At 38.1% G+C, this 72,089-nt stretch overlaps 2 protein-coding genes and 1 long non-coding RNA gene across 8 annotated transcripts; 1 reads left to right on the top strand and 2 right to left on the bottom strand.

Annotated features, from left to right (window-relative positions):
- Positions 1–29,366: 29,366 nt before the first annotated feature.
- Positions 29,367–35,341, bottom strand: LOC110716389 (putative zinc finger protein At1g68190). Of its 4 annotated transcripts, none has more exons than XM_021895152.1 (7): positions 34,515–35,227; positions 33,046–33,479; positions 32,131–32,484; positions 31,837–32,058; positions 31,453–31,751; positions 30,665–30,830; positions 29,367–29,452 (listed from the first exon to the last, which is right to left on the bottom strand). In XM_021895152.1, exons 2-6 carry the CDS (start codon positions 33,454–33,456, stop codon positions 30,704–30,706), a joined length of 1,413 nt encoding a protein of 470 aa, XP_021750844.1. In that variant the 5' UTR covers positions 33,457–33,479; positions 34,515–35,227; the 3' UTR covers positions 29,367–29,452; positions 30,665–30,703. The 4 variants fall into 4 exon arrangements, with proteins under 4 accessions (XP_021750844.1, XP_021750777.1, XP_021750893.1 ...); XM_021895085.1 differs by lacking the exon at positions 29,367–29,452 and adding an exon at positions 30,430–30,547; XM_021895201.1 differs by lacking the exon at positions 29,367–29,452 and having other exon boundaries at positions 30,430–30,830; positions 34,498–35,341.
- A 389-nt stretch (positions 35,342–35,730) lies between these two features.
- LOC110716626 lies at positions 35,731–41,707 on the bottom strand. Of its 2 annotated transcripts, none has more exons than XM_021895346.1 (6): positions 41,333–41,707; positions 41,114–41,189; positions 40,968–41,017; positions 40,690–40,844; positions 38,628–38,832; positions 35,731–36,404 (listed from the first exon to the last, which is right to left on the bottom strand). In XM_021895346.1, the coding sequence occupies exons 1-6, from the start codon at positions 41,333–41,335 to the stop codon at positions 36,237–36,239; spliced, it is 657 nt and encodes a 218-aa protein (XP_021751038.1). In that variant the 5' UTR covers positions 41,336–41,707; the 3' UTR covers positions 35,731–36,236. The 2 variants fall into 2 exon arrangements, with proteins under 2 accessions (XP_021751038.1, XP_021750990.1); XM_021895298.1 differs by having other exon boundaries at positions 40,968–41,032; positions 41,333–41,704.
- A 14,990-nt stretch (positions 41,708–56,697) lies between these two features.
- On the top strand, positions 56,698–58,006 carry LOC110716309. 2 transcript variants are annotated; one of them, XR_002510468.1, is made up of 3 exons: positions 56,698–56,956; positions 57,188–57,303; positions 57,757–58,006. It is a non-coding gene; the product is annotated as an uncharacterized LOC110716309 (long non-coding RNA). The 2 variants fall into 2 exon arrangements; XR_002510469.1 differs by having other exon boundaries at positions 56,700–56,956; positions 57,216–57,303.
- The last annotated feature ends 14,083 nt before the right edge of the window (positions 58,007–72,089 follow it).

Here is a 72,089-nt window from a genome sequence, read left to right as displayed (position 1 = left end):
AGTCTAGCTCTAAGTGAAAAGGGATGAGCATTGGAAATTCCTAGATATGATCATGGCTTAAATGTGTGAATGTGAATATGAATGCATGTTTATTACGGCCGCACCTCGATGTTAGGTTGCCTACGTATCCGTTAGGAATCAGGCTGAACGTAGCTCTAGCCGAACCTCGCACAAGTGTGTGTATATCTCAAAAAGGTCTTTTTAAGGGTTGTAACTTGGTTAGGCTAAAGGTTATAGAAGAAAGAGATAAAGGCTCAAGACCCTAGATAAGCCCCCAAGGTGTGCAACCTTGCTTTTGAATCTTTATTTTTATGCTTGAGGTTTCTCACCCTTTTTTAATTTCTTTTTGCTTTAGCATTTATTTTATTTTTATAAGTGTGGGCAATCCCGATCATGCGGTCTATCACTCACTTGGCATTCATATTTCTCAGGCACGGTACCGAGCACTCGATAAGAGACACAATATGAGACGTGTTCATATCAAAGATATTTTCATGTCAAAGACATTGGAACGCTTGCCCTTTGTACACTTTATTTTTATTATTTTGCTTATTTTTTTCTATTTTAATCTTTTGAAGTCACTCAAACTTTTTATGAAATTGAAAATTGCATAAGTTGCACACCATCCCATCCCAAGGTTAGGTAAATATGGGTTGAAAAAATAAAGATCTATCGTTAGACGAGGCTCAAAGTTGTGTATCAAAAAAGGATTGCATATTTGAAGGGTGAAAGGTAATATGATGTGGCTACAAGAGGTGCCTCAAATCATTGGTATACCTTGTGCTTAGTTTGACATGGATTTTTTTTTTAATGCGATGATCATATGTAAGGAAATAAAATGCTCATTTTATTAAAGGAAAAGAAATAATGTTCCTACAAAATAAATCAAAGGAGGATAAAAAGGTGTCTATGCTAGACTTATTGGGTAAAAGGTAAATAATAAAAATAATAAAAAAAAAAGATCATGAAATCTTGTCGTTGAAGCTTACCTCTTGTCCCTTGGCTCATCATCACTTGGTGTCCTTGCCGACTGGAGGTATTGGAAGCCCGTTATTGTAGATCAAATATTGGATTGCTTCCTTTAGCTTCCAACAACTCTCAGTAGTATGACCCCTACCTTGATGGTACTTGCAGCGTACATTTGGGTTCCAACTAGGCAATCTCTTCTCAAGTGGGGGATTTTGAATGGGCCCAATAGGAGTAATGAGTCCCTTTGCATGGAGTTGATCGAAAGCATCATCGTAGCTAATTCCAATATGGGTGAAATCCTTTCTTAGTTGCTTTCTTAATCCTCGATTATCCATGGCTAAGATTTCATTAAGGTCGAAAGTACCAACAGTGTTACTAGGGTAGGTGTTTTCGGAAGAAGAAGGATAGTCGTTCTTCTTTCCTTTACAGCCACTTTTGTTATAGTTACTAACCCTGGCCTTCTTATCACGCGGAGGATCATGAATGAGGTTTGAATCAACGAGGTCTTGAACACGATCTTTGAGAGCAAGACATACCTCGGTGATATGACCACGACCTCTATGGTATCGGCAATAAGATTTTTGGTCCCAATTGGGATACCGTTTTTCAGGCGGAGGGTCTTGACTGGGACCAATGGGGTGAATGAGACCTTGATCGTGAAGACAGTCAAAAGCTTTATTGTAAGTCATTCCTATTGGTGTGTATTCTTCAATGGTCCGTTTTGCCTGTGGCTTAGGAGCATTGAGTTCTTCATTAAATCCTTGGTGAGAATTTTGTTCGACAACCATCATCCGATTTGCTAGTCCTTCTACCACATTCAAGAGCATGGCAATGACATCTTGCAGTTTTCGAACGTCTTCTTTTAGACTTGATGAGTCTTCCCTAGTATTATCTAAGAAAAGACTTTCATCCTCCTCAATCATAGCCACTTCATCAAGAGAGGTTATATAAGCTGTCTCGATCATGAGCTCGCCTACAGGTGTGATAAGGAGTGAAGGATCGAAGGATGCTTGGTCTTCTGCGATGTCTAGAATCTCGGAAGTTTTATTATCAACGATCAGATCTTGAATAGCTTCTTTGAGTTTTCAACACTCCTCAGTATCGTGACCCTTTCCCTGGTGGTATTTGCAGTGCTTATTAGGATCCCACTTGGGTGGCCTGACTTTTGGAACTGGATCCTTGATAGGTCCTATGGGCATGACTAGTCCTTTGTGGTGTAGCTTTTCAAAAGTTGTTTCATAACTCATACCAAGTGGAGTGAACACTATTTTCAACCTTTGGATTCGTGATTTAGAGGCGTTCGTAGCATGTACTTCGTTAATGGGAGAGGAAGAAGAAGGATGGTCGTTCTTTTTTCCTCTTGCACTATTATGTTTCATAAGGTCATCTTCAATGTCAATGCCTATATTATACACAGTCTTGAAAGTATTCAAGTTGTGTTGATATTTTAAGTGCTTTGCATATTTTTCTTGAAGGTTTTGATGAACATCCTTACAGAATCTTTTTCGGTAGGAACCTTAACCATATTAGCAGAAGTTTCCCTCCATTTGTTGAAGAAAGAAGTGAACCCTTCGTTTTCTTTTGTTTTAACATCTCAAGTTGTCTATGGTCTGTTTCGTCTTGAATGTTGCACTTATATCTATCTATGAAAGCGTTTGTTATGGAATCCCAAGAAGTGGTTTTCTCTTTGTCAAGGGAAAATAACCATTGTTGACAAACGGTCTCAAGAGATAAAGAAAACAAGGAATGAAAGACTTTCTTATCAATCCCCTTAATGTTCATTATAGTTTCAAAAGCTCTTAGATGAAAGTAAGGGTTATCTGTTGCCTTGAATTTTGGGATGTCGTTGGCATTGAACTTATGCGGAAGAAGTTTCTTGTCCAGCGAGACCCCTTGTGAACTAATGCCCTGAAATTTATAGTCACTAGATAGCTTGCTCAAGCTTTCTTGCATAAGGTTCATTTGTTGTTGCTTCACAGGGTCATCAATTTTGAGGGTTAAAGCCTTCAATGCTTCATCCACGGTAATCAATTGATTCCTAAGTTCATTGAATTCTTCTTGAGTTGCCATTATTTTCTTAGCTTTCCTCTTTTGACGGATCGGTTTATCAAAAAGTAAGACTTGAACAAAGGTGTTGTCTTTGATTAATCATCCTTCTCTCCTTGACCAAGTACTGTGGAAAGGGAAATTAGGGATATTCATTGTTAATTATTTGACTCAACTCTATTCAACATGCATAGAAGGAAGAAGGTAGGAAGAATGAATATTGTGATATGGGGAAAGCATGTGGAGAATGAAAAGATGAAGTAAATGGAGAGAAATGGAAAAATTAGGAATAGAATGTACCCCCAACTCAAGTGACGAAAAGAACGACTCATGCATGAACCTAAGACATGTTCATGGTGACAAAGTGTGTGCTAAGACTAGTGAGTGTAGGTGACATATTAAGACTCGTGTCATGACCATGTGGCTAGACTATGTGACTAGACTCAAGCAAAAACTAAGTTAAGACCTCACGTATTTGCATTAAACTGGACAGGCTGTGGTATTTTAGTCATAACTTTTGTTCTGGACTCTGATTGGGATGAAACCAACGCCAAATTAAAGATAAAACTCCGGGCTACAGATCCATAGGTTGTACGACTCGTAATCGTAGTTCTTCCTAGAACTTCGGCTATGACCAAAACAAGTTGACGTTTGTGCAGTATATGGGAAAATAAAAATCCGGGTTGACTTAAAGGAACTATGACTCGATTTTAGGTATATTTTTTAAGCTCAAATTAATTAATTAATTAATTAAACAAAGTCCTTTAGTCATTAGTTAGTTTATTAAGACTTATTTACAAGCACAAGTCAAACCAAACGGTTAGCTTAGTCACATAATAAGTATGCACAAGTAAGAGATGCACAAGTAGTCACGTAGTCACAACGTGATGCAATGAGTTTGCAACCTAACAATGGATCTAGTTCTCTAAATTTCGAGATATGGGTTAGTCAAAGAGGGTCCATGGTTAATTGTCCGGATGCACCGCGTGGAAGCCTAACCGTGAAGGGTTGGCACGAGTGGACGGGACACCGAGAGTTAAAAACTCGCTTCTATGGTTTGGTGAATTCAACATTCTCGGATGTACCCTTTGTTGCACAGAGAGTTCAATCAGGTAGATGAGCATTAACTCCCAAAGGGTTATGTCCATATGTAGAACACATATGGGTTTCAGAAAAGTGAGAAAAACTCAATTAGGAAGTAGGAACGAGCAAACAGTGCTAAAAACTAGTCGAAATTAGAACGCATATTTCTGGATCAGTATTGAAAGAACTTGGCGCCAGAAAACAGAGGCCAGCGCCAACGATTCGGATTTAGTGCCTGGCGAAAGAAGCTGTCGCCTGGCGCTAAAGTCAAATCAGTGGTGCTAGACTCTGTTTCCTTACGCTAGTTCCTGATCGAGGGTTAGATAGGTCGTTAAGCTACTACCCTAATCAAATTAATCTTTTATAATACCTAAACTTACACCAAACTAGTTAGTGGCAAGTAAAAGGTTGAACCACTAGGGAAGCACACTAATTCAACATCAATAATCACTAATGCAAGAGTAAAAAGGGAATTGTTTTTGTTGGTTTTGTTGAGTAAGAACACTAAAACTACAAATAAGCAAGAAAATCATAATTTAAATCAAGGGAAAATGACGTTAGGGATACGGGGGTGTCAAATATGATTAGAAAGAGGGGAATAATAATGATTATCATGAAACACATGCCAAAGAACATAAGATTCTACCTAAACAATTCATTCTCATGCAATAGTCTAGGCAAATCAAAGAAAGAGGTCTACACTAATAAGGATCATTCTTATGCATCCTATTAGTTACAATCAAATCAAGAGAATAAAGAAACACAATCCATAAAAACTCAACTTTAATAACTCATTCTCATGCAATCATTAAAATAGAGATGATCTTAATCTAGTTCAAATCACTTTCATGCATTTAAACTAGAAAACATCAAATAGAGTGCAACAATAATCTCAAGCTATTAAAAATCATGTCTTTCATCAATTTATGGCATAAGTTCAATCCAACCATCATCATTTACCCAATATCAACTCATATCTTCCACCCCCTACCCCTACCTAAAAGATTAGCCTAGAGAAGAGATATTAAACATAATATCAAAACTAGAAACAAACTCAAGAAACTCAAAACAAAACATGATTAAAAACAATGAAATCAATAACAACTAGATGAACTAATAAGATTAACAAAAATAAGCAACAATAAATTCAAATAAATAAAGCTAAATGAAAGGATTAGAGATTAATAAAGAACGGATTAATGAAAGATGAAAACTTGAATTCTTGCTTGATTGAAAATTAAACTTGAGCAAAGTTGAATACTTGGAAGAAATTTAAGCAATAATCTATTTTCTCTGTCTAAAAATTATCTAATCTAACCCTAAGAGAGAGAAGCTCTCCTAATACTAGAGAAAAAGATCTAATAATATCCAGTCCTCCCCTACAAAAACGAGCCTCGAATATAAATAGATACGCGCAAAAACGCTGAACAGGGCTCGCTGTGCGCCTGCGCAAGCGGCTGCGCGCCCGCGCCTTTGTGGGTTGGGGCTTGCTGGCTGAGTTGTGCGCCCGCGCGCCTTGGGTGTGCACCCGCGCAAGGGAGTTTGCGCCCGCGCACAGGTCGCACACAACCCGCACAAATCTTTCTGCCTCGATTCTGAAATTTACATCCTTCTGCGCGGGTTTTGACAGGGTTGCGCGCCCGCGCACTACGACCGCACTCTCGCGCACATTTTACGCTCCCTCGCACCTTGCTTGTTTGATTCTACTCTCGTGCTTACTTGTCCTCTTCTTTGCAATCCAAGACTTCAAATACCTAAGCACAAGCACCAAGGGAAGCAATAAGGTAAAGGCAACGGTGAAAACACGCAATAAAGGGAAGCATTTAAGCATATACGCGATTTCATCCAAAACACATCGAGACATGTATGAACGCATTATTTGAACAAAACAACTACAAAACACCTCAAGACAAGCTAAAACAAAGCATAAACACTACCCTAAGCGTGACATAAATGTCACTCATCAACTACTTCCTAAGAGTGACATAAATGTCACTCATCATAATTTGTTTTACTATTATATAACAAGAACTAAAAACTTAAATTATAAACATAGAAAATAAGCGAATTTAAATAAATTAAGAAAATAAGATAAAAACTATTGAAATACATAAAATAAAGATCAAATAAGGAAAATAAGAAAAAGAGAGAAATGAAGTGTAAAACTAGGGAAATTATTAGAAACTAAACTGGAAAATAAGCATAAAAGTACCCTAAAAGTTACATAAAAGTCACTTATCAGTTCCTACATGCCTCAACAGCCTTCTGTGCTCGATAAAATTTTCCAGTTTCGCACAACATTATTTCGATCCTAGTTGTGAAAGATATTCCTCAAATTTCCTACGTGTAAAAATCCTATGTTTTAACTCATTACGGATGGTCTTTCCAATGAGATCTTTTTTATGCATATGAAAATAATGTTAATCAAAATTACGCACATGGAATATATAGAACATTTCAAGTCTCATCCATTCATTCTAAATCATTGGCGAAATAAATTTCAGGAATTAAAATAGAAATCCTCCCCAGCGGAGTCGCCAAAAACTGTAGGGAATATTTCAAGCATTATCCCTAGCTTGAACCCCATTGTGATCAAACACTAAAGTACGGTGGAGTCCAAAGGGAAAGAAGATAGAGCAAAAGAGTCACCAACAAGTTTTAGGAACTTGTAAACCGTTCACAAGGTGAAGGTTACACCCCTTAGCGATCCAGGAGATCGTCCACTCCAATAGGTCTGGAACCATGACTGGTAGTTCGGGGATGAAGGTACAAATCGAACCTAAAAGAGATTGAACCTACCCTAATAATAGGCCTCTACTTTATTATGATCGTATTCATGTGCGCTTTCTGACTAACATGTAATCAATAAGATTACCCTTAACCTGTTTATCTATGTTGGTTGAATATTAATGCACAAACAAATCTATTAATGGTGATCACTTGAATTATAATCAAATTAAACCTAAACAAGATTATTAATTATCTTATTAAGCGTGATTACATTTACAAATTTCCTTTAAACATGCATAAAAGACGTGATCAAGCAATAACAATAAATATATATCAAGCAACATAATAATCATAACAAATATTATAATAATTATAATCATAATAATAATCATCACAACAATCATAATTATAATAACAATCATCATAATAATAATAATTAAATTAATTATGATCATATTTATCATAATCACGTTAAAACATAATAATAGCAGCAAGATCCTAGGCATGATACTAACAAGATTAATAACAAACCCTAGTGATTAGGGGATTTTGCTCCCACCAATCGGAATGCGCCACGTGGGCCAATCAGGTCCTGCCAAGTGTCCCCCAGTTGGAACTGTCAGGGCTTGCCACGTGGCACACGCTTATTTGTCCACCTTGGACCTATTATGTCATGACACGTGGCATACTCCATGCCTAATGGAGAAACCGGCCACCCAGGCCCAACTTCCGAGGGAAGCCCAATCAGCCCTAGGTTAACCTAAACCTAGGATTGGCACGTTTCCCAAGGTTATAAATACCTCCCTTAATCCTCATTAAGAGGGGATTACGGAGATAACAGGCTGATCACGCTAACAAAGCAGATTACCTACATTAAACACTCTCACCTAGAGAGACCCAATCACTTTAATTTCCGCATTAATTACTCCTTAATCAAGTACTAACTTGACCGTCGGAGGCGGAGCTCCCACCACCAGGAGTCTCCGTTGTTTTGCAGGTACAGGCGTCCGGTTCCAGTCTCGGAATTGTAACTCTCCCGCAGGACATCAGAAAACCCCAAAACATTTGGCGCCGTCTGTGGGGAGAGTACTTCTGAGATGGCATCCAAGTCTGTACCGACTCCTGAAGAGAGGCGTCCCCTAGACGACCCTCAAGTTCAGTCGGACCACGATACTGAGAGTGAATTTGAAGTTGAAGCTCACACAGCTTTAGACGGGACCCTAAGGGCCCGACGTACCCGTCATACCGAAAGGAGGGAACGGGAACATCTTCAAACTGGAAGTGAGCCAGCAGGCGCACCGCCTGTTCGGCAGCAGCCGACTGATGGATCTGCTCCCATCACAAGGAACGAACTCATGACCTTCATGAGGGACTTCAAGGGAGAAATTCAAGAGTTGATCAACAAGAAGTCGCCTGCTCTGGACAAGGAGCAGTCGGCTAAGAAACCTTCCACTTCACTGAAGAGGAAGCCAGTTCAAGGGCGAGAGGCGACTCCTCATCCTAAATCTAGGAAGCGGGAGCCGACTGCCCTTGATTTCACAAAATACCGTTTTCCTACTCCAGGAAATAGGAAACTTGTTCGTCATATTCAGGCGGACGGGTCGAGGAAATCATACACAGACGCTCGGCTACTGCTAGAGGAGAAGAAGAGTGACCGATTGTCAGAGTCGGCCTCTACTTCAAACTTCCAAGACAGTCTGCGAAATACCTCAATGAGGCATACTCAGTCGTATCGTGAGAGTCAGTCAGGCGGCACCTCCCGTCAGTCCGGCTTTCATAGCGACCAGGCGGTACCAAACATACCGTTTGTACCGCAACAACAGTATTTTTTACAGCCACCTCCGTTTGGTGGTCATGCAGCAAAAAATGTCCAACCTATGGACTGGCAGCTTCGGTTGCTTAGACTTGGTGAACAGCCGTCGGCCTTCTCCAAGGAAATTACTGAAGCCGCTCAGCCGGCCAAAGTGAAAAATGTATTAGTAGGCGCCTATGACGGCACTACTAACCCATAAAACCATCTAATGGCATTCACCAACCTGATGTACCTTCAAGGGTTGGATGATCCCACTTGGTGCAAGTGTTTCCCAGCGACTCTCAAAGGAATCGCACAACAATGGTTCGGCAACCTGCCGACTGGTTGTGTAAATAGCTTCAGGACGCTTGCTTACTTATTCACCTCCAACTTCGCCATGAACATCCCTGCAAAGAAGACGACCCTTGATTTAGGAACAATTCAGCAGGGCGAGAAGGAGGGGCTTTGTTCTTACATCAGGCGGTTTAACCTGATGAGAATACAGATTCAAGGGTTACCGGATGAAGTAGCCTATACTGACTTTTTCAGAGGTCTCAAGGACGGGTCGACCTTCAAATTTGATTTGGTCCGAAAGAGGGTGGCGACTCATCAAGAGGCCTTGATTGAAGCGGAAGCCTATATACAGGCGACTGATCTTTGTACGGTAAAACAGTCGGACGGGAAAAGGTCCGACAAAAGAGAAGGACGACAGAAACAGTCGTCAAACAAAGATGAGAAGAGAAAAGAGGTCTGGGCGGCTGATTCCTCTAAACAGCCGGCCCAGAAAAAGAAAAAAGAATTCAAACCATACTCCCCAAAGTATGCGTTTAACAAGGATAACCAGTTTATCCTAAAAGAAATCAAGGGACGGATCTCAATTGAGAAGCCGGTCCCGATGAAGGGTTCTGCAAACAACCGGAACCAAGAAAAATTTTGTGCTTATCATGAAGATGTTGGTCATCACACCAATGATTGCATCAGTCTCATGCGGTATCTGGACCGCCTGGCTGAGCAAGGTGATCTTGACACTTATGTCAAGAAATCTACGGGGAACACTTCCTCGAAAAAGCAGTCCGCCAAAAAGAATCAACAGGCCGACAGCTCCGATACAGATGATGCAGTCGTCTACACCATTGCAGGCGGCTTCTCAGGAGGTGGCCCCACTATTAGGGGCAACAAAGACAACATCAGACGGTTAGATGTAAATTCCGTTCACCAAGAACGGCCCTCCAAATATTCATTTCTTGAGATTGTCATCACTGAAGAAGATCTAGGAGGGGTAAGAGGGCCGCATGACGACCCTATCGTTATTGAATGTAAAGTGGCCAACCAGAGAGTTGGCCGAATCCTCATAGATACCGGAAGCTTCTCAAATCTCATCAGTAGCAAATGTCTGTCGAAACTAAAATATCAGACTGATTGCATACATACGGCCTCCCACCCTTTAATAGGGTTTGGAGGAGGAGTCGTCCACCCACTGGGACGAGTGGATTTACCCATCCGCCTGGGCGAAAAAGGGGGAAGGACGACACATGGTAGTCCGGTTCCTGGTAGTAGAAGAACTCTCGACCTACAACATGATTCTGGGACGACCAACCTTGAATAAGTCCAAGGCTGTTATAATCCCATCTCTTATGTTGCTCAAGTTTGAGAGGGAAAATGGAACAGTCGAGTCCCTAAGGGGAGATCAGAAGATGGCCCGAGAGTGTTATCTCTCGGATGTCAAGCCCACTGTTATGGCCACTGGGTCGACTGGTGGAAAAACAGACCTTGACAAAGTCAAGGAGAGTGCGCTTGTTCAAGAAGCAGGCGGCAAGAAGAGAAAGGCATCCTAGACAGAAGCTCAACCTGGATGGATCCAATCAGAGCATATCTGACAAACGGTACCCTGCCGGATGATCATATTTCTTTTGAATGATGTAAATAGTCAAGGGCTACTTAATAAAAGTTTGCATACTTAATATTCAATTTTGTACTGAGGGGCACGCCTACTAACAAACAGTCGGCTACTCTCCATAGTTTTTATTCTTACTTAAGAGGGGCATGCTGTCTGTACCTTTACAGTCGGCTACTCTCCATTGAGTATTTTACTCTATCTTCAGAGGGGCATGCCGTCTGTACCTTTACAGTCGGCTACTCTCCATTGAGTATTTCACTCTATCTTCAGAGGGGCATGTCGTTTGTACCTTTACAGTCGGCTACTCTCCATTGAGTATTTTACTCTATCTTCAGAGGGGCATGCCGTCTGTACCTTTACAGTCGGATACTCTCCATTGAGTATTTCACTCTATCTTCAGAGGGGCATGCCGTTTGTACCTTTACAGTCGGCTACTCTCCATTGAGTATTTTACTCTATCTTTAGAGGGGCATGCCGTCTGTACCTTTACAGTCGGCTACTCTCCATTGAGTATTTCACTCTATCTTCAGAGGGGCATGCCGCCTGTACCTTTACAGTCGGCTACTCTACATTGAATATTTTACTCTATCACCATAGGGGCATGTCGTCTGGACATATAGTCGGCTACTCTCCATAGAAGAGGGCCGACTGGTTCCAAACACACAGCCACCCCCCTTATACTTAGCTAAAAAGATTAGGGCCTGGCTACCCTCCTTTTACTTAGCACCTACGTTCACCAAGAACTAACCAAGGCCACAGGCCGAATGATCAGACCAGGCGCCAAGCCAACTGATCCAATCTTCAAAACTAATACGACCTGTCCCAACATCATAGCAGGCGTCCGGCGGCATCCCTCCGGATGAAATTCGTCGCAGAGAGCAGCTCCCTTTTGGGTGGAACATTGCTCTATAAACTAATTACACGGCACCTATACGACTGTCCCCAAGGGCAACCACGTAGCCGTTTTTGAGACAAGGATAACTCTATCACTAACCAAACCAGTGGTAGCAGTTGACATCTGAATCAGATGACCGCCTGTATTACTTGGGATAAATGCAGAGGGTACCTCTTGAGTTAATAGCCAACAAACATTGGCGAATCAAGGGGTCTAGCCGGCCTCCGCCGCCTGCTACCTCTATTTCTCAAGCAAGAGTGACGGCGACTGAGTAACACCAACGTTAACTCATAGTCACTCCCTCAAACTTGGTATGGAACCTAAAAGGTTTGAGTAGACCGCCTGTTTTTTGGAAAACAGGGGCACTCAAACCCCTATTCCTACTAGGTAACCTCTTGAGTTAATAGCCAACAAACATTGGCGAATCAAAAGGATCAACCGGCTGATAAGTGTCATTTATGTCGCTATTTTTAAGAGTTTTCTAGTTATTTTTTCATAGTTTTTATATCTTTTTACTTGGTTTTAATACATTTTATTACATTTGTCATGATTGCGTGTGAAATGTCGTTATTGCTCAATTTTGGCTTTTCTTGCATATTTTAGTTGCTTATGGCATTAGATTAAACTTTATTGGTTTATTCTTATGTTTAGGAACACTTGGATAAGTTCATTGCTCAAGATTGAAGAAATATAAAACATAAAAGAACAAGTAATGAAGAAATGTGCACTTGATTTTCAATGATCGAACTTCAAACGCCTATATCTTTTGATCTACAAAACATTTTGGGGAAATTCCAATTGGAGATGAAAGCTTATCTTGAGAGCTTTCCAAAGACAGGTCATATGCCCAATTCCGTCGTAAAACGTGGGAGATATGATCATTTGAAGCTGAGCGGTTTGCCCAGTCCGATAGGAGCGGGCGCGCATCCTATGAGGAGCGCCCGCTCTAAACTTTCTGGAACGATTCTGCCATATTTTGCTGCAGCTAGGAGCGCTCGTGCACGAAATTGGAGCACCCGCTCCTCTGCACGCTGCTCGACTTTTTGCGGAGCTTCCTAGGCAATTTAGTAAGGGGTATAAATAGATTTTTTGCTCATTTTAGGGGGAAAATTCATATTTTCAGTAGTTTTAGGTTAGTTTTAGGTTTTTAGAGAGAGAAACTCTCAAATTTTGGAGAGAGAAAGTGAGAGAAATAATGGTTTTCATGGATTTTGGATAATCAAAGGAGGAATTTGATGATTTGAAGATCTCCATTTTATATCAATGAGCATTTCTTACTCTCTTCTCTCTTTATGCTTTATTAATTGCTTTGTTAATCATGTTTGAGTAGATTTCCTTCTACTAGGTGTTGAGTGAAGCTTTGTTATGGTTAATTGAGTTATTTGAGATAAATTTGATGATAATTGTGTGATTAAATTGATTGAATTGATGATGGCATGTTGTTTGTTTTAGATTGGATTGATCTCCCAAGATAGCAAACTTAATTGCATGTTAGTTCTAGTTTGACAAGGGATTGTGAATTAGAATTTATATATTTGATTGCATTTTGGGTAAATTTCTTCTATGCACCTAGTCAATGAGGGATCTAGGCTAGGAATTTGAGAGATTGCTCTTGATGGTAATTAATTCCCATTTTAATTCTTTCTTTGCATGATTGATTATCAAATCGATTCCCATTAATTTGTTAATTGTTCAAAGTGGATCTTTGCCCCTAGTAGACTTTGTAATATCTTGATCTTTATATGTGTGTTAGTGTAGTTGTAGTGTCCACTATCCATAAACCGACTTCGGCGTAGCTTAAGCATTAGATTGAGAACAATCCAACATTACCGTTCCTTGTGGTTCGACTCCGAACTTACCACTAGACTTGTTTAGGGGTTAGTTTAGGATTATAATAAATTTTGTTTGGCCGTGAGGAGGTTAGTCAACGACATAATTTCCCCGCGCTCAAAATGGCGCCGTTGCCGGGGAACGGTGTCAATGCTTGATTGTTTTTTATTTCTTGAGTCTAGGTCTTTGTGTATACTTTTCTTTTTATTTATTTTTTTATGTTTCTTATTTTTGTAAAAAAATGGCAAGTAACTCGTTTCCTCAATATGACAATGAGCCTTTTTGTGAATATTTCAATAGACTTGAGGGATATTTGGATTTTGATTGTTGTAGTCTTTGGGAGGCTTGTGAGATTTGTTATTTTGGTTTGAATGAGCAAACTAGGGATGAAGTTGAATGCATGCATACTGGTGAATTTAGAGCATTATCAATTGATGATGCTTGGGATTTTTATGTTTGGTTTGCTTGGGATGTCTATAATAAGGGTAATCATGATTCTATTATTGATATGCAATGTGTTGATACTTCTAATATTAGCATGAATTCCCATGATTTGTTACATGATCCCTTAAGTGAACCTAAAACACATGATTTCAACTCTATTTCCTCTTTTGTTCATGATGATGAGGTACATGCTCAAGTTGATGGTAATGGTGTGTTTCATTATTCTTCATTATTTACCATGCCTTCTTGTGATGTGCTTCGTTCCCTTAATGATGAATCTCATGTGTTTGATTGTGCCCCCACTCCCCAATGTGATGTATATGTTCATGATCTTAATGTTGATTTTTCCAATCTTGGTTGTACTTCTTCTTCTCTTGTTGAGCCTCAACCTTCAACACCTTTTGAATCCCTTATTGCTACTTTTGAATCTCAAATTAGGTGCATTGAGATTGATTATGAGCTTGAGCCTAGTAAGGAAATGATTCTTAATTCTATGAGAGGTCAATTAGAGATAATGAAAAAGAATGAGGAGCGTCTTGAGGAGGGAAGGAGAAGAAAAGAAGAGTTAGAAAGCCAATTGTCACCCTTGATGCTTGTTTGTGAAAAATACCAATTTAATGTGTGTGTTGAGGATGATGATGATGATTTTGAGCAACCAAGAGAGTGTGAGGATCCCATTGGTGAGCATATGAGTGATGGTGAAGGAGTTGAGAATGAAGAGAGTGTTGATTTTGAAAATCCTAACCCTCTTTCCCATCTTGATGAGTCTCAAGTGCATGATTGTGATCCTTTTATCCATGAGTATTTGGATTCATTTGAGGTTATGTCTAATGTGTTTATTGAGTGTCAAATGAAAACCCATAGCCTTTTGAGTGAGTTCATTAAGAATGCTTCATGGGAGAAAGATGATTTTGAAATGAATTTGCATCCATTCATGCATGGCTTTGAGATTTTAGGCTTTAAGGAAGTTGAGGGAGTTGTTGTTCATGATTGTAGTGAAGGGGATTATTTAGTTCCTCTTGGAAATTGGATTTTTGAGGGAGATCATGATCATGAGTGTTCTTCTTTTGAGGATTCTATGATTGATTTTCATGCTCAAATTGGTGATTTGAGGGATGGTGGTGAAGAAGAGACCATTTGTGAGACCATTGCTCCTATCCCCTTCTCTCATGTCCCTTTTTCTAGGAATTTCAACCATATCCCCTACACTCCTATATCCCTTCCTTCCTTTGTTAATGAGCCTATTGGGGAACCCCTTGCCTATGAAGATTTTCATGTCCCTCATTCGTCTTCTATTGAGGAAAAGGGTGATTTTGCCACCCAAAAAGATTTTTGTGAAGAGAGTTTGCCTTTCTATTCTTCTTCTTATTTTCTTGAATTTTCTTTTGATTCTTCTTCTTCTTGGCAACTCCCTCTTCACCTTCTTTTGCGTGCACTAATCTTGGTGCATACCCTTCTTATATCATTTGCTTACTTGTTATCTTATGAGATGTGTAGTAGTGCATTTGACAAGCTCTTGCGATCGTTGCAATATTATTTACTAGAGCGGTCAAGCTTGGACCTTAAGCAAGCCTTTCTCGGGAAGTAACACGTGTTTTATTGCTTTCATTTTCTTTTCTTTTTAGAATAGATTTTCTCTCATGGAAATTTTTGTGTGCCTTTTTCTAGGTACATAACTTGATATACTTTGGTGCATTGGTTTGGATCAAGAATCAAGGAAGTTTGGCACCACAATTGCTAGCATATGGAAAACAAGATTCAATTCTTGAGAAGAGTGGCTTTGAAAAGTTTAATTGGGTCATTTGCGGGTATATACACCCACCTAAAATCCGGTAATATCATTCCTTGCTCTTTCTCCATTGGTTGATACCTAAAGTGGCTTTGAAATAGGAGATATGTTGGGTTGTTGGATTGATCTCCTTGTTTTCCCCTCCCATGGATTATTTGATTTATGTTTGAGCATGTTGTCTCATTCAAGCTTGGGGGAGGGGATTCTATCATATTTGGTAGATTTTGATTCATATATATTCCATGCACATTTGTATATGCTTTTCCATTTTCTATGTCTTGAAAATCACAAAAAGATTTTTGTTTCTATCAAGGCAAATTTGCAATGTATTTTCTTTTGTTCTTGCTTTGGACATAATATTTTGGACTTGTATTCTTGAATGTCTTTCTTCCTAAATTTTAGAGGTGTGCACGGTTTGAGAATGTGTTAGGTTGACTCTAGGATATGGTATGCTAAGGTAGTTGGCTAAGAACTTTGGGACCATGAAGCTCTAGTTCACTTGCTTGTGGTAAGATGGAGTTGCTCTCTATAGTGGATATGAAATCAAGAGTTAGTTATTGCTATCCCTAGTGAGGTATAATTGTTCTAGCCTTCAACATACTTTGTTGAGCGGCATATTTCGATCCTTGGCTATTGCATTCTCATATCTAGAATTTGACTTTTAGCTCCCAAGATCGCGACTGAGCCACTTTAGGGGATGACAAAGACATTTCTCTTTTTATAGGATTAATTTTAAATTTTAGATTTGGTTTGCATTTGCCCCTATTACTAGCCCATTTGAGCCATATACATTCTTTTCTCTAACCACAATACAAGCCTTCCAGCCTTGGTTTCACTTTAACTCCTACCTTTAGTTTGTGAAGCAATTTTGTTTTGGAGCTTGTTTTATTGTTTATGGTGCAAGTTTAGAATTATGAGTTCATTTGCAAAGCAAGTATGTGTTGTATATAATTTTTTGCATAAAACCAAATGCATTTTGAGAAAAAGCCGCCCAAAGTTAAAAGAGGCAAGGACATTAAAAAAAAAATAGCAAAAGCAAAAGCTTGGAAAAAGAAAATATCGAAAAAAAGTAAAGAAGAATGTAAAGCACAAAAAAAAGAGGTTTTGTTATTGTTGTTTTCCCTGTTTTTGTTATTTTGTGTTAAATAAGCTTGGGGGAAAGTTATTTAATAAGCATACTTGGCACTTTTGTTTTGGAATCGTTTGGATCTTGTGGAAGAAGTTCCACCCGTGCTTCACATAGGTTTACCGCCAATTTCAAGAGTTCTCCACACCCTTACTCTCCTAGCTTATATGTTACAACCTTGAAAGTCCTTTTGATCCTAAAGGGTTAAGTCATTCAATGATGGCGGGAAATAGGAATCAAGCCTATAGAGCGAGTTTGCATAGCCAAGATGTTGGGTAACCTTCTCAATGTTTTTAATTTCTTATTTATTTTCCGGTTCCTTCGTGGAATCATGAGAAGCTAACTTGAAAGTGGATTTGAAACTAGTAGAGAGAACGTGGTTTGATTGGTTGGAACAAAAGGTGGAATGTGTTTCCTTTAGTTCTCTATGCTTAGCATATGTTATGTTTCAACCAACCTTGGACATCTTAGAACGTGCATACCTTTATTATTTTAGAAATATTGACATTCATTAGTGTTTGTTCCATCATAAAAGTCCACTCTAGAACGCTTGTAACTTTTCTCTTACTTCGATTTATTTTATTTTATTTATTTATTGCTTTGCCTTGATTTTTTTCAAGAGTTATGGGTTAAACTCTTAGGACACCCTTACGAGAGCTTACTCGTCCTCTAGAGAAATCTAAGGGTTTAAAGTGCTTGATGCATACGCTAAATGTATTCGTGATTCCTACGAAAGTGAGTTAGTGTATATTCTTCCCCTTCTAGTTTTCTTTGTTTGTATAAAATGCATCACATTCCCTTGTGTTTCTTTTGTTTTGCTCGAGGGCGAGCAAAAGTTAAGCTTGGGGGAATTTGATAAGTGTCATTTATGTCGCTATTTTTAAGAGTTTTCTAGTTATTTTTTCATAGTTTTTATATCTTTTTACTTGCTTTTAATAACATTTTATTACATTTGTCATGATTGCGTGTGAAATGTCGTTATTGCTCAATTTTGGCTTTTCTTGCATATTTTAGTTTCTTATGGCATTAGATTAAACTTTATTGGTTTATTCTTATGTTTAGGAACACTTGGATAAGTTCATTGCTCAAGATTGAAGAAATATAAAACATAAAAGAACAAGTAATGAAGAAATGTGCACTTGATTTTCAATGATCAAACTTCAAACGCCTATATCTTTTGATCTACAAAACATTTTGGGGAAATTCCAATTGGAAATGAAAGCTTATCTTGAGAGCTTTCCAAAGACAGGTCATATGCCCAATTCCGTCGTAAAACGTGGGAGATATTCTCATTTGAAGCTGAGCGGTTTGCCCAGTCCGATAGAAGCGGGCGCGCATCCTATGAGGAGCGCCCGCTCTAAACTTTCTGGAACGATTCTGCCATATTTTGCTGCAGCTAGGAGCGCCCGTGCACGAAACTGGAGCGCCCGCTCCTATGCACGCTGCTCGACTTTTTGCGGAGCTTCCTAGGCAATTTAGTAAGGGGTATAAATAGATTTTTTGCTCATTTTAGGGGGAAAATTCATATTTTCAGTAGTTTTAGGTTTTTAAAGAGAGAAACTCTCAAATTTTGGAGAGAGAAAGTGAGAGAAACAATGGTTTTTATGGATTTTGGATAATCAAAGGAGGAATTTGATGATTTGAAGATCTCCATTTTATATCAATGAGCATTTCTTACTCTCTTCTCTCTTTATGCTTTATTAATTGCTTTGTTAATCATGTTTGAGTAGATTTTCTTCTACTAGGTGTTGAGTGAATCTTTGTTATGGTTAATTGAGTTATTTGAGATAAATTTGATGATAATTGTGTGATTAAATTGATTGAATTGATGATGGCATGTTGTTTGTTTTAGATTGGATTGATCTCCCAAGATAGCAAACTTAATTGCCTGTTAGTTCTAGTTTGACAAGGGATTGTGAATTAGAATTTATATATTTGATTGCATTTTGGGTAAATTTCTTCTATGCACCTAGTCAATGAGGGATCTAGGCTAGGAATTTGAGAGATTGCTCTTGATGGTAATTAATTCCCATTTTAATTCTTTCTTTGCATGATTGATTATCAAATCGATTCCCATTAACTTGTTAATTGTTCAAAGTGGATCTTTGCCCCTAGTAGACTTTGTAATATCTTGATCTTTATATGTGTGTTAGTGTATTTGTAGTGTCCACTATCCATAAACCGACTTCGGCGTAGCTTAAGCATTAGATCGAGAACAATCCAACATTACCGTTCCTTGTGGTTCGACTCCGAACTTACCACTAGACTTGTTTAGGGGTTAGTTTAGGATTATAATAAATTTTGTTTGGCCGTGAGGAGGTTAGTCAACGACATAATTTCCCCGCGCTCACCGGCCTCCGCCGCCTGGTACCTTTACTACTCAAGCAGGAGTGACGGCGACTGAGTAACTCCAAAGTTAACTCATAGTCACTCTCTCAAACTTAGTATGGAGCCTAAAAGGTATGAGTCGTCCGCCTGTTTTTAGCAAACAGGGGCTCTCAACCACTACTCCTGCTAGGTTAACAACCTCTTGAGTTAATAGCCAACAACTATTGGCGAATCAAAAGGTTCAGCCGGCCTCCGCCGCCTGGTACCTTTACTACTCAAGCAGGAGTGACGGCGACTGAGTAACACCAAAGTTAACTCATAGTCACTCTCTCAAACTTAGTATGGAGCCTAAAAGATATGAGTCGTCCGCCTGTTTTTAGCAAACAGGGGCTCTCAACCACTACTCCTGCTAGGTTAACAACTTATGAGTTAAAAGCCAACAAACATTGGCGAATAAAGGGGAACAACCGGTACCCACCGCTTGATACCTCTACTACTCGGTTACTTGGCGACTAGGTAACAATCATGTTTACTTGGTCAAACCACTTTCCTACTTGGTTAATTTTACAAATGACAGGACCGCATGCCTAAAGGGGATCCAGTTTAAAATGGTTCAAATACCGATTGGATAAATGGCCGACTGATCGTCTATCCTGGAAACAGACAACCAGTCGTCCAGGGGCATAGGCGGCGTGACTAACTATCCGTACCTGTCTGCAACTATCGGCCATGTAAAACAGTCGGTATAGTGCACAATTGGATATCAGAATATTCAATACTTGAACAAATTTGAAGCAAAACAAAAAATTCATTAAAAAGAAGCCGGTCAACAAAGTCCGGCAAAATATTCAGAGCCCCGGCCCCCTGGCCGGGTAAATACAAAACAAACGGCACGCAGGCCGTGGAAAGAAGACATAAAGCTTAAGAAGGGGGCAGATCTTCAATATTAGTAGCTGCCGCCTGGTCAGCACTCTTCTTGCTGGACTCGGCTTCAGTTACATCCTTCTTTGATGCATTACCCCCAAGCGGCACAAGCGCCACTACCGGCTCCTCCTCCTCCAACGCTTCCTCCAACGCCTCTTCCTCACCAGCCGCCAGGATCTCTTGATTATATGTATCAGAACACTGGCGGTACGTTTTTTCTCATGAGGCAAAGTCGGCATTGGGGAAGAGGCGGCCCCAAGTCATGCGCTGGATTTGAGCAGAGTCTTCCATCATCTCCCGGACCAGCTCTTTCTTCTCTTGCTCGGCCTTTTCCGAGAGCTCCTTAGTAAGACTCTTCTCCTGGGTCACCAGGCGTTCCTTTACGTTGGCCAAGGATTTCTCCAAGGCTTCGTATGAGGACATCTTGTGGCGAAGAGGTCTTAGCTCGGCCTTGAGGTTGTTGATGGTCGCCTCCAGCTCGCCATTCCTCTTCTGGGCCGCCTCTAACTGAGCCCGAATAGCGGCGGTAGCCTGCGCCTGATAATAAAGAATATCAATGGTCAGAACTTCATTTTGGGCAATTTGAGGCGGCCATAGCTTTTGCAGCCTTTACCTCTTTGTTCTTCCGGTCAAGCGGCTTGCGAAGGCCGTTCACTCGGAGCAGGGCCTAAGTAAAAAGGAACAGGCGTCAGTTTCCAAACAAAAAGAAAACAGGCGTCCTGGAATTCAAATACTCAAAAATATGCTAAGTATACCTCAGCAAGGACCCCTGCAATCCCGTCTAGGTCAAGGGTGCTGACACCCCTGACCGCCTCCCTTTCAGCTGGAGGAACGGCCTTGATCATAGACTTGGCCACCTCGACCAAGTCAGGCTCCTGAGGGCCGGCTGCATCAAGCATAAACAAACGGATTAGACCTAGTAAAAAAGGGAGCAAGTCTAAAATTTACAAGGACAACTTCATACTTCTAGGCGGCCCAGCTGGAGTTTTAGAAGAAGTGGCCGGCTGTTTCTCAGCCGCCGCATGTTTCCTGGCAGAACCAGGAGAGCTCGCAACAGTCGTCCTCCGGGCCTTGGGGTCCGGCTGTTGGGAAGAAGAAGCTCTTGGAGCGCCCGTCTAAAAAAGAAGAAAAAAGTCAGTATATGCATACACAACTCCAAAAAGAGGGTGAAAGGTTCGAAGCCCACCAAGGGTGCCCCCTTGTTGGGGGAGTCGCTTGAAGCTTGTTGCATGATGGAGGCCCGCAACATGGCCGCCGCAGTCTTGGAGGCGGTAATTTTGCTCATGGCGTCCGCTGCAAAAACAAATAGCAAAGTTAATAAAAGTCATAACAAGAAATGCATGGAACAGCAGAGTATTCGACAGGCCGACTACCTCTTGAGCACCGACTGTTGAGGCCACAGGCGGCCAAAAAGTACTCGTCGTAGAGCCATTTGAAGCTCGGGACGCAGTGCAGGGGTACTTGCTCTCGTACCCCTGAAGTAGAGTTCACCTTCGACTCTACTTTAAAGAGTCCTTTATCTAGGATCTCTTTCTTAGCCTTGGGGGGAACAGGCGGCATGCTACGGCCGCCTGCAAGAAGGGGCGGATTCCTGTTCCACCTGTTGAAGCGCTTGTTCAGCTCTGTGTCTGAACTCTCAATGATGAAGAAGGTGCACCGCCAGTCCTTCCATTTGTTTGCTTTACCTCTCGTCATGAGGTAGCCCCTGTGGCTCGTCAACTGATACCAACCGGTACCGCCTGAGGTAGTTCATGTGGGCGAAAGCCTCGAAGCTCGGCTCCACCCCGTGCAGTTCGCACCCAGCCACGTAGCCGAGTACATTGACCCAGGAGTTCGGGGCTAACTGCCATAACCCCAACTCATACCCATCCAAGATCCGCTGAACAGCCGGATGTAGTGGGAAGCGCAGCCCAGCCTTGATGGCCGCCTCGTAGCAGCCAAAGCAAGCGCTATCATAACTGGTACCAGCCGGCCAGACGACTGTGTCTTCTGGATCCGGCACAAACACTAAAAAGTCGGGGCCCATTGTGTGGTTTGCGATAAAGCTCTCCACTTTCTCTTGCACGGTCGTGATCCGGCCCCGAGGTACCGTGCAGTAGTAGGGGGTATTTTGCTCTCGGTAAGAGGTGGATGGCTCCGCCCAATTGTCCCCCTTCTCAACTGCGTGAGAAAGCCTCGCCTCTTGCAGGCGACATTTTTTCTCTTCTGTGTCCAGAGAAACATGGCCAGAAGAGCTAGACTCGGAATCGTCCTCTGACGAGTCCGAAGAGGACGACTCCTCCCCTCTCCCGGAGGGGCCCGCCTCCTCTCCTTTAAAAGGAGCAGGAGAGAATGAAGAATTGTCAACTGTGAAATGGGAAGGGGTCACTTTGATTCCTCCCTCATAGGGGTGAAAGTAGTTTGGATAAAAACCGAAAACCGATCCAAACCAAACCGAACTAGAAATTCGGTTCGGTTTTTTCGGTTTTCGGTTTGGATTCGGTTCCAAAATCCTGAAACCGAATTATTTCGGTTTGGATTCGGTTCTGGGTCCTAAAAAACCGAAAACCGAAATCCAAACCGAAATGTTTAAAGCCCATATAGATTCCAGCCCAATTCCCCTACATATATATAGCAAACCCTAATTTTCTCCTTCATTTTTCTGACTTTCGGCCACCTTCACTCCTCAATTCCTCTACTTCCTCACCAAAACCCTTCATTTCCTTCACTCCGGCCACCGTATCTCACCACCGTATCTCACTCCGGCCACCGTATATTGTCTCCTTGGTCGAATATCAGTTCCTTTCTTCATATCTGGTGTTCGTAGACTTCGTACTCCCTCAATCCGCGACGCGCCACCACCTTCTGTTGCCACCACCTCTCTCAGTCACTCAAAGGTAAGGATTTTTTTATTTACTCCTCTTTTCCTCTTTCATTTGTTTTTTTGAATTGGGAATTTGAATTATGTTCGAATTAGGAATTTTGACTTATTTCTGGGAAATTAATTTATTATGTTCGAATTGTGAAATTGAGTTATTAATTTATTATGTTCAAATTGGGAATTTTGATTTATCTCTGGGTTATTATGTTCGAATTGATTCCATTCAAATTGGTGATGTTTTGTTCAATCTTTATAGTGATGTTTTGTTCTGTTATGTTCAAATTGGTGAGTACTTATGTTATTTTTGATAGATTCATTATTTTATGAGCCTTATTTTTGTAGTATAATGATTAATTATCATATGTTTTTTTTTTCATTATGTCATATATATTATGTAACTTATTTATTTTTTGAATGTTAGACTTGAAGAATATGAAAATTACTGATCCAATCAACCCAAACTTGGTTGAGCTTGATTGAATGCATGAAGAGTACGCTGCCAAGAAGAAGAAGCTAATGCCAGATTTGAATGAAGCTACTACCAATCTGTCATACTGTCATTTTATGTTTAAGATTACTGTTGTGTTTGACTGTCTGTAATTTTTATTTTGGCTGGACAAACTCAAGTGTTGTAATTCGTGACATTAATTGTGGTGGTGGAAGCTTTGTCTAAAAATTTATGTTTTGTTCAGGAACAGGTACAAAAATTAGGTCTTTAAAAGGCCCAAAACTATTTGTCCAATAACAGCCTAGAATTCAAGGCCCAAAAAAACAGCCCAAAGAAATTTGGTTCGGTTTGGATTCAATATCCAAAACCGAATTATTTCGGTTTGGATTGGATTGGATTGAATCCAAATTCGGTTTGGATTCGGTTTCAAAAATCCAAAACCGAAATAATTCGGTTTGGGGTATAATCCAAACCGAATACCGAACTTTCACCCCTACTCCCTCAGAACAGCCGGCTTTCAAGCCGCTTTGTTTCACTTCCACATCTGGCGCCTGGTCAGATGTTTCACTAATCGGCACCCTGTGGGAGGAGTCGTCTGAGTTTGAGATCCTGGCAGTCTTTTTTGTTCTGGCCATCATGCTCTGCATAGACACAGATACAGTCGGACTTTGTATAAAGGGCAAAGATGGGTCCGGAAAAGGGCAGGCGGCACTCCTAGTCATAGATTCAGCCGTCCCCGGTGACTGGCTGATCACTAACCTAGGTCGTGTCGTGTGCTTCCGTGGTGCCATTTCAAAAAAGAATAAAATAAAGAGAAAATTAAGAGTAAGAGAACCGACGGTTACCTGAACGAGTGACGATTGATGAAGTTCTGAAAATCCTGTGCAGTCGGCTTGTCAGAACAGGCGGTAGGCAGAAAGGGTCCAAAATGTCAGAGCAAGTTCAGGGGTCCGAATGTTCTCTCAAAAGTTCTCAAGTGAAAATGACTGAAGTCAACACTCCTTTATATAGGCGAAGTGAGAAGGCGAAGGGTCACTTCCAGAATTCAAAATTTGGGCGGGAGAATCTCTCGGCCTTTCGCCGAGTGACACCTGTAGCAGGCCGTCGCCTGTTACAGTGCGGCACCTGTCACAGGTAACACGTGACCAGTCACGTGCCACCTGTGAGGGGAAAATGATTAGGGGATTTTGCTCCCACCAATCGGAATGCGCCACGTGGGCCAATCAGGTCCTGCCAAGTGTCCCCCAGTTGGAACTGTCAGGGCTTGCCACGTGGCACACGCTTATTTGTCCACCTTGGACCTATTATGTCATGACACGTGGCATACTCCATGCCTAATGGAGAAACCGGCCACCCAGGCCCAACTTCCGAGGGAAGCCCAATCAGCCCTAGGTTAACCTAAACCTAGGATTGGCACGTTTCCCAAGGTTATAAATACCTCCCTTAATCCTCATTAAGGGGGGATTACGGAGATAACAGGCTGATCACGCTAACAAAGCAGATTACCTACATTAAACACTCTCACCTAGAGAGACCCAATCACTTTAATTTCCGCATTAATTACTCCTTAATCAAGTACTAACTTGACCGTCGGAGGCGGAGCTCCCACAACCAGGAGTCTCCGTTGTTTTGCATGTACAGGCGTCCGGTTCCAGTCTCGGAATTGTAACTCTCCCGCAGGACATCAGAAAACCCCGAAACACCTAGCATGTCACTAAGCAATAAAAATCAAAGCTTTAACCCTAACATGATACTAATATGAATATTAGGAAAAGAATAGGAAGGCATCATAGAAATCATAATTGTCATATTTGATATTGGAAATTATAGTTATTACCCTAAACATGATACTAGGAAGATCAAAACACCCTAAACATCAAATTTAGAAAAGCATCCTAACATTATACTAGGAATCAAAATAGGAACCTAAACATGAATTCTATATCATAATATCAATAAATCAATTGAAGTACTTACTTGGATGCCTCGTATCTCTTTCTAATAACAAAATACACGCATTAATAACTTCAAGGAAAATAATAAATCAAAACAATTAAATTAAATAATTGAAAGAGAGATTTGGGACCAAACCCTCAGAAATATCAACATTTCACGTCTAGGGCAAAGGCAACTTCGAACTTGGCTAGGTGTGTCTAGTGCTAATGTATGAGGAATTGTGTTTGTAAAAGGCTAGGTTTAGAAAGAGAGAGAGAAAATCAAAAAATTCTTGATGAGAATTGGTGAAAGAGAGAATTAGAGAATTGATGATATTTTGATGATTGAAAACGTAGTTTTTAGGAGGCTATTTATAGAGAAAATCAGTTGGAAAGATAGAAAAACACATCAGAGTTTCAACGTGAAAAAACGAAATTAGTGTCAGGCGCTGAACATTAGCGCCAAGCGCTAACGCTAGCGCCAGGCTTAGTGCCAGGTGCTAATGAGTGGCGTTAGGAGCTAATCAAAATTCTTTACGCGTTTTCTAAATTCAGATAAAATTTGGCCGTACAGAGGGCAAAATCGTATTTTCCTTAAAAACACTCTTTTATTCTGATTAAAACTCTAAAAAGTCAACAAAAGTCAATTTATCAATGCTAATTGAATTAAGAATGAAAAGAACCTTCTAGAAGAATCTAGAAGACTAAAACCATTCATAATTGCATTAGGAATGATAAATTCATATTAGGCCCTCCTCTAGATCATTGGGCCGCATATAAGGCTCAAACCGGACCCAGTTTAGTAATTTGGCCATAACTTCCTCATTATTCATCGGAATTGGGCTTATAATATATCGTTGGAAAGCTCTTTTCAAACCCTATCCAACTACACCATTATTGGACCCATATCATGGACCACACTAAACTGGATTGTCTGTTTTCTTAAAATAGGTTTGAAAAGAAATATTTTCAAAAACAGAAAGAAGATATATTCTTATAAAAACATCCTCATCACTAGACTTTTCACACTTTCTCTTTGTTCGATAATCAAATGACGTGAAAGGTATTCATCATTGGGTTTGGTTTTGGGGAGACACAAATGGGTGTCTACACCCATAAAACAAATGTCACAATTAAAAGAACAAGCAGAGTTACTACTATGAGTACTACGACTACTAGAAACTCCTGGAAGAGAGCTCACAACTTGCATTGACGGATGCCCGAGACGCCTATGCCATAACAAGCTTGCATCTGAAATAACTACTTTGTTCGCCTGTAGATTCCGAGCACGAACCGGACGAAAAATATAGACCCCATCATATTGTACCCTCGCTCCAATCAAGTTCCTCAAACTGCGGTCCTGAATAATGCATAGCTTGTCAGTGAACATAATAAAATAGCATTGTTTTTCTAATAGTTGAGACATAGATAACAAGTTGCATTTAAGAGCAGGAACATATAAACATTATTAAGACTTAAATTATCAGAAAAAATAACTCTTCCTTCTTTTGTCGCCGTCGTTCTCTTCCCATTGGGCAAACCAACAGGCGAAGAGATGTCATGTAAATCAGTGAAAAGGTCAATATTACCAGACATATGATTTGAAGCGCCAGTGTCAATGAGCCTATCAATGGAATTATACGTACCAAGTTTGTTTCCATCAGATGAAGAACCAGACTTGGTGACGGGCGTTAGAACGGTCGCACATTCCACACTCAATCAAATAAATTTATAAATCCTAAAACTAACCCCTAAACAAGTCTAGTGGTAAGTTCGGAGTCGAACCACAAGGAACGGTAATGCTAGATTGTTCTTAATCTAATGCCTAAGCTATGCCGAAGTCGATTTACGGATAAAGGACACTACAACTACACTAAAACACATATAAAGAACAAGGTATGATAAAGTCTACTAGGGGAAAAGATCCACTTTGAACAATTAACAAGTTAATGGGAATCGATTTGATAATCAATCATGCAAAGAAAGAATTAAAATGGGAATTAATTACCATCAAGAGCAATCTCTCAAATTCCTAGCCTAGATCCCTCATTGACTAGGTGCATAGAAGAAATTTACCCAAAATGCAATCAAATATATCAATTCTAATTCACAATCCCTTGTCAAACTAAAACCAATATGCAATTAAGTGTGCTATCATGGGAGATCAATCCAATCTAAAACAAACAACATGCCAACATCAATTCAATCAATTTAATCACACAATTATCATCAAATTTATCTCAAATAACTCAATTAACCATAACAAAGCTTCACTCAACACCTAGTAGAAGGAAATCTACTCAAACATGATTAACAAAGCAATTAATAAAGCATAAAGAGAGAAGAGAGTAAGAAATGCTCATTGATATAAAATGGAGATCTTCAAATCATCAAATTCCTCCTTTGATTATCCAAAATCCATGAAAACCATTGTGCTCCTCACTTTCTCTCTCCAAAATTTGAGAGTTTCTCTCTCTAAAAACCTAAAACTAACCTAAAAACTATTCTAAACTGAAAAATCTCCTTTTTTTCTTTAATGAGTAAAAAATCTATTTATACCCTTTACAAAATTGCTTAGGAAGCTCGGCAAAAAGTCAGCTGAAACGGGAAAAGGTCCGACCGAACTCTGTGTAGGTTCGGTCGGACTCAGGGTAGGTTCGGCCGAACTCAGGGTAGGTTCGGTCGAACCTCCCTGATCCTTGTTTGGTCGAACTTTCCTGGTTCGACCCCTCCTGTAAACATGCTGAAAACTTGGTTGAAACTGCCTTGGAGGTTCGGTCGAACTTTTCAAAAGTTTGACCACACCTAGGTTCGACCGAACCTCTTAGAGGTGTGGTCACACCTCCTCTTGAACTTCCTCTTCTTGCTTCCTCTTCTTCCCTTTTGCTCCTCTTGTCTTTGTCCATGCCTCCATACTTGGCCAAGGGGCCTCCTACCGTGCTTAGGACCGTCATGGAACCTGCAAAAGATAGCAAAGATCACGAGAGCATGGGGATGATAAAATTATGCATAAAGATTATCAAAACAAGCGCAAATAAGCATACTTTTCATCCATAAAAGAAAAGGAAGCCATAAGAGGAGAAAAGAGGTAGAAAACCTAAGAAAAACAGGAGAAAAGAGACCAATACACTACCCCTAAGGGTAACATAAATGTCACTCATTACTTGGCACCCTTTTCAACAGACATGAGTTCCTTCCATTGATCATCAGAAATCGTTGGAACACTCCCACGATCCAAATCATAAACCGGCTCATTATTACCACGAGAATTTCCGGCAGCACCAGCGAACTCACCCTTGCCCTTACCAGATGACTGACCAACACTACCTCCACAACCACCACGACCACCACGCTCTCCACAGCCCCCACCCGGGAAGCCATAAAGCTGATAACAGTGGTCCTTAACATGACCAGACCTTTTACAATAGGTACACTCAAGCCGTTCTGAAGTTCAACCGGAAGCCGTACCTGTTGCATTAAAACCAACAGTCGTAGAAGAAGAAGAGGTTTCATGTGCCTCAGATACAGATTGCTTACGCTCATCAGCAACAACTTTAGCATAGGCAGCATTCATAGAAGGCAAAGGGTCACTCATCAACAAAGTAGACCCCACCGAACCAAACTTCTTAGGTTCCAAACCAAGACAAAACTGATGCAACAACTCATTCTCATGCAACTTAGCATATTCTTTCGCAGCGGAACAAGTACAAACAGGCAACTTCACATAACTAGACAACAAGTTTTGCAATTTATTCAATTCACCATAATAAACCGCAACAGAACAACCCCTTTGTTTGCAATCAGCTATATCATGTTTCAATTCAAAAATACGAGGACCGTTACCAAGAGAATAACGATCACGCAAATCATCCCATAAAGTTTTAGCATCATCGGGAATAATAACAGTAGAATGAATAGAAACATCAAGAGTATTATAAATCCAAGCAACAACAATAGAATTAACAATACCCCACTGACGGAAATCCGGATGCTTGGGATCGGGTTGAGCAATAGAACCATCAGCAAACCCGAGCTTGCTCTTGGAACGAAGATTGTTGTGAATTGACCTCAACGACTCTTCATAGTTGTCGACAGTAAGCAACACCGGACAGATCACCAATTGAGAACCTTCACTTGGATGAAGATAATAATCAGTGAAAGGCTCATATTTCGGAGGAGGAGGAGGAGGTGAATTATCATTGTCGCCGGCCATCACACCCACAAATACGAGCCACAAAAAAAAATAAGGAACACACCAAACTTGCGCACCACACAGGAGCACACGCCAAAGAACAAGCAGCACCACCACCAAGCGTGCACCACAGAGCACGAGCAACAACACCACCAAGCGTACACACTACAGACCAGCACAAACAACAAACAGCATCAACACAACACGCACAGAAAAGATGCGCACCAAACAGCAACACCACACAAACCCAAACAATACAGCACCCCACAATAACGCACCACGCAACAACGCAGCACACCACACAAACCAAAGCAGCAGGACGCTAGAATATGCGCACCACACACACACAGAGCACTACTAATGTAGCACCCAACGTATAAACCAAAATAAAATAATGCAGGAAATTAGGGTTAGGAATTCCTAATTTCGACCAAATTAAACCAGAAAATAAATTCAATTTGTGAAAGTAAATCAAATTATGAAGCCGTAATTTCAGAAAATTAATGCAGAAAATTAAAAAAAATCGAAGATGAACAAACCAGGATAAAAAAAATCTCTAAAATTTAGAGAGGCTGTGATACCATGTTAAACTCAAGGAAATCTGGAGAAAATGGCTTAAGCTTTGTATTGATAATTAACACCCATATATACACAATACATTAGGAAACCTAATAAGCCTAAAACTCCTAATAAGATAAACTTAACATAAATACAATATTAACATAAATAAACCAAACCGGCTCTAATAACAACATTTGCTACCATTGATCAAATATATATAGGGTTACAAGGGGTGAGCCCTAAACACGTAGGAAATCTCACAAGAGAATTACAAAATATTAACAAACTATATCCTTCTATATAAAATAATATCTAGAATACTTATCATATTCTATTAGATAGGATTATTAATTTATTATGCATAGTTTTGATTAGTTTCCTAAATTTTTGTAGGTTTAGTTAGTTATGCAAGGCTTGTTAATTGATGTAAGCTTGTATTAATATGCTTATGTGCTTTTATCCTAAGATTATTGGGACACATTTTATATTTTGGATATTAATTAGAAAAAGTGTTTACCAAAAAAAAAAAAAAAAAAAAAAAAAAAAAAAAAAAAAACCAAAATTTTATGTTGACATGTAAATACTCTTAATTTGATTGGTATAAATTGCAATTGATTACCAAAAATAAATGAAGAAAATGCTGGAGCTCGAATGTTTACATTCATCAGGCTTCGGCTTATGACATTTAGTTCTACCATGCTAGGGAAAAAAAAAAAAAAAACTTGTAAGTGTGTGGCTTGTAAATAAACATGGAAAGATCGAGTCAAATATCGAAAGCCAAACTTCTAGAATGAAAGAATGTACAATTGTACATACAACGATCAAAACAAGGGTAGTCGTCGAATTCAGCTCAGTTCAGCAGCTCTTTGTTACAGTTGCTGTATCGGAATTATAGCCCTGTAACTTGGGATACCGGCTTTTGTTCTTCTTATGCAAATCGGTTCTAGCCTTACGTGGTGCAAGTTGAGTCTTTTTACAATGCCTGTAATAAGAAATCACATCAGTCAGTCCCTTAGCAATCTTGCACTATGGAAGGTTGCATAATCAGAACTCGTCTCCAATCTGAATTATTTCACCACTACATTAACTGCAAGAAAACGCGATCACAACATTCACCACATATTGTTTTACTCCTAGAAGAACACTGGGATGAGGAATCTGAAATCTTAGTTCGATATATATCAGGCATTCAGAAAAAGATTTTGCAGAATCTCGAGCTTATTGAAACCAGCTAACTCGAAAAGGCAGGACAGGTACAAAAACTGTTATAAATTGTAAAGTTGTGCAATAAAGATCTTGGATTATATAATCAGGCTAAGCATCATACAGTATCCAATCTGTGGAAAAATACTCATGTGTAATGTGTAATAAAGCATGAGAATGGTAAAGAAGCTGCGCGACTGTTGATTCAGAAAAACTGTAAAACAGATTGTCACCAGTAGGCAGTAGCAGAGGTTGAAACTGATTTTACAGAAATTTATCACTATTTTAGAAATTGTGAAATTTTCCGGATATCCTAAAATAGTATATGACTATATGTTCCCAATAGAGAAAGTACTTAACAAATGATTGGTGGCATGTTCTTAATCTATTTGTTCACTTACATTCGAGTCTTCTTTTTGTCTTTTGATATTCTGATTGAACTTTCCAAACCCTCCATTTCTACACCATTTAACTCTTCCACATTGTTTGATGATTCACTTCTTCTGAAACACCCTGAAGTTCCGGAGTTTAGAAAGTCACTGCGACAGCTTTCAGCACTGAGCCGTGAACAAGTAAATGTTGCTGACCGCGAGTATCTTAAAGGATGTGGTGAACTCCCCACACTTCTGGATATCCCGCGAGTTACATGGTCCGATGAATTTGCTTCTTTCTTGAAATTAATATGAGAAGCAGCCATTTCCTGAAATGCCAATGCAACAGTAAAACATAAAATAATCATCAAATATACATCAGAAAATGACACATAAAAACGGATGATATATAACCTGTGTTGTTTCAAGAAGACTCTTTTCTAACTTATTCATCGATGCCTTCTCAGTATCTGAACTCATAGGATCGTCTTCAACTAAAGCTCGGGTTAGGTCAGGGTCACCTGTGAGTAAGTCTTCAAAGTTGCGGAATGTTATATCAACGTCTGGCATGTTGAAGTCATCAATGGATCCGAGTTCTTGACACATTCCAAGATCTTGCAAATTTTGCGACCAAAACTGCAGTGCCACATCCAAATAATCTTTGAGAATGTAAACCAGATTTTTCAAAAGCTATCAGAATCTACAAACCTGATCGTTGTCTACTGGACTTTTATTGTGCTGCCAAAAGGGATCTGCTACAGATGAAGATATATCCAGCTGAGAAATAGGCGAAGGAAAATGTTCTCCATTTAGCACTTGATTTGATTTGTCTAAGCTCTGAAGTTCATTAGTGATTTTATTGAACTCCTTGGATTGTTGTTTGAGTCCTTCATTGAGCAATGTTCCTGAATTACTGCGCATCAAGGAGGATGTAACATACACTCCATTATGTCGCAGTGATTTTTTCTGATTATCTCCTTCAGTAAGCTGAAGATTTTTCAACTCGAGAAGCTGATGCAGGATCAAACCATTGTTTTGCTCGCGTTGATGATTGCTGAGTTTCTGCATAGCAAATAATCTAATATAAGAGTTGATCCAATTCGTAGAAATTATGTTTTGCACTTTGTCATTCCAGAATTTCCAATTCTGAGTTTTTGATGAACTGAACTGTTGTTGACGCGTAAATTGGCATTAGCATACAATGAGAATTCAGTTCCTTGTAATGTATGTTAAAGTGTCTACAAGGCTACAGCAGAATAAGTTATACAAAGTTTTGCGACTCAACAATAATGGACTCCACAATCCTTAAATTTCACTAATCAAATGTATCAACCTCTATTAGAATTTAAAGAGGAAAAAAATAGAATCATCTGTACTGCAGGGGAGGGAGATTCTGACAAACCACAGGAGATGTAATCAAAAAGCTGTTGTTAAGAAATGGATGAGGCTTTTATTCTAGGTCATTGATACTCGAGGACTTTAGATTTCTGGATTCTAAGTTCTTTTATAGGTTAGCACTTATCAACCGTTAACTTCTGCAGGGTAAGCAGGAAAAGATAAGGCTGTAAATTAGTCCATATTCAGTTATAACATCAGCCGAAATAACAGAAATTTTCAGGTTACCTTCTGCTGTTGGCTGCAAGAACCCCGTTCAGTATCTAAACTAGCAGTAGAAGTCGCAGACTCTACTGTTGAAAGCTGATGGAGATCATTGACATCAAAGCCCCATAACTCTGCAAACTGCTTCACCGAAGGACATCCAGTAAAACTGCCAATCATCAGCTTCTTATGGTGAGCGAAACACTTGTGCAGGAACAAATCACATTCCTGACATGACAGCATCAGATGGTCTAAGCATCGAACACTGGCCGGATTTTCCTTGCAAGAATCACACAGAAGACTCCTTGAGTGACGACCAAAGAGTGCATTAGCTGAATGCACCTTAGCATCACAGGAGAGGCAGAGCAGTGCTGCATCTGCTTGGCAGTATACAACTGGTCCTGGCGCTCCACAAAATTCACATGTTTTTTCCATTTTCGAGTCCCTTTATTCATTGGCTGCAAATTATATATAGATTGTCAAACCTTAAAATATATTCCTTCGTCCACAATTAATAGTCACATTGTCCCAAATGACAGATTTAGCATTAGCTTCGTATCTAAAACAAGATTAATTTCTTACAAGACTATCTACACATTAGAACCATAATGTCTATGTATTGTATATAACCATTGATAGTGATATAGGTCAATACGATGTTTTAGTTTGCCTCAACCGTTCCTAGTCTTGCTACAATCGATCAATTTAGTATTTTAAATTGGTCTAGTCTTCTAGCAATTTTAAAATTTTTTGAATTTCAATTTGATTTAGTTTGGTTACATTCGTCCAATTTGGAACCAATGAACAGATCAAGTTTCAAACTTGCTATCTAATTTCATCCAAAGTTGATTGTCGATATAAATTAAACTTCATAGGTTAATAAACTCAAACATTTTGAATATCTTTAACCAACTAAAACTACTTATACTGGTTGCATAGTTTCTCAAGAAAAACAATTTATAAACCTAAGTCAAATTATAAACATTTTATAAACTATTTATCTGTGATGTCAACTATCATTTACTAATATTTTAAATGATTATAAACATAAGTCAAATTAATAGAGGGAATAAAAAAAATATCCCAACTCTGCTTTCATGATATAAAATATAAAATAATGAGCATTAGGTAAGTCTATTCATGTCATCTTAATCATTTCAACTATTATGAGAGTAACTTCTTTTTAGGGTGAACTCAAATTTAACTTAGGATCCACTAGTTTCTAAACTTGTTTTGGTTAGATCTCCTAATGATCCATTCAACACTACCAAAAAACACATGTGCAGATTCAATCTCAAGACTTGGTTACTAATATTCATTACTTTTGTACTCACATGTTCATAATGACGATCCAACCATGTACAAACTTCGTCTTATGTTACTAAACATGCTCAATTTATTACATGAATAATAATGAATCATATGATTAAAAAAAATAAAAATTAAAAACGATAAAATCATGTTATAGAAACATACTCTAAGAAAAATCCAACCTGAGAGTGAAGAAGAATCTTGATAAAATCTATCAAAGATTTGAGTGTTGTACTTCTCCCATTGAAAGACAGTTAAGTCATCAGTCAAGGTGATTTATCACCAAATAAGAAACCTTTTTTTTATATATTTTGAAAAATAAAAAAAAAATAAAAAAAATCTAAGGGTGTGTTTGGTTTTCTGAGTCCACTTTTTATCTAAAATCTATCCCTTTTTTGCAACTTTTTAGGGTGATGTGGATGGGGTTTATGGGCAAGAGCCATGCCGACGTGGGTCGACCCACTTGGCAAATGTGGATCCCATTTTACGTTATCCTTTTTTATTGGAAAACCTTTTCATGTCATCCAAAAGTTCACTTCCTTACCCAATCACATTGTCCCATCTTGCACGTTTGTTCTATTATTACTAGTCTCAAATTTTAGCATTTTTGAAAATTGATGGCGTTTGTTGTAAGCACTAGATTCAGTTAGGCACTAGCAGTATGTCAAATCGGGTTTACGGTTGGGGTTGTTATGGATGGATTAGGTTACATTGAAATCAAGTAATGTCGAGTTTAATCATGTTAGTGAGTAGTGATCGGGTAGGATCACCCTGGATTTGATTGAACTCGGATCATTTTTGGCATTGCTAAAACATATACTCCCTCCATCCCTAAATTACATTCATATTTGAAAATTTACACGGAAATTAAAAAGGAAAGAATAAGACAAATAACAATAATTAGATAATGCAATGAGAAGTACAAAACATTAAATAATATTTTTAAGTAAAACAAAGATAGATTAGTGATTACTCATGACATGTCATCAATCCTTTGCAAAAAAAAGGACCAATCACATGCTCCTAATTGAACTTTTTTACCAATCATATTCATTGTAATTTGGCACAAAGATTATGAAAAATTAAAGGCTGAAAAAGTACATTAGCCAACCAAACATTAAAAGTGGAATATAAATACATTAATTATAAATTAAAAGTACAACTGAAAAAAAAGAGCGTATGTTTGGGATATTTAGAGAAAAAAAAAAGCTTACTAAAAATAGAAATGGAAAAAGTAATTTTGGAATACCCAAAATTGAAAAGAGGAATGTAATTTAGGGACGGATGGAGTACAAATATACTATTTTATTGTTTTACTATTCTCATTTGTCCACGCCCATATGGCTTTTTTTTTTTTAGTGTTCCACCCGCCCATATGGCTTTATTCATCATTCTTGATTTTTTTTTTTTTTTTTGGGAAAGCTCTTCGCATGCACCTAGAAATTTTAAGAACATGGGGAAAAGTATTATTAGAATAATGAACAAAGTTTGTTCGTTCCGTGCAGTTCGGAACTATGAGGTTCTCACTTCATCCATCGGACCAGAAAAAATAGTTAAACCTAAGCATCTACAGTTTGGGAAGAATAACTTCAACTGACCAACATTTCCTGGCAAATATAAGAGTGCAGTGAAACTCACACAACTACACAAAAGCACAAAATCAGTAATAATACAGACGGAGCAGATTTTCTGCAAGTGGATCATATGTGCAGGACAAGAGAAATACAGTTAAGCAATATATTTCCAAAAATAGAAAGGGAAAAGAAAAGTTTTTCTTTTTCTTTTCCACTACTTGCTTAGCAAATTCCTCTACTGATTAAAGCACCAAGCGGATGCCAAACTTGGTAGTTTACCACAAAACATGAACGGGAATTCAAAAAATAGGGGGAAAAAATCATATCTTGTCAGCTTGACTTCACATGCACTTCAATAAGATCATCATCCTCCATCCCAAGGCTCTGAGGCGTTGATGCTGGATCAATTTTGTCGCCATCAAAAGTAAATACTAGGTTATGTACATCAGTCTTCACCTTCTGCGCATACTTTGTGAACAGCTGCTCAAATTTCTCATCCTATACCAAGGCAAAAGATAAACCAAGTGTTAATGGCTGAAAATTCATAAAGATGGCAAAGTAAAGCAAACAAATATCCTGAAGTAGTCCACATTGTCCTAAACCTTGTAAATTAAGAATATTTAATGATTTCAAAAAGGTACACTTTCTATAACTCTGTAGCCTTAGGTTCCCAATCCCCTGGTGTCTACTCTATTTCTCACTCCTTGAAATCGAAATTTAACATGAAGCTGCAGCTATTTAGCTATTATTATCGATTAATCTCTCAGCTTCATAGATTAACTTCTTCAGCAGATGTAGCTTGAGAATAAGTTATACAGAGTAATGCATCTTAAAGAAGGCAGAATTTAAACAGTTTGAAGGAACACATCATACTCCAAGGTTTTATATAAAAATATATAACTGATTTTAAGTTCATTTTAAACCAAATGCCTCACAAAACTAGCTTCTCTGACTTCAGTCACAAAACCACTAGTTTCAGCTACAAATCCAACAGAATGCCAGCCTTCCAGGAATATGTTTTGTTTATTGAAGAGCATAAAGAACCAGTACTAAATTCATTATCAGACAAAAAAATAAAATATTCCACCCTGTTAATTGTTATTAGAAATTAGCAGTCTACAAGAGATGGCATCATCAACAGCAACTCATCACCTATGTGGGCTCTCTTTCTGAAATCTGAATTGTTCAAGGTGTTCAACCTATTTGACCTACATTGCTTTTAATTAATCTATTGATCTCATACAAGCCAGAAATTAAAGAGCTATAGAGGAATTGACTGAGGCTTCAATGACTGGAATTAGCAGTTTGGATGGCATAAAATGTAGTCCAGACACATGCAAAGACTCTTAAACCCCACAGAAATAACAGTGAGCAGCATCACTCTTCAACAAAGCTTTCCTAGAAGTCTCAAGCTCTCGGCAAGCAACTAGACAAATAGTACTGATCACTTGGTTATCGCATGATAAAAGTCACCATTGAGCAGCAGTTATAGGCAAGTACCTTACCAACTACTTATGCCTTGTTTTATTTACCTTAGTTCCCCTTTTCTCTATGGGATAAAAAACTCAGCCATTCGAATGGCCATTATGTAACAAATATGGATTTTCCGTTCCGCAAAACTCCTTAACATAACACTGCAATAAATATCACGTATTTTCGTCATCCACTACATAAAGGTTACTCTTGCTGTGATAGAACTTATATTTTACTCATTACATCCATTTTCTATTTAAGTTACAATGATATATTAGTAATTAGTTAGTTAATAAATCATGATATTTATAGTAGAGTTTGGTTATATTAAAGGAGTGTTTTTTAAACAAGGTTTAAACTCATCAATGTTTTTTTTTTTTTTTTGAAAAAATTCACAACGCAGCTGCATTTTGTTCTTATATCCATTACAAGCCGTTTCCACAACATTGTGACAGTTATCGTGGTCACTACTGCAACCGCAATTCAGACTATGCTTCTTTCAGAAAAAGTTCAGATAGGGTAAATGAGTTCAGATATTACACATTGAATTAACAAGTCTTGATAAAGGTTAAAAAGGGTTGCCCAAGCCCAATATACAACTAAGGATACATTAAGGTTAAAAAAGGGTTACCCATAACTTACAACTAAGAATGTGTTCCATTCACCAGATTTTTACTCGAATTAAATGAACTTAATATAACTAATTTAAACCTACCTACCTACACTTATCTGAGCTTATCCTTATTAGAACTTATTTTTAATTGTGAATAAAATTGGGTAGCCGTTATAAACCTGTTTGAACTAATTTTTTCTGAACAATTAGGACCTCAAACCATACCAGTGTAGTAAGCGTAGCCAGCTGCGCATAATCTACCATTAAGGCATTAATTGACAAAGAATACAACTAGCGGCATAAAATGACCGGTTCATTGACTGGTTTACAGCTACATTGGTGCTAACATAACATCATTATCAAGCAACACTAGGCCACAGAAAATCCATAAAAACTAGGAATGTTACAAATTAAAGAAAAGTTCCTATATAACCAGTGTTACTATTCCTTTAGCCAAACTTCTGATTAGTGACTACTAAAAGTGAAAGCAAAGTTTCAAACAAAATCCAAATAATAAGAAACTCTAATTGAAAGCTATTAATTTATAAGTGAAACACTAGGTGACTCAACATGTTAAGATAATTGATGAATTGCATGCAGTCTTATGTCAAATTAACAAAGGTAATAAAATGTACCGCAAATATTCGATATTGTTTAGATCCAGCCTTATCTTGCATAGATATGACTATCTTCGTTCGATCAGCCGCAGCCGCAGGCTTTGGTGCTTCCTCGGCAGTTTCCTCATCAACAGAGTGAGATAAAGAGGGAAATGGTTCATCAGCAGCTTGTAAAGCTTGTCCAGTTGACTGGAGAAATGACGCACACTCCTGCTTTTTTAACCTGCCATGGAAATAGAATCCCACATAAGATTTTCTTCTTTTTTAAAAAAAGAAAAACAAAAAAAGCCCCTGTCATAAAACATAAAGACAAGAAAATTAGACGACCCAATCCTTAAGGCACCCTAAGTTAGATACTACAAATAAAAGAGAAAACTATCGGAGAAGTGAGAACACCACTTCATGGCGACTGTTGAGCAGATTATAATAACCAGAGCTCATTGTTTGAATTGAAAGAAATGTAGAGACAAAGAGGGATGGAGTATCTTTCATTTGGATAGCAAATGAGGAAGGAAGGGAATTGAAGGGGAGAGATATGGAGGGATTAAAATGTAAGAAATAATCTCTCCAATAATGGAGAGATTTTGAAGGAAAACTCATCATTCTTCTTACCAGCCCCCCCCCCCCCCCTTCCCTTCCTTTCCTCCCCTTCCCATCCCTCCCCTTCTTTTCATTCCCCTTTCACTATCCAAACAGCGTTAATTATCTTGCTTTAAGATATTCGCTTCCAATTTCAAGCAATACTATATTTGTCTCACTTGTCAAAGATATGCACCTGAAGAAATTCCACAATCCACACTAAATAGAACTACAATCAGTCAAAGATATGAAAAAGAGGAAGAGGCAACTAAAGCTAGGAGTAGACAAATTATTTGATAAACAAGCCTCTTAAAGATACTATTGATACTGCTACAAGCCTACACTGAAGTACCCTACCCAAGCAACATAGGTAATAAACCCAAAAAAGCCACAGCCTTCAAGTGTATAAAGGATACATACTCAAATTTGATGATAAGATAAACACATCTAAAACAAACAAACATATCCTGAATTTTACAACATAACCTTGAGAGTCTAACACCAATTACACGTGTCTACTGATTACAATCAGCTCATTCTCTAAATTCATTTATCGCTTGTTAATCCAAGTCCAAAATATCCTTCAAAGATAAATTTGGTACCAGAATGGCATGATTTGTAATAGTTCATCCATAGCTTTGAGACCCTTTAGAGACAAAGAAGAAAAATAATTGGAGACAAAGCTTGCTGAGACTTAGTAGTCCTTTAGTTGTGCATACAAATTTACATTTCCCAATCACCACAACAACAAATAACAACATCAAAGCCTTAGTCACAAAAGAAAGTTGCGTTTCAAGTATATTTCCAAATCTCAAGGAGTTTCAATAGCTAGAAAATGCTGAAAAATCTTTTGTTGACTGCAGTCCATTCACCTAGTATTACACTCCTTGGATGGCATAAACATATATAAAATTACATATCTCATCTACACATGTTCCATTCATCAAGCCAAAGAACATGACGCTAAATAGAATAAGGCCATACGGGGGTAAATTACATTGCCTTCCCACCAGACACAAAAGCTTTCATTAAACCCTTTTATTCAAATTCATTGATTCATTCTGCTTCACAAATTATAAGCGACATATATTGAGATTAAGCATGAGCAAATAATTGAACTTGTTGTATGTTCGTAAAAATTCATTGATTGCATGCTTATTTGCTCATGCTTAAGACCATGTACATTAGCACATATATAGAGATTAATTAATTAACATACAACATATGATATTGCCAAGGAATATGACGAGTAATATCAGGTGAATTGAACGTACCCTTAAAACAATCAATCATGGACAGCAAAAGTTATTCCCTTAAGACGACGTATTACTAAATGGTCTAAAAATTCTTAGTCAGACCACTCACAATAACTAGAAACCATCCATAACCACTTCAAACATGATACAGAATCCCTTAAAAACACTATCAAATAAAAAATAAAAATAAAAATTAAGCATGAACAAATAATTGAACTGAAGGAAAAACATACTACAATTTTTACCTCAATTGCTTAATGGTGGAATCTTCAAAAATCTTTGAAGGAGCTACATTCTTTGGAGGCGGCGGCAACAAATTCTCCTTTTCCTCATCTTCATCCTCGCAATTAATTACTTGAACTGATTTCCCTTTATCACTATTGTTCTCTTCATTATTTTTCTACAATACCCCAATTAAATTAAAATCACAATTAAATAAGCAACCCCAATTGAAAATTAAAGCTCAAATTACCAAAAAAATTATTTAAAAATCATCAAAAAAAAAAATAGGGAAAAAAAATACATCATTAGTGGAAGTCTTTCTCCGCTTCGGCAAAACGGAAGGCGAAGAATCTGAATCAGAATCATCTATTCAAACAAAACATAAATTATAAAAAAAAATTAAGGAAATATAACGAAGGAAGAAGAGAGAGAATGAGGGTCGGAAACCTTCAAGGTTGACGAAAGTAACGGGTTGAACTCGGCGATAATCGAACAATGGTTCAAGCTCTTCATACGAATCCCCCTTTTTATATGATTAATCAAACATCAAATTGAAATCGAATACAAAATTAAATTGAGAACAATCAAACATCAAATTGAAATCGAATTCAAAATTAAATTGAAATCGAATTCAAAACAAGAGATTTTGTGTAGAAAATTACTCACCATATTAGGGTAAAAATCTAGGTCTGGGGTTTTTGGAATTGGAGTTGAGTATGAGTTTAAAATCCCGCCGAAACTAAAATACGCAGTGCGCAACCCTTTTTTATCCTACGTCAAATAACACTTTGATTTTTAAATTTGTTAGAGTAAATATTACCCACTACTAATTATGGGTAATACTATCCAATACCACAATATAATTTTTTTTTTTTTCTTTTTCCTTTTTTTTCCCTTTCCACTTCATCTTCTTTTACCAACCTTCATGGATAGCTCCCATTGCCGACCAAACCTTCGCCCACCACACCTTCACCTCCTACAACAAGAAACCCACCCCACCAGCTACTTCCTTGATCGAAATTCAAAAACACGCAACTACCTCCGTTAAAAATCACCAGAAACCACCCAATAAAACATAACCCAAAAACGAAAGACACAAACTTATGGCTCTAGCCATTAAAATCAGTGAGTTCTATGCTGGAAATCGTTGAGTTCGGTCGAAATTGACGACGGAACCTGTTTGTCGGTGCTCAGTTATTATCACATTTACTACCAGCAAAAGCACCATGTATCAGATTTACTACCTGTTTTAAAAAATATTTTATATTACTACCACCATAATTCCCTAACTGTAGAAATAACTACCAGTGACTAACTCCGTTACTGTTTCTGTTTGAGGGGCCCACAACAATGGCAGCCACCCCTCCACAAAAACGGCAGCCACCCCTTCGTTCAACCACCTTGCAACCCCTCCCCTCAACTGCCACCCCCTCCCCCTGCCAGCGCGACCCACCGCATCCCCCCTGCCGGCGCGACCCCGCTCCCTCCCTTTCCCCCACCTACGCGGAAAACCCCCCTCCCTTTTCCCGTTGTTGCTGCCCCGACCCCCACCCTGTACCGGAAACCACTCCCTTTCCCTTTCCCCCACCGGAAATCGCCCCCCTCCCTATTCCCCACACCGAAAATCGCCCCCCTCCCTAATTCTAAACCACCAGCGCCAAACCACCCTAAACGAGGGTTTCGATTTCGGTGGTTTGGGGCTGGTGGTTTAGGATTTCGAATTCGATTTCGAATTTCAGGGTTTCGATTGGCTGGTGGTTTGGGGGCTGGTGGTCGGGGCAACAAGAAGGAGATTGGGGTTCGTTGGCTGCGTAAGGGTGGGGGGAAGGTCGGGGCGCCGCCGATGAAGAATTTGGTGGAGTTTCGCGGCGGAGGTGGTTTAGCAGCGGGCAGGTGACGATTTCGGTGCCTCGACACGAGGTTTGGGGTGGTTAGCAAGTGGGGAAATGGAGGAGGTGGGGTTCGCCGGTTTCGGGGAAACATTTGGCCACCAGCAAGGGGAGGGGGGAGGGTGGCTGACGCCGGGAAGGGGAGGGGAGGTGTTTCAGAATTATTTTTTTTTTAAAAAAAAGTTTTTTTTATATATAATTTAAATTATTATTTAATGAATGGGGCCTACTTAACGAAATCTTAACGGAATCTGTTAAGTGGTAGCAATATATACAGTTAGGGAATTTGTGTGGTAGTAATTTAAAATATTTTTTTGAACAGGTAGTAAATGTTACACGGGGTGTTTTCGCTGGTAGTAAATGTCAATTTTTCCTTAATTTTTATACTGTTATTCTTAATTTGTATACTATTATTGAGAGGAGAGAGACTACATTTTTACATCATGGATAAGTAATACGTAAAATTACATTTTTGCCCCTAGTATGGGCCCAACGAGCCCATACCTGGTAGTGGTCTATCACTACTCAAATTTGTTATGAATGTGTTTCTAAGAACATGTATGTGTCATGTAAACTCCCTTTATTAGGTCATAAGGTTTGAACACACAACCTCTATTTCTAAAGCTAAGTGCATTACCACCAAACTATATGATTTTTTTTATGCAATCTATTAATTATAAAATATTAATATGTAGCAAATGACAATATGAAAAATAAATTTAATTACAAGAAAATTGAATCATAAATTACAATTCATATTAATGATACAATAATTTGAGGCATCGCCCGGGTCCAAAAACTAGTTTAAATATTAAAAAAAAAAAACCAAAAGCTAATAAACTTCGCATTAGATGAGATTATTAAAGGCTTGTTTAGTTTACCTTATTTTTGCTTATCTGAACTCATTTTATTTTAGCTTATTTGAACTTATGTAATTTTGTCTAATCTGATTATCTAATTTGACTAAACTTTGACCTTAATAGAGGTGATTAATGGGCGGTCAGGTCGAGTCAAGGTCAAAACATCCAACCCATTCCTCAGGTCGGGACAAGCTTCGTTCCTGAATATATGTGTCCAAACCCACCCAAACTAGTCAGGCTAGGGAAAAAAATTGCATAAAAACTGATATTCCAAGCTCGCAAAAAATAAATTTTAAATCGGGCTTGGAAAAACTGAAAATTTTTACCTACAACCCTCTTTACCAATGTTTTCTACTCCCCCCCCCCATTATACTACGTCGTTTTTCTCTTCTTTTTTTTTTTCCTTTTTCTTATTATTTTCTTTTCTTATATATCTCTCAAGTAATTTATATATATGATTCAAAACCTACTTTTTCTATTTTTCGTTCGTGTTTTTTTTTTTTTTTTTGCATTCTCTCTTCTTCAACATTATTTCTATTTCAATCACGTTTTTTTCCTCTTATTTATGGATGAATCATTGATTGGATCTGTTGATTGTGATAACGAAGTATTGCATTCTTCGATTGCCGAATTTGATCGTGATTGTGAAGTTATTTTTGTAATGAAGTGCTACATTCTTCGATTGTCGAATTTGATCTTGATTGTGAAGTTATTTTTCCTACTTCTAGTCGATTGCTTGATTCATCGTTGATTAGTATGAGTTGTTTTATAATTTCGATTAATGTTTGTTATTACTATTCAATTAATTTAAGTTCAATTTTAATCAATTTTGTCTCTGATTTCGATTAATGCTTGCTGGTCGATTGTTTGATTCAATTTTGTTAGTTGTTTGTTTTAAATTGTTTGCTGATTTTAATTTTATTCGATTTTTCAAGTTTTTTTGATCAATTTAGCCTCTGTTTTTGTTCAATTTGGTTTGCTATTATAATTCAAGTGAATTGAAGTTTTATTTTAATTAATTTTGTCTCTTATTTCGATCAATATGATTTATAATTCAAGTTTGTTTGCTTTTTTAGTTTAATGATTGATGGTTGTGATTAAGTAGATTTTTCTGTGATTGATTATATACGTTTTTGTGTTTTTTTTAGTAGTTATATAATTTTGATCAATTTCATAATTCTAAATGATCATTATGATTCAAACTAATGTTCTGTTATAGTTGTTTAAACTATATTTTAAATGTTTATTACTTTATTTTATTTTATCATTTTGATCAAATTGATAATGCTAGATGATCATTTATACATGTATTGTTTTTATTGGTACATATCTGTTATTGATTATGTTCATTTTTAAAAACTTATTCAGTGGGTGCTAGTGACAAAATTATGTATGAAGAAGCAACTAAATTAGAGTTACTTTTTAAAGATTTTAATTCTGAAGAAGAAGCTTGTGAAAAGTACAATGAATATGCTTTTAAGAAAGAGTTTAGTATTGTCCTAGTGTGTGCTCCAAGAAAAGGCCAAGTTTCTTCAAGTGCTCCAAGTAATGTCCAAGTTTCTTTAAGTGTGCCAAGAAAAAAGGTTCAATTTCGTCCAAATGTTCCAAGAAATTTTCAAGTTCCTCCAAATGTTCCAAGAGATGTTCAAAGTGTTCAACGAGGTAGCTAGTCAACATATTTCTTCTAAGTATGATAGGTTGTTAGCTTTTTTTTACATTAATGTAGCGAATATGTTGGCATATAATAATAAGAATTTGGATTCAAACAATATATATTTGTTCGAGCTTAATTTTTTTTTTCTAATAAGTGATATGTAAATGAACATATTTTGTTTTGACACTGAACATTTGCCTTTTTGGCTATGAACATTTTATTGTATTTTGTTATAACTGTTACTTAATTGGACATATTTTATTCTGACAATGAGCATATGAACATATCCATATTGATATATGTGTGTGTGTGTGTGTGTGTGAGACAAACACTAATGAATTAAAAAAATATGAATATTAATGTACTTGATCATTTAGAAATCCATAAATGATTAAATATCCGAAAGAGTAATATTTTTAGTAATCTAAGCTTCCATAAATCTTCTTGCTCCTTTTCTATTGCCTCTAGCTTCTGTTTAATCCAAACAACATCAATTGAGCAATGTACTGTGTTCTCAGCTTCCTAATTTGGTTTATATGTAATTTAAACAAATTACTATGTTAATGTGTGTATTCATCGTTATGAAAATGAACATTATGCTATATGTCAAATTAACTTACTTGTGGTTCAACATGTTTCTATCAAAATATGATTCCCACCAATTACTATGTTGTTCATTTTTATCTTTCAATATAATTGATGGCATTATCTCCTGTATAAATATAGGCTTAGAGTTTCCATCTCTAAATTATTACAACGTGTGTTTCACTCTATATAGAACATCACTACAATATATATTGTGTTTGTATATCAATATATATGCATAAACATTACATTGATATTACAAATTAAATTCAATTGGCAAAACGGAAATGTATATTCTGTTTTATATAAATGAACAAATTATCACAAATAATATGAACATATATATTCTAACAAAAATTTAAAATATACATGTTCAAGAAGATATATATAAATGAACATTATCTTTCAATTATGTTACATGAACCTAAAGAATCTATATCAAAGTGTTAGTGAAATTAAATTTTTGTATACTTAAATGAACAATCATATATATGTATCAAAAGAATGTCCAAAAAAACATCATGTCAAAATGAACATATAATCTATTATAAATGATAATTATACCTTGTAATTGCAGACATGTCTTTTTCAACAGGGACACTTGTTGTTAGTATATCTTTTAAGAGTAGAGGATCAATTGTATTTTATTCACTCTTGATTGAATGAAATATCATTGTCATCACTGTTTATACACAGTTAAAAAAAATCAACTAAGAATTATATAATTCCATAATGTAAGTGACAATATGTGATTTATATTTGACCATTTTTTTTAAATAGAATCATATTTAAAAATAGAATCATCAAAGGTTTATGATGAATGAACAATATGTGATTTATTTTTTAACATGTGAATGAACATACTACATTAATATCTATGTGAATATACACATATCCAAATTAACATCTATGTATCAAATTTGATTAAGCATCTATCAATATTAGAGCTAAAATCCCACGAGTACGCTCTTCACCTTTGCAGGTTGGGGAGAGCTAAGAATCTCTTGAGAGAACGAAGGCGGCTTGTCTTTAAGATTAAGCAGGCGCATTTTCCAATCAATAGTCTGAGGTTGTCCGCCCGGTCCGCCCAAGTAAGCGGCCTGGTCAAACGGCTGGGCGAATTGTCCATGTTGTCCGAGGACATTAAGACTGTGCGGAAAAAATGCATTCAAATTCTAAGGAATCTAATACTGAACAGGCTGAATTGGTTGAACAGGAATGGGATTCAGAGTAAGAGCAGTCTGACTTACTGATGTGTCTATTTTATATAGTGTTTTACCCCCGTCCCTTGATCATAATTAGTAGTGTTTTTGGCTCTTTAAAGCCACTTTTATTACTAATTGGTGTTTTATAGTGTTTTCATAGATTTGGTCGACTTTTGCAGGGATTTGCACTTTTGGAGCATTTTCCCGAGATATTATGGAGCAATTACGAGCACTGGAGAAGCACGATCAGTTTTTATAGCCCAGGGCCGGTTAGAGCCATCGAACCGGTGATTAAGGGCTCGATATATGTGATACCGGGGCATTTGGACCGAGTATTCAAGACTCGAAGAGGAAACCCAGATTGGCCCGAAGAATTGGAGCCCAATCGTAGTCCAAATAGTGGCCCAAGAGAGCCGCCCGGCCAAAGAGGCTGGCGCCCAGAGGCGCGCCCGACCGGGCAAAGGAAGCAAAGGCTGGCGCCCGACCGGGCGCGAGATTCATACTTGGTAGAGAAAAGGCGCGCCCGATCGGGCGTGTGTTATTATTAGGAGCTAATTATTTGTCGTTTAAGTTTGTTTTAGTTTAGGATTCTTACGGAGTATAAATACTTTTCCGTAAAACGAGTTTAGTACTTCTTTTTACTCTTCTTTACTATCTCTTAATTATTTCTTAGATTTTCTCTCTCTACTTAGCTTTTAGATTAGTTTTCTCTCTCATACACTTTGTTCTTAACTTGATTCTAAATTCCAGATTTATTTGGTAACAATTTCTCTTCTCTTAATCTTAGTTGTTTATTTTATTCCTTTTATCATGTCTTGTTTTATTGCTTTGATTAGTTATTATGTGTGAGTAGTTCTATTTCTAAGGTTTATGGGGATCCATAAATAATATGAAGGGGTAATTTATTGTTGTTAATTATCACTACTAGATTAATTTCATATTGATTGATTTAATGCTTTGTGACTAGATTTGCGCATATCTTTTATGCATGAGTTTGACAATATTGATTCGAGATTCGACATATGAGAATTAATGTTTAGGTCTAGTTTCAATAGACAGGTTAATTTATAAATGGTTAAGTCGAGATTTGAAAGATGAGATTTAATACCGGTAAATTAATTGTGTGATTGTAATACGTAGTGAAAGCCCTTTATGATCTGATTAATGTATGCATTGATGATTGATTATTATGTTCTACCCTGGAATATTATTTATTGGTGAACCTATTCCCTAGATCCTTTTATATATTGTTTTCTCCTTATTCTTAATCTCCGTACTTTAGTTTAATTTACATATTGGTTACTTGATAATTTAGATTACTTTACTTGATTAGGAATAGAAAGACTCGTTTCTCTGTGGATTCGACCCTACTTCCTTATCTACATTAGTTAGAGGATTTAGGAATTACTTTTGATTAGGGGATACGACTTTACCCTGTCAAAATTTGGCGCCGTTGCCGGGGAAACGATTTAATTTTCATTTCTGATTATTTTTGTAGTCTAGGTTATTTCTTTTTGTCTCAGAGAACGTAAGTTCTTTGAGGCAAGTCTCATATTTGCTTTTATTTTTTTGTTTATGCCCAGGTGTTCCAGATTAGGGTACGTCCCATTCGATCCTGAGATCGAACGTTCCTTCCATAAACAGAAAAATCTTTACAAGCAAATTCTAGCGGAGTCTGGTGATAACAATAATTAGCGATATCCTCCAACTGGTTCTAACGATTCAGAGGTATCATCAGATCCAGAATTAGAGATGACGGCTCCAAAGAAGCTTAGTGATTACTCACAACCAAAGCTTACAGATTTTCCACATCTCACTCCCACCCCGGCTCTTGATGGGGTACAATTTGAGATTAAACCTCAATTTATAACGATGATAGAGAGGAAGCAATTTAGTGGAGCTTAGGGTGAAGACCCGAACCTTCACATTGCAGACTATTGTCAGTATTGTAATACCATCAGGCAAGGCGGGGTCACACAAGACCAAATCAGGGAGATTCTCTTTCCTTTCTCTTTAACTGGAAAAGCCAAATTATGGTTTAATGGTTTAAATAGAACTGCACTTGGTATAACTGACTGGGAAACTCTTGTTTTGATTTTTTATAACAAGTACTATCCTGCAGAGAGAACAGCCGTACTACGGAGTGCAATTAAGAACTTTTCCCAAGAAGCCAACGAAACTTTATATGAGGTTTGGGAGAGGTTCAAGGACCTACAAAGAGAATGCCCCCACCATAATTTGGCACAATGGCAGTTAATCCAAGCCTTTTATAATGGCATTGGAAATTCATCTAGAATAATTTTAGATTTTGCAGCTAGTGGGAGATTTATGAATCTTAATGTTGATGATGCAGGTCAGGTTATTGTAGATATGGCGATACATAATTCCCAATATGGGAATCCTAGAGGCTTTGCTAACAAGGGGAAGCATAATGTTGACTCTGTATCCTTTTTGCAAGCTCAATTAACCTCTATCTGCCAAAAATTATATAATCTTAACACTGCTCATGTAGCTAATGTTTCTGCAATTAATAATAATGCTAATGAGGCTTTCTGTGAAAATTGTGGAATTTTAGGTCATTGGGAACAAGATTGCAGGAGTTCCGTGGAGCAAGTTAATTCCTTTCAAGCTTATAGGCAAAACAACCCATACTCCAACACCTACAATCCTAGGTACCGGAATCATCCGTACCTTTCCTATCGGAGCACTAATGTTCAAAATCCACCACCACAAGAACCACAGGCGCCACAGCAACAACAACAATAGAAATATTACCACCCCAATGCTGGCTAGAATAACCAACCACAACAACCCTCCTCATCTTTCGACCCTGCCTTGGTAGAAATTAGAGCGATGCTGGTTAATATGCAGAAGCATATGGAGAGTAGAGATGCACAAATTGATTCAATTCTAACACATAATAAAATTGTAGATAATCAAATTGTGCAACTTTCCGCTACTCTACAAGCTCGCCAACAGGGAGCTCTGCCAGCACAGCCGACCAGGCCTACGGATCAAGCCTATGCAATTACTCTAAGGAGTGGTTCAAACTATGAAGGGCCCCTTATGCCCAGAATTGATGAATTGTTTTAATAAATATTGCTAATCTTGATTCCGTTAAACCAGACAATGTAGCTAATAGCCTTGCAAGGCTAAAGCATAGTACTAATATATCTGATTCTACATTGCAGAGTACGACCCCAGAGAAGGTGGCCACTCCAGACAAGAGCAATAATGCTCCAAAGCCAGTTATCAAACTTCCATTCCCCAATCGTCAATTGAAAGCAAATTTGGATAAGCAGTTTGGTAAGTTTCTGGAGATGGTAAAGGATATAAAGGTAACAGTTCCCTTCACTGAACTAATCACACAAATTCCTGCATATGCAAAATTTATGAAAGAAATATTGACAAGAAAAAGGTTTATTAGTGAGGTAGAAACAGTAGCTTTCACTACAGAGTGTAGTGCCGTACTTCAAAATAAATCTCCACCTAAATTAAAAGATCCGGGTAGTTTTTCTATCCCTTGTCATATAGTCAATCTAATGATTGATGATGCATTGTGTGACTTGGGTGCTAGCGTTAGTGTTATGCCATTATCTGTGTGTTCCAAGTTGAATATGGGTAAATTAAAAGCTACTAATATTACTCTACAAATGGCCGACCGTTCTTTCAAATATCCCTTAGGTCACTACAAAAAAAATGAGAATAAGCAACACTTAAGATTGCAACACTTACAAAAATGTTCCTCTTAATAATCTAACGCAACAATATTTATTTGTTACCTTGAACTAAAGTAATGGAAAAAAAAGTGTTACTCTAGACTATATAAGGCAACAATTGCTTAAAGTGTTACCTTTTTCTTGTCTAAGACAACAAATATAATAATTGTTGCATGAAAATATAACAATAACAAAACTATTGTTTGAAAATGTAACATTAATATCGATGTTGCCATCTATAGTGTGTGTGTGTATATATATATATATGTGTGTGTGTGTGTGTGTGTGTGTGTGTGTGTGTGTGTGTGTGTGTGTATTAAGCAAGTTTGGTAGAGTTGGTGGGAAACTCAACTAGTGACTTTGAGGTCACAAGTTCGAGCCCTACCAACTACTAAATGTTTGGGAGTGACAACATTTAGAAACATTTTTTAATTATCTCCTTAGATGGCAACATTTTTCATTTGTTGTTTTTGTAAAAGTGTTGCCTTATGTACCATTTTACCTTGGCTTTCAAAATTGTTGCCTTTGAATAAAAATGTGTTGCCTTATGAATAAACAACGGGGGCATAAATTACGCCTCGTATGTGTTGCCTTAGCTACAAGGCAACACTTTTTTTATATTAGGCAATGGTTTTCCATTGTTACCTTTGCTTTATTTTGTTGTAGTGAGGTGTTTTAGAGGATGTTCCCGTTAGAGTAGGTAAATTTTATATACCTATTGATTTTGTTGTTCTTGATATGGCTGAGAATATGCAAACTCCAATCATTTTGGGTAGACCATTCCTTAACACTGCAGGAGCAATTATATATGTGAGAAGTGGTAAATTAACACTATCAGTAGGGGACGATAAAATTATTTTTAATCTTAATAATACCCCTAAAAGCCCCATGACAGAGGAGAAGTGCTTTAGTGTTAATGTGGTTCATAATCATTCTAACATGCCCCAAGCTCTTGAAAAAGATCCCTTGGAGGCGGTATCTTGTGTTGCATCCCTTTCAGATGAGATAGACAAATGGCAGAAGGAATTTGATGCAATAGAAAGAGCCCTCTATACTGTCGGTCTTGATTTTGAGGACGAAAAGGTGGAATCAATTAAGCAAATTGTGGAAATTGAGCCTGCGGTGAGTGTCCCGCCAGATCGAGTTGCAAGTGATAAATGCAATGACATTTTGAAGCAACCCTCGATCAAAGAGGGATCTTTAGTGCGTAGCATTGAAGAACCCCCAATCCAAGTCAAGGAGGATCCACCAGACAAAGTGAATTGGCGTCCCACAAGGTATGTCAGGAAGCCGCGTCGTGGCCTAAACACCGCTCGATCGGGTGAGAAACCACCCGACCAAGCGTTAGGCCAAGGGTCCTAGTTGTTGTACTTGGTAAAAAGGTCGTGCGGGACCTAGATAAACCAGCGCTTTGCGGGAGGCAACCCGTATTTTAATGCTTTTTAGACTAGTATCTCTTTCTTTTTCTTATGAGAGGAGAGATGAGGGAATTTAATAGGTTTTATGAGTGTTTATACAGGTTCGAAAGAAAAGAGTTAGCCAAAATTTGAATAAAAGAAGAAAATAAGAAAATCGTCCAATTAGCCTCGGGCTTGATCGGGCGAAGACCACCCGATCGGGCGCGAGAGCAAGGGTTTAAAAAGTTCAATTTTTGCCCGACCGGGCGCGAGATTTGACGTATACGGACATATTTTTTCGCCCGATCGGGCGAATGCCGCCCGACCGGGCGCGAGAGATAAGTAATTTTTGGGCATAAGATAACCCGACCGGGCGCGAAGGTCGAAGAAAAATCGGGCATTAGATCGCCCGATCGGGCGAAGCCCGCCCAACCTGGCACAAGAGCATAACAGAAAATAATTTCAGATCGCCCGATCGGGCGAACACTCGCCTGACCAGGCACGACACAACCGACCTTCTTCTTCTTCTTCTTTCTTCGTTCTTTTCTCATTTCTACCTCTTTCCTCCATAACTTTCTCTCTCTAAAAACTTAAAACCTCTACCTTCTCTCTAAGTTTTCTTCTCCATTTCTCACTCAAATCCAAATATTTTTACACATTATTAATCCTCTCTTCATCCTCTACATTTCTATATCAAAATTTTCGAATTCCATTCAAATTAATTTTCATACCCATTTTTACCATGGCTTCAAAGAGGGCTCAATCTATTTTCGGTAGGAGTTCTAGCTCAAGGGAGGAGTACGACCCGGATTTACAACTCCCGTACTGGCCAACGATCCGTATTGCTAGCCAGGAGCAAAAGGAGCGGCTAGAACACCTAGCCGGGCGCGAGGTAATTCCTTCACGGTGGTTACACCGCCCTACTTTAGAATCGTATGGTTTGTTTGATTTTGTTAAACGATTCTTAAATGACATATGAATGAGAAAATTCGTTGATATGCATTATCCTACATACCATGAATTAACTTGTGAATTTTTGTCTTCTTTGAAAGTTGTAAATAGTAGAAATGGGCCGAATTTATTTTTTTAGGTTGAACAATAGAAATATTAGTTTAACTTATGTGGAATTTTGTAAATTGTTTGAATTAAATTCTGAATTACCATACCAATGGCATGCTGAATATAAAATGGGTGACATTTATTATGCTTTGACTGGTTTGCCTACCCTCGACCCCCAACATGCTAGTACCAAACCTATTCTTCACCCTATCCCAAAAATATGGCAAAGATTTGTGGGTTTGTATTTTCTAGGTAGGAACGAGCCCCATAACGCCCAAACCAATGAACTAGCTGTTATAGGACACTATGTGTTTGGGTTTGGGAAACTGAACATGGGTAGGTACATTATCCACCATTTGAGCAGACATGCCACAGCCAGTACCCAGTCTCGCACCCCCATTCGTATAGGAGGCCTTATCACTAGAATAGCAGTGAAAAAGGCAGGTTTTGTTGAGGGTGGACCCCACCAACTGACCAACTGTGGACCGGATACCTATATGACTGCTAGGTATTTTGAGGAGTTGGGGTGGGTACGACTGGACAGTGAGTAGACACTCCACTGGTGTATTAGGACTGGGATCGAGCAGCCTTTGCCCATCTTTCCCCTACCTAGTCCTGACTTGACCGCCTTTCCCCCGGGGCAACCATCCTAGACGTATGACCTTTTAGTTGCCAACGCTAGGGGGCAAGCACCACCAGTACCACCACCAGTTCCACCACCCCAGCCTCAGCCCGAGGTGGCATTTTCTCCACCTCGCATGTCTCACTCCGTCCCCCATGTTGACTCTGACCCAGTTTGGGACCTTCAGAGTATAGGTCAGGCTTTAGGCTGTATCGAGCATTCTCACACTGACCTTAGAAGGATGGTAGGCTCCATAGACCAGAGGTTAGGTTACCTGAAGAGGAACCAGGGTAGAGCTCTCTACCCTATGTACGATGATTATGCTCGTCGGGGCAACATTCCCGATGATGCTATTTACCCTGACTGGTTTGAGCCTCCACCCCAAGGATACGATAGGGATCCCACTGCCCATGGCATTTATACTGACTATTCTGCCTTCCATGGATACGACCAGGACTGTAGACACCTAAAAATGTCTCCCCAAAACCAAACCCGATGATGAACAACCTTTCACCGCCACTATTGGTCGGGTTCAGTATTTAATCCCGAGAGTGCTTAAAAAATCGTATTTGATTAAATTTGTATTTTTGAACAGTCTATGGATTAGTCTTGGTGTTTTGTAAAAGCACAGTTTTAATTTCAGCCCAAGTTTATTATTTAATTTTAGCCCAAACCTTTTTTTTATTTATTGTTTTATTATTTATTTTTGGCCCAAACCTTTTATTTATTTATTTATTTTATTTTCTTATTTTAGCCCAAATAATAATAAATCATAAAAAGGCCCGAAATTATCAATCGGCACTTAAAATGCTGAACGAAATTAGGGTTAAAAATGTAGGGAAAATACACTTTAATAATCCCAACTATGGGCGATTTACCTATAATAATCCCAACTATCGTTTATTCTACAATAATTCCAACTATGCACCCAATTTTCCTAAAGCAGACCCAGCCGGTCATCGACCTGATATAACAGGTTGCTTTGACACGTGGCATCACGTAAGTGGTTCAAAAAAAATTAAAAATTAAAATTAAAAAAAATGAAAAAAAAACCCCTCTCCTCCATTCCAGCCACCCCCATCCCCCTAGCCTAACCAGATTCCACCACCCCACCTCGCCGGAACCTCCATTATCCCCTTCCACTCCACCGAAAACAACTACCTTGCTCGCGAAACCACCCTAACCTCCCTCCTTATCCTCTTTTTCTCCTAGATCCGCTAGCGAAACTAATAAGGTTTTTCGATTTTCCGACGAAGGAGGGAAAGTAGGGGTGATTATTGGAGGTCGAATTGCTTGCCTATCGTGGTTGGTGGTTTTGGGAGGGTCTCGTCGCTGTGGTGCGGGTTTGCGAATGGAGCAATAGTTGTGTAGGTGGCTGGTTGTTCTGGGGGTTAGGTGAATGGTCGATTGGTGGTTTAGGGGTGACTGCCGGTTTTTGGGGTTGGAGAAGGAAGAAGTTCAGAAGGAGGGGGAGCAGTAGCGGCAGGCAGCGGTGGCGATTCAGGTTGGTGGCGCTGGTGGTAGTTCGTCAACGCGGAGGAGGAGAGAGAAAGAGGCACGAGAAGGAGAGATAAGGGAGTTTTGTGGGTGTTGCTGCGGTGGTTAATGGGGTCGTAGAGGGCCGGCTGGCTAGTTTTGGTGGTTAGTGGGGGCGGGCGGCCAGCATCCGTCGAGATTAGGTGGTGTGGGATTAGGGTTTCGCGGTGGCTGGGTGGTTTGGGCGGTTTCCGGTGAGCTAGGGCCCTAGGGGTGGCTGGGATGGTTTTTGTTTTTTTTTTTCCTTTTTTTTATTTTTATTGTAATATTAGGCCACTCATGTACTGACATGTGTCATTTAAAAAACAAAAAAAAAGTTTACCCTTTCAGCAGGTAACCGGTTTTTGGGACTGCTGGAGGAAAACTGACCAAATAGTTGGGATTATTGTAGAATAAACGATAGTTGGGATTATTGTAGGTAAATCGTCCATAGTTGGAATTATTAAAGTGTATTTTTCCAAAAATGTATTTAGACGGAAAAGCGGGATGGGAATTCCCGCGCCACGGTAGGTACCCACCGTGTCATGGGAATCATTCCCGTCTGACGATGGGATTTCCCGTGACACGGGAAATCTCCCGTGACACGGGAAATCTCCCGTGACACGGGAATTTTCGTGTCTTTTCCGCGTGAACCCTTAACGCGTTTTCTTCCCCGTTTACTAAAAATTTCCCGCGCTCGTCACACTAAAAATGCACCGTGTCACGAGAATGTTTCCCGTCTGACGGTGGGATTTCCCGTGTCATGGCACAGTTTGCCGTGTCGCGGGATACTTTTTTAGGCTTTTTATCATTTTAGGGTTCCGTGTGCTCCCTCAGCACATTTTCTCTATAAATACCCCCTCATTTCTGATGTATGAGGCATCAATTAATTCTCTATTTTTCTCTTTTCTATGCTTTAGCCTAAACACTAGCCTACCCTTCTTATTTCAAAATTCTTTCTTCAAGCACTCCAAGGAGTCCATACTTTACTCGTGGTTCTGTCCTTAAGCCAAGGCGTGAAAGGTAGAACTCACTACTACAAAAATGCTCAAAGAGACCTTAAGTTAGAGACCATTTAAATAAATATATGGTCTCTTGGATTCAAGAGACCACATATTTCAAATAAATAGTCTCTTATGTATAATTCTAGAGGTATGAAAATGTACCAAAAACCATCTATTTTAAATAAGCGGTCTTTTTTTTTTAATTAAATAAATTAAAAAAGAGAGACCATTTTTTTAGGAGAAGTGGTCTCTCCTTTTTTTTAATTAAATAAATAAGTAAAATAGAGAGATGATCTATTTACAAAAAGTGGTCTCTGTTTTTTTAATTAAATAAATAAAAAAAAAGAGAGATCATTTATTTAAAAGAAATGATCTCTACGTCTTTTAAATTAATTGATTAAATTAAAAAATATTCTTGATCTAATCTACTAGTATTACACGAATTGCCATGTGTAAAAAATCAAACCTTAGATTTTGAATTCATTTCTAATTTAAAGGGTAAGTATTAATTAAGTATTGAAATTAGATATTTTTTTTCTAAAAATGAATATTTCTAAAACAATAATAATCAGACAAATACCCTCACTTTCAATCTCACACTAAAGTAAAACCCTAAATTCCTCCTCTTCTCTCTCTACGTTCACTGGAGGCCGCCACCCCACCTTGGCACCTTTAATAGCCACCGAGATTTGCGCCTAGCCGCCCAGATCTCCTTCACGAGAGTTATGCCCAGATCTCTTCTCCTTCTACTCGCATTTGCTCGACAAATCTCCGTCCTCTAGTATGTATTTCGAATTCATTGTTTTTGATGTTTTTGGTGGTTTGATTGTCAATTATATCTTATTATTTGTTGTGAATTTCGTTATGTTATCTGAATTTTATTCTTTTTGTTGGGAATTTTGATTTTTTGCTACATTTTCGATCTATTAGTATTTGTATGGAATTTTTGTTTTTTATCTGATTTTTTCCATCTAGTTGTGTTAAATTTTTTTAATCAAATTATTGTTTACAGTTTTCTACTATTTTAATTATCATCTCAGAAGATAATTAATCTCCAGCTTACGTTTTTGGATCGTCTTTTATGGCGGAAGGCGGACAGAGGATCTATTGCTCCTGGAACTCATCTTGGTGTGAACTCATTTTTTTATCATTCTTTTTTATTTTCTTTATTTTTCTGATTTTTTTTGGGGTGTTTTCGTGTTTTTTTGTAGCTTAATTTGAGGTTTGTTGTAGCTGGTAATTTTCATGTGTTTAATTGATGTTTTTATTTTTTTAATATTCAGTTAATTGTTGCGAATTGTTGGTGATGAATTTTATTTTGCGGTTGTTGTGATGATTTATGAGTTCATTCTTCATTGTGTTATCTTGAATGTTGTTTTTAAGGTACAATGATTGTGTGATTGACGGTGTTCAAAGAAAATTACATTCGTCTTTTTTAGTTTTTTGATTTGATTTTGAATTAAGTTTTTAATTTTCACTTTTTTTATTTCTTCAATTTTAAATGTAATTGCTAATTCAAATGTTTGTTCGTTTATTATTATTATTATTTGTTAATTTTGGATATTTTGGAAAAAATTTCAGGGTAAAAAGTGTAAATGAAGAAGATTACTTGTTGAATAGTTCGGCTGGCGAGATTGTTGCACAAGATCACTAAGTACAAGGCCTTTTTTTATCGAATTTGGATTATAGCATTATTGTGTATTTTTTAGTATGGGGTTTGTATAATTTTTTGCAAGAATATTGATTGTATTATTAATGAGTATGTTGTATGAGTATTGAAATGTATAAAATTTTGCAAATATGAATTACATATATGTATTTTTGCTGTAAATGATATAGGAGTTGTATATAGTATTTGTTTAATTGAAATTATATATATATATATATATATTAAAAACGAATACTTTTTTTTTAAGAAAGAAAACAGAAAGAGACCATCTATTTGAAATAGGTGGTCTTAGTTTTTGAAAAGCTGAGACCATCTATCTGAAATAGGTGGTCTTAGTTTTCGAAAAACCGAGACCATTTATTTGAAATAGGTGGTCTTAATGTTTGAAAAAACTGAGACCATTTATTTGAAATAAGTGATCTCTCTTTTTAAAACAAGAGACCACTTTTGATGAAATGGTCTCTTAGGCCAAAGAGACCTGTGAGCTAGAGACCACCCCTAAGGTAGTCTCTTTGGCTATTTTGATATGGTCTCTTTGGCCAATTTTGTAGTAGTGACTGTTTGAGGATTTGGCCCCAAATCAACTCTACTTTATTTAATTTAATTTAATTGTTGTTTTATTATTATTTTTTTGAAGTTACTAACTCGTTTATTATTTTGTAGTTGCAAACAAACAGAATCATAGTAAGAATTATGTTCCTTTTATTTCTATTATTTTTCTAACGATTTTATATTATTGGAATTATGGCTAAATTGCTTCCAATATTAATGTCTATTTTATTATTTATTGATCACCAAATTGCATGTTTAAAGGGAATATGTAATTGAAAATCACGCCTAATAAGATAATTTGGACAACCGGTTTATGATCCTTTTTAATCTTATTGTTAATTCAAGTGATCACTAATATTTAGAATAATATGTTGCATTAATATTCAACCAATTTAGCTTAATAATAGTTTGGAGCGAATTGAATAATTTGTTTGCATGCCTTTGAGATCGCAGAAATAACTTTTCACTATAAGAATAGAGTAGAGGCCAATACGGGCGAATGTGACTCCATGACTCACTTCATACCATCATCCCCGATCCTCCTTTCGTGGTTCCGAACCATATATATGCATAGCTCGTAATATCATGGATTATGAATGGGGTGTAACCTTCACGGGTCAATCGTTGTTGCCTTCGTTGTCCCTTTATCGTGGTTGCCTTTTATGATCCGTGAACGGTTTACAAGTTCCTTAAAAACTTGTTGGCGGCTCCCTACTTTCCTTGTCCCTAATCGTGTTATGTCAATTCCCACTTCCTATGAGTGTCAAGCATATTCACAACATGCTTTAACGTAGGCGCACTTCGAACGACGCCTACATTTTGGCGACTCCACTGGGGAGGAGTGTAGACACCCATTTGTGTCTCTCCAAAACCGAACCCAGTGATGAGTACCTTTCACGTCGAATCATTATCGAATGAAGTGAAAGTGTGGAAAGTCTAGTGTTGCGGAAAGTTTTAATTTCTTTTCTCTTCTCTCTGTTTTTGAAAAGTTATTTTAAGAAAACAGGTAATCCAGTTTGGTTGGTCCATGATATGGGTCCAATATAGTGTAGTTGGATGGGGCTTGACAAGAGCTTTCCAAAGATATATTATAGCCCAATTCCGATGAATAATGAGGAAGTTATGGCCAATTTACTAAACTGGGCCTGGTTTGAGCTTTATATGCGGCCCAATGATCTAGGGGAGGGCCTAATATGATTTATCATTCCTAATGCAATTAGGAATGGTTTTAGTCTTCTACATTCTTCTAGAAGGTTATTTTCATTCCTAATTCAATTAGCATTGATAAATTGACTTTTGTTGACTTTTCAGAGTTTCAATCAAAATCAAATAGTATTTTCAAGGAAATTATATGATTTTATCCTCCATTACAAAAAACTTATCTGATTTTCGAAAACGCGTTAAAATCAGGCTTGGCGCCTGACCCTAGGCTTTGGCGCCTGGAACCAGGCTTGGCGCCTGGCGCTAGCCATTGGCGCCTAGCGCTAGTGTTGGTGCCTGGCGCCAGTTAGCCAGGGTTTGCGCCAGCTCTGTTTTTTATGTGTCAGACTCTGTTTTGATATTTATCTTTTTGGCTGATTTTTTCTATAAATAACGTAGTAAAAACTCCGTTTTCATTCATCTGCATTCACCAATTCTCACGATTATGCATCGACAATCAGTTTTCTAATTCTCTCATCTCTCTCTCTTTCTCTTAATTCTTACCTTGCTTTTTCATATAAAATTCCGCATTCACAAGACATAGAAACACCTAGCCATATTTGAAGTTGCCTTCGCCCTAGACGTGAAATGTTTTAATTTCTGAGGGTTTGGTCCCAAATCTCTCTTTCAATTATTTAGTTTAATTTTTTTGTTTATTATTTTCCTTGAAGTTACTAACGTGTATATTTTGTTATTAGAAAGAGGTACGAGGCATCAAAGTAAGTACTTTAATGGTTTTTATTGATGTTATGATGTAGATATCATATTTACATTGTTATTATGATATTCCTAGTATCATGTCTAGGGTAATTTTAATATTAAATATGATTGTTATGATGCTTCCTATGTTCTTCCTAATATTTATCATTGTTAGTATCATGTTAGGGTTAAAGATTTTATTTTTATTGCTTAGTGACATGCTAGGGTTTGTTATTAATCTTGTTAGTATCATGCCTAGGATCTTGCTATTATTATGCTTTAATATTAACATGAACATGATTATGATTATAATTGTTATAATTCATGATGATTATGAATATTATTGTTATTATTATTTTGATGATTATTATTATGACTATTATAATGATGATTATAATTTATTATGATTATTTATTATGTTGCTTAATATTTATTGTTATTGCTTGATCACGCCTTTTGATGCATGTTTAAAGGGAATTTGATACTTGTAATCACGCTTAATAAGATAATTAATAATCTTGTTGGGGTTAATTATGATTATAAATTCAAGTGATCGCCAATAATAGATTTATTTGTGCATTAATATTCAACCAACATAGATTAAACAGGTTTAGGGGTTAAACCTATTGATTGCATGTTAGTCAGAAAGCGCACATGAATACGATCAGAATAAAGTAGAGGCCTATTATTAGGGTAGGTTCAATATCTTTTAGGTTGGATTTGTACCTTCATCCCCGAACCCTTATTTGGTTCTAGACCTTATGGAGTTGACGATCTCTTGGATTATTAAGGGGTGTAACCTTCACTTCGTGAACGGTTTACAAGTTCCTTACAAAACTTGTTGGCGACTCTTTTGCTCTATCTTCTTTCCTTTTGGACGCCACCGTACTTTAGTGTTTGATCACAGCGGGGTTCGAGCTAGTGGGATTAAAGCTTGAAATTATTCCCTACAGTTTTTGGCGACTTTATTGGGGAGGATTTCTATTTTAATTCCTGAATTTGTTTCGGCAATGATTTAGAATGAGTGGATGAGACTCGAAACGTTCTAAGTATTTCATGTGCGTAATTTTGATTAACATTATTGTCATATGCATAAAAAAGATCTCATTGGAAAGACCATCCGTAATGAGTTAAAAATGTAGGATTTTACACGTAGGAAATTTGAGAAATATCTTTCACATCTAGGATTGAAATAACACCGCGCGAAACTGAAAAATTTTATCGAGCGCAGAAAGCTGTTCAGGCATGTGGGAAGTAGCATAAGGGGCCAGAGCTTGGCGCCAGCATTTTAGTCGTAGCGCCAGACACCAGTATTGGCGCCAGGCGCTACAGTTAAAAGCTGGCACCAGTCTCTGTTTGCTGGCGCCAATTTCCCCCAATACCGAGCCAGAAATATGCGTTCTAATTTCGACCGGTTTTTCGTGTTGTTTGCTCGATCCTGCTTCCTGATTGAATTTTTTCTCACTTTTCTGAAACGCATATGTGTTCTACATATGGACATAACCCTCTAGGAATTCATGCTCCATCTACCCGATTGAACGCTCCGTGCAACAAAGGGTACATCCGAGATGTTAAATTCACCAAACCATGGAAGCGAGTTTTTTCTAAATCTCGCGGTGTCCCATCCACTCGCGCCAACCCTTCACTGTTAGGCTTCCGCGCGGTGCATCCGGACAATTAACCATGGACCCTCTATTGACTAAACCATATCCCGAACTTTAGAGAAGTAGAGCCATGGTTAAGTTGCAAACGCATTGCATCATATTGTGCCTACTTGACTAATTGCGCATTATTTGTTTCTATTCTCTTAACCGTTTGTTGACTTGTGTTGAGACTAAATAAATTAATGACTTAAAGAACTTTGCGTAATTAATTAATTAATTAATTAATTAGAGTCAATAAAGTCTAACATTTTAATCAGAATTTACCTAGTACGACTTTAGGCATACCCCAATTGACTAATAACACCGAAAACAGTCACAAATCGAAGCTCCAATATTGGCGCCAAGGTTTGAGCTGTTGCGCCACACTATGAAGTGTAGCGCCGGACAACAGCTCTATCGTGTGGCGCCAAGCTCCACGGTGTGACGCCAGTCCTGTCGTTTGGCCAACAGTTCGGATTATTGGTCGAGTCATCACCTAGAGTCTAATTAATCAGTTTGCTAATTAATTCGGTTAAATTTTGCTGTCAATAGTACTTATTTGAGTCGATGATCGAGTTTAGGAACTAAGTCCCATGGTCTTACACAAGAGTCCAAGCATGTCCCTTACACTCAATGCACACACCAATACACATACTTTGACCATGTTTAAGAGAGTCTTGTGTGCGCGTTTTTTCTGCCATTTTTTTAAGGGGATAAGTCGGATATTAATCCTCCAAATAAAAAAAACTATACTTAGTTTCCTAAAAATATGTACATTATTTTTGCCAAAAATATGCACCCCTTTTTATTTTTTTTCTCTTTTCCTCCTTAAAATAAACCGTGAAGTCAAGTTGATTCGAGTCAAGTAATTAAAACGCAAAATGGTTTAATTTACAGCGCGTGGTCAAGAAAAGAAGGACGGTTAATCAAAGACAACCTCTTCGTACAAGTCCAACTTTTCGACAAACCCATAGCTCGTAAGAGGAAAGCTAAGACTATAATGGCAACACAAGAAGAAGTCAATGATCTTAAGAACCAACTGGCTACCGTGACTGAGATACTGAAGCTTCTGACACTCAAGATCGATGATCCCGTGAAGCAACAACAGATGGACCTCATGCAAGAGAGCCTAAGAAAGTTGTCTAGCGATTACAAGTTCAAGAGTTTACATCACAAAGGGTCTCGGTGGATAAAGAACTTCTTCCGCAGAAGTTCAACGCCAACGACATCCCAAAATTTAGAGCAACTGACAACCCTTACTTTAGGGAATAATTTCAAGCCTTTAAAATCCCACTAGCTTGAACCCCACTGTGATTATACATTAAAGTACGGCGGCGTCCAAAAGGGAAGAAGATAGAGCAAAAGAGTCGCCAACAAGTTTTTAAGGAACTTGTAAACCGTTCACGAGGTGAAGGTTACACCCCTTAACGATCCAAGAGATCGTCAACTCCATAAGGTCATGAACCAAATAAGGGTCCGGGGATGATGGTACAAATCCAACTAAAAGAGATTGAACCTGCCCTAATAATAGGCCTCTACTTTATTCTGATCGTATTCATCTGCGCTTTCTGACTAACATACAATCCATAGGTTTAATCCTAAACCTGTTTAATCTATGTTGGTTGAATATTAATGCACAAATAAACTATTATTGGCGATCACTTGAATTTATAATCAAAGTTAACCTAACAAGATTATTAATTATCTTATTAAGCGTGATTGCAAATACCAATTCCCTTTAAACATGCAATAAAAGGTGATCAAGCAATAACAAATAAAATAATATGCATATCAAGCATCATAATAAATAATCAACATCATGAATAATAATAATAATAATCAATCATAATCATATTAAAGCATAGCAAGATCCTAGGCATGATACTAACAAGATTAATAACAAATCCTAGCATGTCACTAAGCAATATAAATCAAATCTTTAACCCTAACATGATAACAACAATCATAAATATTAGGAAGAGAATAAAAGGTATCATAGCAATCATATTTGATATTAAAAATACCCTAGACATGATACTAGGAATATTATAACAACAATGTAAACATGATTTCTACATCATAAAATTAATCAAATCAATAAAATCCCTTAAAGTACTTACTTGGATGCCTCGTACCTCTTTCTAATTACAAAATACACACGTTAGTAACTTCAAGGAAAAATAATAATCAAAACAATTAAATTAAATAATTGAAATAGAGATTAGGGACCAAACCCTCAGAAATTAAAACCTTTCACGTCTAGGGCGAAGGCAACTTCGAATATAGCTAGGTGTTTCTAGATCTTGCGAATGCGGAATTTTGTATTAAAAAAAAGAAAGAAAAGAAAGAATGAATGTTAAAGAAAAGGATTATTGAAAGAGATGAAGAGTTGATGAAAGAGATGAATGAAAAGAATTGATGAATGCTAATTGATGAATAATTTGTGAATGAAGAGAGTTGATGATCGATGATGCTTGTTGATGAATGATAGATGTAGAAAACTTAAGAATAAAGAGAATTGGTGAATGATAGATGTAGATGATGAATGAAAACGGAGTTTTTAATACGATATTTATAGAGAAAATCATCCAAAAAAAGATAATTTATCAAAACAGAGTTTGAAGACCACAAAACCATCTTGGCGCCAGCCCTGGCTCATTGGCGCTTGGACCAGTGGCTAGCGCCAGGCGCCAATGGCTGGCGTCTGGCACCAATCCTGGTTCCAGGCGCCAAGGCCTGGGGTTGGACGCCAAATTGGATTTCAATGTGTTTTCGAAAATCTGATAAATTTCCCATACTGGAAGATAAAATAATATAATTTCAGCCGAAAATGCTATTTGATCTTAATTAAAACTCTGAAGAATCTTAATTGAATTAAGAATGAAAAGAACCTTATAGAATGTTCTAGAAGACTAAAACCATTCCTAATTACATTAGGAATGATAAATCATATTAGGCCCTCCCCTAGATCATTGGGCCGTACTTAAAACTCAAACCGAGCCTAATTTAGTAAATTGGCCATAATTTCCTCAATATTCATCGGAATTGGGCTTATAATATATCGTTGGAAAGGTATTTGCAAGCCCCATCCAACTACACCACTATTGGACCCATATCATTGACCAACCAAACTGGATTGGCTGTTTTCTTAAAATAAAGTTTTCAAAAACAGGAAGAAGAGAAAAGAAATAAAACTTTCCGCAACACTAGACCTTCCCACACTTTCGTTTCATTCGATTATGATTTGACGTGAAAGGCACTCATCACTGGGTTTGGTTTTTGGGAGACACAAATGGGTGTCTACAGAAGCCCCCACTTTGACTGAGTTTGGAGAAATGCAGGTTTCTAAAACGAAAGCCAAAGTATCGATAGGGACGGAGAATGATTTAGAACGTTCTGCGGTCCTAAATCAATCTTGTAACGCCGATACCTGCAAAACAATGTTAGTTAAACAGATAAGAGAGTTAAGAAACGTGTATCTTGCACCATCGAGCACACGTCTCTGAAAGTAACCGATTTGTTGCTGCTGTTGTTGTTTTGATGACCTCCTACAAGCTAGAGAACGACATCCCGCTTGAAAACTGCTACGCCTCGTAACCGCTTCCAAATTAGAAGATTGCTTTGCCTGAAACTATCCTCCCCGCAATGATAATATTCCACGTCCAAGGGAATATCATCGAAGATTGCTTCTCTTGAAACAATCCTCAGTTGTTTGTGACAACTCTCCACAATCTAGGGAACGCCACCTTGCTGTTTCGATGTTCACTCGTCTCTGAACAAAGAGCTTCTTTTTTATATGTTCACGCGCCTCTGAACAAAGAGCTTGATAATAGGATGCCCACGCGTCTCTGAGCAAAAGAGCTTGAAAACAGGAAATGTTCACGCGTCTCTGAACAAAAGAGCTTGAAAAGGATTGTCCACGCGTCTCTGAACAAAAGAGCTTGATAATAGGAAATGTCCATGCGTCTCTGAACAAAAGAGCTTGAAAAGGATTGTCCACGCGTCTCTGAACAAAAGAGCTTTGATGATATGCCCACGCGTCTCTGAACAAAAGAGTTTCTGATGGAAATGTTCACGCGTCTCTGAACAATAGAGCTTTGGTGCTTGAATGTTTGTTGCGATAATGTTCTGAAGAAAAATTTCCGAAGACCAACGTTTGTCGATCTCTTAAGCTCGCCTGAACTTTGCTTTCGCTAAAACCAATATGTTGGTGTTTCCGTAATGAGCCATATCTTAGGCGCTTTAAGCTAAGCGAGACGATCTTTCATCAGGTCGACCACTTATTGTGATTAAAATCAAAATGATTACTTAATCATGTCAAATTGCTTATTGGGGCTAACTGGCCTACCAAGGAACCCGAAATTGCTGTATGAAGTCGAAATCACCTTTCTGAGATGCTTCGAGCTCTGTTGTTGCTGAGATATCTCTGGAGCCAAGAATTGACTCTGTCGCCGAATGCTGTGATAGGGTCTTCCCTGTTCTGCTGCACTTGTGTTTATTTTTTACTATAGAACTTTGCCAATCATTTTAATTATCTTAGGGTTGACCTAAGGCTTAATGTGGCTTGACTCATCGACTTGATTCGACTCAAGGTATAAACTTGACTCGATATGACTGACTGACTCGAGGTTGACTCAACTCAAAGTGAAATGACACATGTGTTAGACTCATGACCTGTGTGTGCATTGTAATGTGATCGTGCGACTCGAAAATGCAAAAAGCAAAAAATTTCCGTCATTTTTGTGGAGGATACCGACTTTCTCCCAGAAAAGAAAGACGCGAAAAAGAATCGAAGGTTTGAAGATGCATGTTGAATGAGCTTAGTCAAATGTCATTCGATACTATCTCTCAAGGTGCAAGGATTAATCCATCCTAGGCTATCTCAACTGTTGACTCCATGATGAAAGTACTTGGGTAATTTAGGCACGGAGGCTAAGCACTTCATATTTCGATGCAATGATGATTATGATTGATGAGTGATTTTGACAAAGCATGCTTCAGCGTTAAGATTTCATGACAAAGGGTTCCTAAGGGAAATATATTTGGTCACATCTCTGTGCAGTGTGTGATAGTGACACTAAAGCTAGGCCACAAGAGCTAAGTGTGTGGAAAAATATATTATTAGATAAGAGTCAATTGGTGGTGACTCTTAGGCTAGGTAAGCTAATGATGTAGGGATCAAGCCCCCAAGTCTAGCTCTAAGTGAATAGGGATGAGCACAGGGGATCCCTTGATATAATCATGGTGTAAGTGTGTGAATGTGAATATGAATGCATGTTTATTACGGCCGCACCTCAATGTGAGGTTGCCTACGTATCCGTTAGGAATCAGGCCGAACGTAGCTCTAGCCAAACCTCGCACAAGTGTGTATACCTCAAAAAGGTCTTTTTAAGGGTTGTAACGTGGTTAGGCTAAAGGTTATAGAAGAAGAAGGGGATAAAGGCTCAAGACCCTAGATAACCCCCCAGGGTGTGCAACCTTGCTTCTGAATCTTTGTATTTTTATGTTTGAATTTCTATTCTTTTTTTTAGCTCTTTATTTTGCTTTAGCATTTATTTTTATTTTTATAAGTGTGAGCAATCTCGATCATGCGGTCTATCACTCACTTGGCATTCATGTTTCTCAGGCACGGTACCGAGCACTCGATAAGAGACGCAATCTGAGACGTGTTCTTATCAAAGATATTTTCATATCAAAGGCATTGGAACACTTACCCTTTTGTACACTTGTTTTTGTTTTTTATTATTGCTTATTTTTTTGCTATTGCTTTCTTTTGAATTTGCTCAAGCTTCTTTAGAATTGCATAAGTTACACACCATCCCATCCCAAGGTTAGGTAGATGTAGGTTGAAAAAAGAAGGGTCTATCGTTAGACGAGGTTCAAAGTGGTTTATGAAGAAAGGATTGTATAATTGAAGGGTGAAATGAGATATGATGTGGCTACAAGGGGTGCCTCAAACCATTGGTATACCTTGTTCTTAATTCGACATGGATTTTTTTTTTTTTTTTTTTGTGCAATGTAATGAAATGATCATATGCAAGGAATTAAATGCTCATTTTTATTAAAAGTAAAGGAAAAAAAGACTACAAAAAATAATCTAAGGAAAGGAAAAGGTGTCTATGCTAGACTTATTGGGGAAGGGGTAAAATGAAAAAGAAATAGAAAAAAAGGTCATAAAATCTTGTCGTTGAAGCTCGCCTCTTGTCTTGTGTTTCTTCCCTTATCATTACTCGCTTTTATTTTTAACTGGAGCTATGGGAAGCTTGTTGTTATCAATCAAATACTGGATGGCCTTTTTTAGCTTCCAACATCTCTCAGTAGTATGACCCCTACCTTGGTGGTACTTGCAGTGTTCGTCTGGATTCCAAATAGGCGATATTTTCTTAAGTGGGGGATCTTTAGTAGGTCCAATGGGAGTAATGATTCCCTTGGCATGGAGTCGATTGAAAGCATCATTGTAGCTAGTTCCAATAGGAGTAAATTCCCTTTTCGGTTGCTTTCGACTACCCATGGCAAGGATCTCACTAAGGTCGAAAGTACCAACACTATTACTAGAGTAGGTGTTTTCGGAAGAAGAAAGATAGTCGTTCTTCTTCCCTTTACAACCACTGTTACCATTGTTACTGATCTTGGCCTTCTTGTCGCGCGGAGGAACATGAAGGAGATTTGAATTAATGAAGTCTTGAACACGATCCTTGAGGGCGAGACACTCTTCAGTAGTGTGACCGCGACCTTTATGGTATCGACAATAGGAATTTGGATCCCAACTAGGAGAACGTTTTTCAGATGGAGGATCTTGACTGGGACCAATGGAGTGAATGAGACCTTGATCGTGAAGACGGTCAAAAGCTTCATTGTAAGTCATTCCTATTGGTGTGTATTCTTCAATGGTCCATTTTGCTTGTGGCTTAGGAGCATTGAGTTCTTCATTAAACTCTTGGTGAGAATTTTTTTCGATGACCATCACCCAATTTGCTAATCCTTCTACCACATTCAAAAGCATGGAAACGACATCTTGCAGTTTTCGAATTTCCTCTTTCAGACTTGACGAGTCTTCCTTGGTACTATCTAAGAAAAGACTTTCATCCTCCTCAATTATGGCCACTTCATCGAGAGAGGTCATATAAGCTGTCTCGATCATAGGCTCTCCTACAGGTGTGATAAGAAGTGATGGATCAAAGGATGCTTGGTCATCTTCGATGGCTAGAATCTCGGAAGTTTCATTGTTATCGATCAGATCTTGAATAGCTTCTTTGAGTTTCCAACACTCTTCATTGTCGTGACCCTTTCCTTGATGATATTTGCAGTGCTTATTATGGTCCCACTTAGGTGGCCTAGCTTCTGGAACTGGATCTTTGATGGGACCTATGGGCATGACTAGTCCTTTGTGATGTAGCTTCTCGAAAGCCGTTTCATAACTTATACCAAGTGGAGTGAACACCCTTTTTGATCTTTGGATTCGTGGTTTAGAAGTGTTTGTAGCATGTACCTCATTAGAGGAAGAAGAAGGGTGGTCGCTCTTCTTTCCTCTCGTACTATTATCTTTCAGAAGGTCATCTTCAATGTCAATGCCTATATTATAGACAGCTTTGAAAGTATTCAAGTTGTGTTGGTACTTTAAGTGCTTTGAATACTTCCCTTGGAGATTCTTGATAAACATCCTCACAGATTCTTTTTCAGTGGGAGCCTTGACCATATTAGCAGAAGTTTTCCTCCATTTGTTGAAGAAAGACGTGAACCCTTCATTTTCCTTTTGTTTTAACATCTCAAGTTGTCTGTGGTCTGTCTCGTCTTGGATGTTGCACTTATATCTATCTATGAAAGCGTTTGTTATCGACTCCCAAGAAGAAGTTTTTTCTTTCTCGAGAGAAAAGAACCATTGTTGACAAACGGTTTCGAGAGATAGTGGGAATAGAGAGGGAAAAACCTTCTTATCGATACCCTTAATGTTCATTATTGTTTCAAAAGCTCTTAGATGGAAGTAAGGGTTATCTGTCGCTTTGAATTTAGGGATGCCAGTGGCGTTGAACTTATGTGGAAGAAGTTCTTTATCCAGCGAGACCCCTTGCGAACTCATGCCCTGAAATTTATAGTCACTAGATAGCTTGCTCAGACTCTCTTGCATGAGGTCCATCTGTTGTTGCTTCAGGGGATCATCAACCTTAAGTGTGAGGAGCTTCAGTGTTTCAGTCATGGTAACCAATTGGTTCCTAAGCTCATTGACTTCTTCTTGAGTTGCCGTTATCTTCTTAGCCTTCCTCTTTTGACGAATCGGTTTATCAAAAAAGCGAGACTTGAATAAAAAGGTTGTCCTTGATTAATCGCCATTCTCTCCTCGACCAAGTATTGTGGAAAAGGAATTTGGGGATATTCATTATTAATTATTTGACTCAAAATTTATTCAACATGCAATGGATGGAGGAGGTGAAGAAAGATGGAAGAATGTGAAGAAGATTTAGACGGAGGGATATGAAGAATTAGGAGCAGAATGTACCCCCTCAACTCAAATGACTGAAGAGACAGACTCATGCATGAACCTAAGACATGGCCTTGGTGATGTATACTCAAAGTGTGTGCTAAGACTAGTGAGTGTAGATGACATGTTGAGACTTTTGTCATGACCATGTGGCTAGACTATGTGACCAAGACTCGATTAATGACTTGACAAGGTGTTATTGACAGCGAAAATTAACCGAATTAATTAGTAAACTGGTTAATTAGACCCTAGGTGATGACTCGACAAATAATCCGAACTGTCGGCCAAGCGACAGGACTGGCGTCACAATATGGTGATTAGCGCCAGACTTTTTAGTAATTGTCTGGCGCTACACACTATATAGTGGCGCTACAGCTCAGACTTTGGCGGCCAATATTGGTGCTTCGGTCTGGGACTGTTTTCGGTATTATTAGTCAACTGGGGTATTCCTAAAGTCGTACTAGGTCAATTCCGATTTAAAAGAAACTTTATTGACTCAAATTAATTAATTAACTAATTAATTAGGAAAAGTTCTTTAAGTCATTAATTATAATCTCAACACAAATCAACAAACGGTTAAGAGGAGCATAGGATATATATGTACAACCAATAATGCACAATTAGTCAAGTAGGTACAAAATGATGCAATGAGTTTGCAACCTAACCATGGATCTAGTTCTCTAAAGTTCGGGATATGGTTTAATCAAACAGGGTCCATGGTTAATTGTCCAGATGCACTGTGTAGAAGCCTAACCGTGAAGGGTTAACGCGTGTGGATAGGACACCGCGAGTTTTTTAAAAAAACTCACTTCCATGGTTTGGTGAATTCAACCTCTCAAATGTACCCTTTGTTGCCAGGAGCGTTCAATCGGGTAGATAGAGCATGAAATCCCAGAGGGTTATGTCCATATGTAGAACACATATGGGTTTCAGAAAAGTGAGAAAAAATTCAATTAGGAAGCAGGATCGAGCAAACAATACGAAAAGCCGGTCGAAATTAGAACGCATATTTCTGGCTCGGTATTGGGGGAAATTGGCGCCAGCAAACAGAGACTGGCGCCAACTTTTAACTGTAGCGCCTGGCGCCAATATTGGCGTTTGGCGCTACGGCTAAATGTTTGGCGCCAAGCTCTGGCCCCTGACGCTACTTCCCACATGCCTCAGCAGATTTCTGTGCTCAATAAAATCATCCTGTTTTGCGCGGTGTTATTTCGGTCCTAGTTGTGAAAGACATTTCTCAAGTTTCCTACGTGTAAAATCCTATGTTTTTGACTCAGTACGGATGGTCTTTCCAATGAGAACCTTTTTATGCATATGACAATAATGTTAATCAAAATTACGCACATGAAATACTTATAACGTTTCGAAAACGCATAGCTCGTAATATCATGGATTATGAATAGGGTGTAACCTTCACGGGTCAATCATTGTTGCCTTCGTTGTCCCTTTATCGTGGTTGCCTTTTATGATCCGTGAACGGTTTACAAGTTCCTTAAAAACTTGTTGGCGGCTCCCTACTTTCCTTGTCCCTAATCGTGTTATGTCAATTCCAACTTCCTATGAGTGCCAAGCATATTCACAACATGCTTTAACGTAGGCGCACTTCGAACGACGCCTACAATTTGGCGACTCCACTGGGGAGGAGTGTAGACACCCATTTGTATCTCCCCAAAAC

This window comes from Chenopodium quinoa, unplaced genomic scaffold (genome assembly GCF_001683475.1).
Source record: "Chenopodium quinoa cultivar QQ74 unplaced genomic scaffold, ASM168347v1, whole genome shotgun sequence".
In the NCBI taxonomy this organism is placed as follows: domain Eukaryota; kingdom Viridiplantae; phylum Streptophyta; class Magnoliopsida; order Caryophyllales; family Amaranthaceae; genus Chenopodium; species Chenopodium quinoa.
Note: the sequence above shows the minus strand (reverse complement) of the source record. Positions and strands in the feature narration are given on the sequence as shown.

Coding starts and splice junctions, on each gene's coding strand:
- LOC110716626 (XM_021895298.1), bottom strand. Junction 41,033..41,113: donor TACTTTCGTCAACCTTGAAG/GTTTCCGACCCT, acceptor TTGTTTGAATAG/ATGATTCTGATTCAGATTCT. Junction 36,405..38,627: donor AACAATATCGAATATTTGCG/GTACATTTTATT, acceptor GCCTTGGTATAG/GATGAGAAATTTGAGCAGCT.
- LOC110716389 (XM_021895201.1), bottom strand. CDS start 33,456: ATGGAAAAAACATGTGAATTTTGTGGAGCGCCAGGACCAGTTGTATAC. Junction 32,485..33,045: donor CTTGCAGCCAACAGCAGAAG/GTAACCTGAAAA, acceptor TTTGCTATGCAG/AAACTCAGCAATCATCAACG. Junction 32,059..32,130: donor GTCCAGTAGACAACGATCAG/GTTTGTAGATTC, acceptor GTGGCACTGCAG/TTTTGGTCGCAAAATTTGCA.